This window comes from Micromesistius poutassou, assembly GCF_964030765.1.
Source record: "Micromesistius poutassou genome assembly, chromosome: 22".
Taxonomy (NCBI): domain Eukaryota; kingdom Metazoa; phylum Chordata; class Actinopteri; order Gadiformes; family Gadidae; genus Micromesistius; species Micromesistius poutassou.
The window spans coordinates 7,894,214-7,955,161 of NC_140292.1; the positions used below are offsets into that span (position 1 = coordinate 7,894,214).

At 40.5% G+C, this 60,948-nt stretch overlaps 7 protein-coding genes across 7 annotated transcripts in view; all 7 read left to right on the top strand.

Moving 5' to 3' along the window:
* LOC311367969 (myosin heavy chain, fast skeletal muscle-like) overlaps nucleotides 1–7,812 on the top strand; it is an 11,129-nt gene extending 3,317 nt beyond the window's left edge. Inside the window, exons 12-41 of the mRNA XM_084486835.1 lie at nucleotides 1–49; nucleotides 167–285; nucleotides 395–544; nucleotides 665–835; nucleotides 929–1,229; nucleotides 1,378–1,448; nucleotides 1,575–1,662; nucleotides 1,776–1,893; nucleotides 1,983–2,106; nucleotides 2,186–2,322; nucleotides 2,408–2,663; nucleotides 2,749–2,991; nucleotides 3,074–3,250; nucleotides 3,364–3,509; nucleotides 3,619–3,709; nucleotides 3,812–4,201; nucleotides 4,303–4,429; nucleotides 4,564–4,682; nucleotides 4,770–4,966; nucleotides 5,044–5,227; nucleotides 5,322–5,487; nucleotides 5,574–5,698; nucleotides 5,783–6,091; nucleotides 6,184–6,387; nucleotides 6,470–6,595; nucleotides 6,674–6,844; nucleotides 6,941–7,045; nucleotides 7,142–7,237; nucleotides 7,319–7,450; nucleotides 7,708–7,812. The exon at nucleotides 1–49 is cut by the window's left edge and continues 90 nt beyond it. Of these exons, the coding sequence (XP_084342961.1) occupies nucleotides 1–49; nucleotides 167–285; nucleotides 395–544; nucleotides 665–835; nucleotides 929–1,229; nucleotides 1,378–1,448; nucleotides 1,575–1,662; nucleotides 1,776–1,893; nucleotides 1,983–2,106; nucleotides 2,186–2,322; nucleotides 2,408–2,663; nucleotides 2,749–2,991; nucleotides 3,074–3,250; nucleotides 3,364–3,509; nucleotides 3,619–3,709; nucleotides 3,812–4,201; nucleotides 4,303–4,429; nucleotides 4,564–4,682; nucleotides 4,770–4,966; nucleotides 5,044–5,227; nucleotides 5,322–5,487; nucleotides 5,574–5,698; nucleotides 5,783–6,091; nucleotides 6,184–6,387; nucleotides 6,470–6,595; nucleotides 6,674–6,844; nucleotides 6,941–7,045; nucleotides 7,142–7,237; nucleotides 7,319–7,450; nucleotides 7,708–7,728 (4,713 nt within the window). The 3' untranslated portion in view covers nucleotides 7,729–7,812. The remainder of the gene's footprint in view (nucleotides 50–166; nucleotides 286–394; nucleotides 545–664; nucleotides 836–928; nucleotides 1,230–1,377; nucleotides 1,449–1,574; nucleotides 1,663–1,775; nucleotides 1,894–1,982; nucleotides 2,107–2,185; nucleotides 2,323–2,407; nucleotides 2,664–2,748; nucleotides 2,992–3,073; nucleotides 3,251–3,363; nucleotides 3,510–3,618; nucleotides 3,710–3,811; nucleotides 4,202–4,302; nucleotides 4,430–4,563; nucleotides 4,683–4,769; nucleotides 4,967–5,043; nucleotides 5,228–5,321; nucleotides 5,488–5,573; nucleotides 5,699–5,782; nucleotides 6,092–6,183; nucleotides 6,388–6,469; nucleotides 6,596–6,673; nucleotides 6,845–6,940; nucleotides 7,046–7,141; nucleotides 7,238–7,318; nucleotides 7,451–7,707) is intronic.
* An 8,592-nt stretch (nucleotides 7,813–16,404) lies between these two features.
* On the top strand, nucleotides 16,405–17,997 carry LOC311367971 (myosin-4-like; the record flags this gene model as incomplete). Its single annotated transcript, XM_084486837.1, has 6 exons — nucleotides 16,405–16,433; nucleotides 16,991–17,025; nucleotides 17,153–17,367; nucleotides 17,481–17,624; nucleotides 17,719–17,875; nucleotides 17,966–17,997. The coding sequence occupies exons 3-6, from the start codon at nucleotides 17,161–17,163 to the stop codon at nucleotides 17,995–17,997; spliced, it is 540 nt and encodes a 179-aa protein (XP_084342963.1). The 5' UTR covers nucleotides 16,405–16,433; nucleotides 16,991–17,025; nucleotides 17,153–17,160.
* Nucleotides 17,998–19,425: 1,428 nt separating this feature from the next.
* On the top strand, nucleotides 19,426–27,834 carry LOC311367970 (myosin heavy chain, fast skeletal muscle-like). The gene is made up of 30 exons (XM_084486836.1): nucleotides 19,426–19,556; nucleotides 19,693–19,811; nucleotides 19,951–20,100; nucleotides 20,221–20,391; nucleotides 20,488–20,788; nucleotides 20,930–21,000; nucleotides 21,122–21,209; nucleotides 21,291–21,408; nucleotides 21,499–21,622; nucleotides 21,702–21,838; nucleotides 21,941–22,196; nucleotides 22,277–22,519; nucleotides 22,649–22,825; nucleotides 22,991–23,136; nucleotides 23,226–23,316; nucleotides 23,423–23,812; nucleotides 23,918–24,044; nucleotides 24,180–24,298; nucleotides 24,385–24,581; nucleotides 24,675–24,858; nucleotides 24,956–25,121; nucleotides 25,196–25,320; nucleotides 25,412–25,720; nucleotides 25,805–26,008; nucleotides 26,089–26,214; nucleotides 26,301–26,471; nucleotides 26,556–26,660; nucleotides 26,772–26,867; nucleotides 27,466–27,597; nucleotides 27,722–27,834. The coding sequence occupies exons 1-30, from the start codon at nucleotides 19,457–19,459 to the stop codon at nucleotides 27,740–27,742; spliced, it is 4,764 nt and encodes a 1,587-aa protein (XP_084342962.1). The 5' UTR covers nucleotides 19,426–19,456; the 3' UTR covers nucleotides 27,743–27,834.
* A 5,523-nt stretch (nucleotides 27,835–33,357) lies between these two features.
* Nucleotides 33,358–44,486, top strand: LOC311367577 (myosin heavy chain, fast skeletal muscle-like; the record flags this gene model as incomplete). Its single annotated transcript, XM_084486402.1, has 39 exons — nucleotides 33,358–33,378; nucleotides 33,879–33,913; nucleotides 34,034–34,248; nucleotides 34,370–34,513; nucleotides 34,608–34,764; nucleotides 34,852–34,879; nucleotides 34,981–35,095; nucleotides 35,207–35,299; nucleotides 35,391–35,454; nucleotides 35,536–35,634; nucleotides 35,994–36,097; nucleotides 36,189–36,327; nucleotides 36,452–36,570; nucleotides 36,705–36,854; nucleotides 36,974–37,144; nucleotides 37,278–37,578; nucleotides 37,727–37,797; nucleotides 37,919–38,006; nucleotides 38,117–38,238; nucleotides 38,529–38,665; nucleotides 38,755–39,010; nucleotides 39,098–39,340; nucleotides 39,443–39,619; nucleotides 39,733–39,878; nucleotides 39,988–40,078; nucleotides 40,186–40,575; nucleotides 40,677–40,803; nucleotides 40,958–41,076; nucleotides 41,162–41,358; nucleotides 41,444–41,627; nucleotides 41,725–41,890; nucleotides 41,978–42,102; nucleotides 42,188–42,496; nucleotides 42,589–42,792; nucleotides 42,873–42,998; nucleotides 43,086–43,256; nucleotides 43,341–43,445; nucleotides 43,555–43,650; nucleotides 44,466–44,486. The coding sequence occupies exons 3-39, from the start codon at nucleotides 34,042–34,044 to the stop codon at nucleotides 44,484–44,486; spliced, it is 5,562 nt and encodes a 1,853-aa protein (XP_084342528.1). The 5' UTR covers nucleotides 33,358–33,378; nucleotides 33,879–33,913; nucleotides 34,034–34,041.
* A 5,580-nt stretch (nucleotides 44,487–50,066) lies between these two features.
* Nucleotides 50,067–54,948, top strand: LOC311367578 (myosin heavy chain, fast skeletal muscle-like; the record flags this gene model as incomplete). Its single annotated transcript, XM_084486403.1, has 19 exons — nucleotides 50,067–50,087; nucleotides 50,588–50,622; nucleotides 50,743–50,957; nucleotides 51,079–51,222; nucleotides 51,317–51,473; nucleotides 51,561–51,588; nucleotides 51,690–51,789; nucleotides 51,916–52,008; nucleotides 52,098–52,161; nucleotides 52,243–52,341; nucleotides 52,701–52,804; nucleotides 52,896–53,034; nucleotides 53,159–53,277; nucleotides 53,412–53,561; nucleotides 53,681–53,851; nucleotides 53,985–54,285; nucleotides 54,434–54,504; nucleotides 54,626–54,713; nucleotides 54,824–54,948. Exons 3-19 carry the CDS (start codon nucleotides 50,751–50,753, stop codon nucleotides 54,946–54,948), a joined length of 2,160 nt encoding a protein of 719 aa, XP_084342529.1. The 5' UTR covers nucleotides 50,067–50,087; nucleotides 50,588–50,622; nucleotides 50,743–50,750.
* Nucleotides 54,949–55,018: 70 nt separating this feature from the next.
* LOC311367579 (uncharacterized protein) lies at nucleotides 55,019–58,069 on the top strand (the record flags this gene model as incomplete). Its single annotated transcript, XM_084486404.1, has 11 exons — nucleotides 55,019–55,156; nucleotides 55,236–55,372; nucleotides 55,462–55,717; nucleotides 55,805–56,059; nucleotides 56,150–56,326; nucleotides 56,440–56,585; nucleotides 56,695–56,785; nucleotides 56,893–57,282; nucleotides 57,384–57,510; nucleotides 57,665–57,783; nucleotides 57,869–58,069. The coding sequence occupies 11 exons, from the start codon at nucleotides 55,019–55,021 to the stop codon at nucleotides 58,067–58,069; spliced, it is 2,037 nt and encodes a 678-aa protein (XP_084342530.1).
* A 368-nt stretch (nucleotides 58,070–58,437) lies between these two features.
* LOC311367580 (uncharacterized protein) lies at nucleotides 58,438–60,702 on the top strand (the record flags this gene model as incomplete). The annotated part of the gene is made up of 9 exons (XM_084486405.1): nucleotides 58,438–58,597; nucleotides 58,685–58,809; nucleotides 58,895–59,203; nucleotides 59,296–59,499; nucleotides 59,580–59,705; nucleotides 59,793–59,963; nucleotides 60,048–60,152; nucleotides 60,250–60,345; nucleotides 60,682–60,702. The coding sequence occupies exons 1-9, from the start codon at nucleotides 58,528–58,530 to the stop codon at nucleotides 60,700–60,702; spliced, it is 1,227 nt and encodes a 408-aa protein (XP_084342531.1). The 5' UTR covers nucleotides 58,438–58,527.
* Nucleotides 60,703–60,948: the final 246 nt, after the last annotated feature.

Sequence of the window (60,948 nt, forward strand, 5' to 3'; positions counted from 1 at the left end):
TTCAAGCAGAAGCAGCGTGAGGAGCAGGCTGAGCCAGATGGCAATGAAGGTAACTATTAACATGCATTCATCAGTGCACTAGAAGGTATATTGGTACATATTTGCTTTTTTTAAGACATTATCATACTGAATAATAATATATACATTTTTCATGTTAACTTTGTAGAGGCCGACAAGATTTCATATCTACTGGGTCTGAATTCTGCTGATATGCTCAAGGCTCTTTGCTACCCAAGAGTGAAGGTCGGAAATGAGTATGTCACCAAGGGACAGACTGTACCTCAGGTAAGAAAAACACAATGTGTTGACGAAATATGGTAGGATTTCTGTTGACATGGTGCATTGTCTATGAGACTAATATTTTTGATGATTTTATATGAACAATTTATTTCAGGTCAACAACTCAGTGAGTGCCCTGGCCAAGTCTATCTATGAGAGGATGTTCTTGTGGATGGTCATCCGTATCAATTCGATGCTGGACACCAAGCAAGCAAGACAATTCTACATTGGTGTGCTGGACATTGCTGGTTTTGAGATTTTTGATGTGAGTTGTTAAATAAGTAGCAGCATTTATGATAGCATTTCTTTCATTCTGACACAATAGTCATTACCATTCAATTGTTGAAAACTAGTAACAGTCGGTTTATTAAATGTCCCCTACTAGTTCAACAGCATGGAGCAGCTGTGCATCAACTTCACCAATGAGAAACTGCAACAGTTCTTCAACCACCACATGTTTGTCCTGGAGCAAGAGGAGTACAAGAAGGAGGGTATTATCTGGGAGTTCATTGACTTCGGCATGGACTTGGCTGCCTGCATTGAGCTTATTGAGAAGGTACACCTGAATATTATAACTATATATATATATTCTTTGTGTGACTTACAAATTACTTTTGATAATGTTTCATCAATCCTATTTTCTCTTAAGCCAATGGGCATCTTCTCCATCCTTGAAGAGGAGTGCATGTTCCCCAAGGCCTCAGACGTTACTTTCAAGAACAAGCTGTATGACCAGCATCTTGGCAAGACCAAAGCATTTGAGAAGCCCAAGCCTGCAAAGGGCAAGGCTGAGGCCCACTTCTCCCTGGTGCATTATGCTGGTACTGTGGACTACAACGTCGGTGGCTGGCTGGACAAGAACAAGGATCCCCTGAATGACTCTGTTGTGCAGCTGTACCAGAAGTCCTCAAACAAACTGCTGCCTGTCCTTTACCCACCTGTAGTTGAAGGTACATATTCATAGAATGTAACCATAGGTTATAACTGTTAATCCATTCTATTATAATACACATTTATTTTCAAGCCATTTATTGCCTCTGTTTTACAAATATAAACATGAAAAATGAACCGTTACTTATGACAAATAATTAATAACAGAGGTCGGGGGTGGAAAGAAGGGAGGCAAGAAGAAGGGTGGCTCCATGCAGACGGTGTCTTCACAGTTCAGGGTAAGGGATAACAGACAAACAAATGTAAAACTGAAACCTTCTTTAATTTTTTTTTCCTGAATGTGTTCTTTATCAGTAAATTATATATGTATATATTTCATATATTATGCTTGGATGTGTCTTTAGGAGAACTTGGGCAAACTGATGACCAACTTGAGGAGCACCCATCCTCACTTTGTGCGTTGCCTGATTCCCAATGAGTCAAAGACTCCAGGTACAGTGAGCACTAACAAATGTGTGTAGGGTCTGGGATAGGATATGATATGTTACTGTCATTGCCACACTAAACTACTTATGTTGACAATGTATTTATCACCCATGTTACAGGACTCATGGAGAACTTCCTGGTTATCCACCAGCTGAGGTGTAACGGTGTACTGGAGGGCATCAGAATCTGCAGAAAGGGCTTCCCCAGCAGAATCCTCTATGCTGACTTCAAGCAGAGGTAATAACTCAAAGATTTGTGAAGGACAACTTTACAAGTGCCTTTGGACATTTGAATGCATCTTTAAACATTATTATGGTCTTCTTCAGGTACAAAGTACTGAATGCCAGTGTCATCCCTGATGGCCAGTTTATTGACAACAAGAAGGCTTCTGAGAAACTGCTTGGGTCAATTGATGTGCCTCACGATGAGTACAAATTTGGACACACCAAGGTCTCTTTATTGTTGTCAAAAAATATGTTTATAATTCATTGAAAGTCACTAGCTGACAAAAGTATTTTCTTACATTAAGGTGTTCTTCAAAGCTGGTCTTCTGGGTACTCTTGAGGAGATGCGAGATGAGAAGCTGGCTGCTCTGGTCGGAATGATTCAGGCTGCATGCAGAGGTTATGTCATGAGAAAGGAGTATGTGAAGATGACAGAGAGGAGGTATGTTTTAAAACATAGTGCTCAAAACTAAAACTGGTAATTAGATACTGAGTGTGAAATATGACTGGTTTATTTTATTTGATAGGGAAGCCATCTACACTATTCAGTACAATGTTCGCTCATTCATGAATGTCAAACACTGGCCATGGATGAAGGTGTACTACAAGATCAAGCCTCTTCTGAAGAGTGCTGAAACTGAGAAGGAGCTCTCTGACATGAAGGATAACTATGAAAAGATGAAGACAGACCTGGCAGCTGCCCTGGCCAAGAAGAAGGAACTTGAGCAGAAGATGGTTTCTCTCCTGCAGGAGAAGAATGACCTTTCACTGCAAGTGGCTTCTGTAAGTAAACATTATTTTTGTATCCCTGTCTGTGCAGTGAGGTAAATGTGATGTAACATGTTCTACATCTCTAAATATCACACAGGAAGGAGAGAATCTGAATGATGCTGAAGAGAGGTGTGAAGGACTTATCAAGAGTAAGATCCAGCTGGAGGCCAAAGTCAAAGAGGTAACTGAGAGGCTTGAGGATGAGGAGGAAATCAATGCTGAGCTGACTGCCAAGAAGAGGAAACTGGAGGATGAATGCTCTGAACTCAAGAAGGACATTGATGACTTGGAGCTTACCTTGGCCAAAGTGGAGAAGGAGAAACATGCCACTGAGAACAAGGTTTATAAAGATTCTTTGACAAAAGATTTAAAAAAGAATAATACAAATTAGCATGTATTACACATTATTTTGTTTTCTTTAGGTGAAGAACCTCACTGAGGAGATGGCCTCTCAGGATGAGAGCGTTGCAAAGCTGACAAAGGAGAAGAAAGCCCTCCAAGAGTCACATCAGCAGACTCTTGATGACCTGCAGGCAGAGGAAGACAAAGTCAACACTCTGACCAAGGCTAAGACCAAGCTTGAACAGCAAGTGGATGATGTGAGTAAAATAAAACCTCATGCAAACTTAGAATTAATATCAGTAATGGAGTTGAGTGAATATTCAACCATACATTAGATTGTTCTTAATTATATGAAATGATTGACATCCAGCTTGAAGGTTCTCTGGAGCAAGAGAAGAAGCTCCGTATGGACCTTGAGAGATCCAAGAGAAAGCTTGAGGGTGATCTGAAACTGGCTCAGGAAACTGTCATGGATCTTGAGAACGACAAACAGCAGTCTGATGAGAAAATCAAGAAGTAAGACAATTGTATTTTCTGAACCACAATAGAATGCACTCCATGTGCCTTCTGATTTCTTTTTTTTTTTTTGCAATAATTGACCATTTCTTTCATTAATTAATCACAGGAAGGACTTTGAGACCAGCCAGCTTCTGAGCAAGATTGAAGATGAGCAGTCACTGGGTGCTCAGCTTCAGAAAAAGATCAAGGAGCTTCAGGTTAGCAAATACTGGAGAATACACCTAATTCCTTTGCTGTTAATACACATTTTCTGAAATTACATACTTTGAAATTGAGCTTGATATTTGTCTATTATTTAGGCCCGTATTGAGGAACTGGAGGAAGAGATTGAGGCTGAGCGTGCTGCTCGTGCCAAGGTTGAGAAGCAGAGAGCTGATCTCTCCAGGGAACTTGAAGAGATCAGTGAGAGGCTTGAAGAGGCTGGTGGAGCCACTTCTGCTCAGATTGAGATGAACAAGAAGCGTGAGGCTGAGTTCCAGAAGCTGCGTCGTGACCTTGAGGAGTCCACCCTGCAGCATGAAGCCACTGCTGCTGCTCTGCGTAAGAAGCAGGCTGACAGTGTAGCAGAGCTGGGAGAGCAGATTGACAACCTCCAGCGTGTCAAGCAGAAGCTTGAGAAGGAGAAGAGCGAGTTCAAGATGGAGATTGATGACCTCTCCAGCAACATGGAAGCTGTTTCTAAGGCCAAGGTAAGTTATTCCTCAATACCTTCATTGTATTAAGAAATACAAAAAAATAAGTATGTAAATAACAATAAATTAACAAAAATTGATAAACTTTTAATCATTAGGGAAATCTGGAAAAGATTTGCCGTACCCTTGAGGACCAACTGAGTGAAATCAAGGCTAAGAGTGATGAGAATGCTCGCCAGATCAATGACATCAGTGCCCAGAGAGCAAGACTGCTGACAGAAAATGGTTGATGCTTATTTTATTCAGTCATTTGAATCATTTGAAATTCTTGGGGTACCATTTTTGGAACATAATTGAATATACATTTTCTCACAAATTCAATATGTATTACTTATTTGATATACCTCCTCCAACTATAGGTGAGTTTGGTCGACAGCTTGAGGAGAAGGAAGCTCTTGTCTCCCAGCTGACCAGAGGCAAGCAGGCCTATACTCAACAGGTTGAGGAGCTGAAGAGGCAAAATGAGGAGGAAGTAAAGGTAAGGATAATTTATTCATAAAGATGTTAGGGTTCAAAGATCAAGAAATGTATTCAATTTACAAGATCTCCGTTTCCCCTTTTGTAGGCCAAGAATGCTCTTGCTCATGGTGTGCAATCAGCCCGCCATGACTGTGACCTTCTGAGGGAGCAGTTTGAGGAGGAGCAGGAGGCCAAGGCTGAGCTGCAGCGTGGAATGTCCAAGGCCAACGGTGAGGTGGCTCAGTGGAGGAGCAAGTATGAAACTGATGCTATCCAGCGCACTGAGGAGCTTGAGGAATCCAAGTGAGTCAAACATTTAATAATTAAACACATTCTCTTTGATGAATGTCCACAAATTAAGCCATGATATTATTTAACAGGAAAAAGCTTGCCCAGCGCCTTCAAGAGGCTGAGGAACAGATTGAGGCTGTGAACTCAAAGTGTGCCTCTCTGGAGAAGACCAAACAGAGACTCCAGGGTGAGGTGGAGGATCTCATGGTTGATGTTGAGAGGGCCAATGGACTGGCTGCCAACCTTGACAAGAAGCAGAGGAACTTTGACAAGGTGGGTTGTTCTTCATTTAAATATATGGTAATATTATCATCCTAGGGTCCTTCCTCCGGTCCTAAACAACCACTTTATTAACAATAATGTACAGGTTTTGGCTGACTGGAAGCAGAAATATGAGGAGGGCCAGGCAGAGCTTGAAGGAACTCAGAAAGAGGCTCGTTCTCTCAGCACTGAGCTTTTCAAGATGAAGAACTCCTATGAAGAAACTCTGGATCATCTGGAGACCATGAAGCGTGAAAACAAAAACCTCCAGCGTGAGTTTTTGCTTAGTAATATTAACAGTACTATGTTGTGCTTAAACATGCATCAGACTTATTACAAATACAAAATTGTTCTTCAGAGGAGATTTCTGATCTGACTGAACAAATTGGTGAGACTGGAAAGAGCATCCATGAGCTGGAGAAATCCAAGAAGCAGGTGGAGACAGAGAAGACGGAGATCCAGTCAGCCCTTGAGGAAGCTGAGGTGAGGATGATTAAATAAGCAAACAACACTTGAAAAAAGACATTCAATTTCCATAAATGTGTCTAATTCAATTTCATACATTAGGGAACTCTGGAGCATGAAGAGTCCAAGATTCTGCGTGTCCAGCTGGAGCTCAACCAGATTAAGGGTGAGGTTGACAGGAAGCTGGCTGAGAAGGATGAGGAGATGGAGCAGATCAAGAGGAACAGCCTGAGGGTCATTGACTCCATGCAGACCACTCTTGACTCTGAGGTCAGGAGCAGGAATGATGCCCTGAGAATCAAGAAGAAGATGGAAGGAGACCTGAATGAGATGGAGATCCAGCTGAGTCATGCCAACCGCCAGGCTGCTGAGGCCCAGAAGCAGCTGAGGAATGTTCAGGGACAACTGAAGGTATGACACAAACTAATGTTTGGCGCATGTAAAACATACTTCCAGCTATCCTGTTAGGACGTTTTCTGATAAGTGTTTTCTGTTAATATTAGGATGCCCAATTGCACCTTGATGATGCCACCAGAGCTGCTGACGACCTGAAGGAGCAGGCTGCCATGGTGGAACGTAGGAACGGTCTCATGGTGGCTGAAATCGAGGAGCTGAGAGCAGCTCTGGAACAGACAGAGAGAGGCCGCAAAGTGGCTGAGCAAGAGCTGGTGGATGCCAGCGAGCGTGTTGGACTGCTGCACTCTCAGGTAAACAAACATTCTTATTCTGTCATACGAGTACGAGAACACGTTCATGTTTTAACTGTAATTATATAATAATATGTTTCAGAACACAAGCCTGTTGAACTCAAAGAAGAAGCTGGAAAGTGACCTGGTCCAAGTCCAGGGTGAGGTGGACGACAGTGTCCAGGAAGCCAGAAATGCTGAAGAGAAGGCCAAGAAGGCCATCACTGATGTAGGTATACTTTTATTTCTTCATTCATGGAATGAAAAGTTTATGGAACTCTTGATTAAACGTTGTTTGACCTTGTAGGCTGCCATGATGGCTGAGGAGCTGAAGAAAGAGCAGGATACTAGTTCTCACCTGGAGAGGATGAAGAAGAACCTGGAGGTCACAGTGAAAGACCTTCAGCACCGCCTGGATGAGGCTGAGAACCTGGCCATGAAGGGTGGCAAGAAGCAGCTCCAGAAACTGGAGTCCAGAGTAAGACAATAATCAGCATGCATTTAATAATAAGTAGAAGTCCACTGTAAGCGAAAGATTAAGATTAAAGATTAATGATTCACTATTTCTTTAAAGGTTCGCGATCTGGAGGCAGAGGTTGATGGTGAACAGAGACGTGGAGCAGATGCTATAAAAGGTGTCCGCAAATATGAGAGGAGGGTCAAGGAACTCACCTACCAGGTATGTCAAACTTACATCTCCAAATATGTTTCTACTGCATTTTATCATATCTGAAGGCCACATGATGTTGATTTTTCACTTCCAAATGTGCATCAGACTGAGGAGGATAAGAAGAATGGTTGCAGACTCCAGGATCTTGTGGACAAGCTGCAGATGAAGGTGAAGGCTTACAAGAGGCAGTCTGAGGAAGCGGTAAGTTCAATATTACTAGGCATACTCAGGTCAACTTTGCTACATTATATTCAAACTGACAAAATATGAATGTTTCTACAGGAGGAGCAGGCCAACTCTTACCTGTCCAAGTGCAGGAAGGTTCAACATGAGCTGGAGGAGGCTGAGGAACGTGCTGACATCGCCGAGACTCAGGTCAACAAGCTGAGGTCTAAGAGCCGTGACTCTGGAAAGGTAATTGGAGAGTAAAAGTTCAGATTTTTCCACTATTTTCTATTTAATAATTTCCTAGAATTCTTTATTTTAAAAATGCCTTCTACACATTTATATCATATTTAGGTAATGGCAAGGTAATTGGACAGTAAATAGACAGTGTACAGTGTAGAATATTCCACAAAAAATGTGTCCTAATCATTTCCTTATATTATTTTATACAAATGCCTTTTAAACATCCAAATTCTAAAAGTTTTTTGTCTTGCTTCTCTCTTTAGGCAAAGGACAGTGCTGAATAATTCCGTTCCATTTGAAACAGCTCACATACAAGTCATACAATATGACTCAAGGAATCAAATTCAATAAACTATACAGCAACTTTTCCTCTTGTCTTTTGTATTCATTTACCTTTATTAGTTCACTCCTGTAATCAGAGTATCTCTTCATTAGAGCTGGATCCTTCTAATTAGGTCATTGGATGTGGTACACAATAAAGTTAAACTGTCAGAGTTGCAGTCCTTCTGCTGTGCTTCTCTTTGTTTTTTTCATAGGCTTTAGTAGTTCTAGGGTGAAGGGGTTGTAAATTAAAGGGAAAGATGTATCGCAGAAATGCTTGTACTGTCATGATCTGCCCTCTCAGTCATCTCATTCACCTTAGCTCCCAGTGTTTTTCCACCGGCCCCTCCTTCTCCTCACCCACCTGCCAGCCACTCTCTGCTCATCAGTCCAACTCTCCTCACCTGCTGCGCTCAGCTGCCTCTGATCACTAATCAACCCGTCATATAGGCTGTGTCCCAATTCAGGGGCTGCATCCTTCGAAGGATGCAGCCTTCGTAGACCACAAAGGCTGCATCGAAGGCCAAACGAGCGTTGTGAAATGGGACGGTCTAGCCTACGGAGCATTTCCGGATTGCGTAACCAGCCGTTAACGTCCTTTACCTTGCGTGACCACGCGGCGCTCCTGTCTCCTAGCAACCCTGACAGCTGCGGTTCAAACCGGACAGCGGAGGAGAAATATGGAGCCAGAAATCATAATTTTATTGGTTATGTTTTATCTTTTATTGGAGGAGTGGAGGAGATTCACCACCGGGTGAAGAGGAAGAGAGGACGTTGGCTTAACGTTAATTAGTTTAACGTTATATGTCTAGCGTTAATGTCATTGAACTTTGACAATAAAGTTACATATTTAAAATGGTCCCAACCTTACTTTTATATTTAAAAAATGTTTTGTCATTAAATATGTATTCGCTGCAGCTGCTGCTTCCGCTCTCTCCGCGCCATTTCTGAAAAAATATCCAACGCGCAATGAATGTTGGGATACGTTGGGCCGTGAAGGATGCATCCGATGCGTCCTTCAAATCCGGGAAACGAAGGCTGCATATCTCGGCCGCATTCAAAGGACCCTTCGAAATGGGACAGCACTTGACACGCCGCTGTGACGTATGCGGTCTTCAAATGCGTCCTTCGAAGGATGCAACCCCTGAATTGGGACACGGCCATAGACTCTCCTCTCAGTTCACTCAGTGCCAGATTGTCCTATGTCATCCGTACTAGTCTCTCCAGCGTTTTCCGGACTGATTCCCCGGTATCCACCCTGCCTGTCCCAGACCTGCCTGCTCTGTCTGTCCCGGTGATCGACCCTGCCTTCTGCCCCCGACAACGGATTCTGCCTGCACCCTGCCTGTCTTCCGTCTGCTCGTTTCTGTCCCCTGCAGGCTCCCACAGCGTGTCCTCCCAGGACACTGTGTCTACCCACGAAGCAAGTTTACCGCACTGTGATATCTTCAAACTGTCCATAAAGAACGTGTTAAATAAAAGACTGTCTGCCTGCCTACGTGGGCTGCATTTGGGTCCTCTCCCAACCCGTTACATCTACCAATCAAACCTTGTTCGCCATGAAGCGTATTGTCATGTATAACTCACTAGCAGGCTGAGCCACAGAGCAAGCTGATAGTTATGTTATTATAACTCTAGTTCTATGATTGTAGGTGTAGCCATCTAGGCTTCGCCTTATGGGCTTGTCCCGTACGCGTGCTCGCGCGCACTGAACATTTCAGCTATGCACCAATCAATGTGGGCACCGGCCACATTCCCCACGGCACCGCGTATATAACGCGGCGCAGAGCAGCGTTCGTCCTCCACGCTATTCTTTCAACAATTGGAGGGAACAGCAGGTTGGAAACTAGAAGGCTATGCCTACAATCATAGAACTAGAGTTATAATAACATAACTATCGTTCTATTTCATGTAGGCTACGCCGTCTAGGCTTCGCCTTATGGGCTAAGGTGAAGCTGCGAACGGAGCCCAATCGATGTGCTCCTGCTGGACCCCAGTCACAAGACCTAAGTCACAGGGCACATCAGACTCAAGAACCCGAAATTCTCCCAAGAGCACTCAAAGCGAGGATCAAGAGAATAAATCGAGTCTGTCATTTCTGACTCAACCCGTAATTAATAATCTATGAAAACCGGGCGATGCAGAGCAACAAGGCTTCTCCTACGTCCGCTGCCACTAGGGGCGGAGCTAGGAAAAAACCCAAGCCGCCAACTGCGGTGAGAAGCAAGGCCCCTCTTACGTCCATTCCCAACGAGAGGCGGTAAGAGGAACCGTGGCAGGCATAACAATAAACAGAGCATCTAATCGGCTTCACAAAGCAAAGAAGAAGCTCTGGTTGCCAGTGAACACAGAATATGTAAAACTGGAGCAAATATGTGACATTGGATTAAAGCCCACACAAGCAATCATAACTTTCTCAATAAACGCAAAGTGTATAAGAGACAAGGATAACATTCATTAGAAATGGTCAGACAGGATATTAAAAACAGAATATCCGGTCACTCTTAATACCAGCGTAACGCTGGGACGCCACCATGAGGCGAAGCCGAGACGGCATAGCCCACATGAAATAAACAGAGATAATAAACAAAGCAGCTAATTTGGCGTAGCAACGCAGCTAAGAAGCGTGCAACATGACCGTATGCGACGGTCAGAACCTCCGCTAAGCTTTTGGGGGCCCTACGCTCTGGTTGTTGGCGGGGGGGGGGGGGGGGGGGGGACTACGCTGATAAAGGATGCTCCGCCTCCGATGCGAAAATCGGAGGGTAATTCGCAATTGAGAAATAACAACGGTGGACCTGTTCGTAATTCATTTATATATTTTGAAAATTGTAATGTAATAATTATCAACCTTAATTTTGGGGCCCCCCCCTTATTGGGGCCCTACGCGCTCTGCGTATGGGGAGCGGCGGCACTGGCGACGGTAGACTAAACGTCTACACAAGCTCACAAAACCATCTCAATAAACACAAAGCGTATAAGAGAAGGAGTAGTGGATCAATTATAAATTGTTAGAGGACAGGATATTAAGACCCTGGTTACGAACCGTGACCAGAATAACCGGTCACTCCCAGCGTAATGCTAGGTCACCACCGGGAGACAGCAGAGAGGCTTAATCTAGGAGCAATGTTGCAAATCGTAACAGCTCCGAGAGACAAGCCTAGCATCAACATGAGCCAGTGCCAGACAGCTTATATGGCGCAAAAACGCAACAAGCAGCTCTAGCTTGCCGGTGACCACTCCGTGTGTGCCGTCAAGGAACGAATGCGGTGGTGGACTAAACGTCCACACAACACACATAACCCTCTCAATAAACGTAAAGCGTATAAGAGACAAGGGTAACGTATTCATAATTAACTTGAATTAATGAATTAGATCATAAATTAATTTAAAAATCCCGGCGTAATGCTGTGATACCGCTAGGTGACAGTAGAGATAGACTTAATCGAAGAGCAACTTACGAATTGTAACAGCTCCGAGAGACAAGCCTTTATCCAAGCCGTGGAAGGGGTCACCGACTCAAAAACACAGAGTGGAGCCCCTGGATATGTCTAATGTGTAAAAGCGGATAAAAAGCGCCGGGGGAGGACCATGATGCATCCGCTCAAAAGTCTTCCACCAAAACGCCCACATCACGTAGTGAAAGCGCTCCACTTCACTGCGCAGAGGGCGGAAGAGGAAGGAGCTTAGGCACTCCTATTATCCTCCTGTTTGACCCGCTCCAAAAGAGGATGGATCAGTTGAAGCGGCAGGAATGCAAACATGAGAGCCAGCGGTTTAGGAGGGCGCACCATTGTGTCTAACCCCCAACGAGGAAGGTCCTGATGGCTGAGAGAGAACCACAACCTGCAGTGGTTGTTCTCTTTGGACGCTAAAAGGTCCACCTGAGCCGCTCTGCAACTTGTCTTGGTGGGGACTGCCGCGAGACATGAGGTGCGCTCTGAAGTTCTGGGCGCCCACAATATGCAGGGCTCTAGGCTGGGCTGAGCAGATTATGACACGCTGTCTGTTCTGATCAGAACATAGCGGCCACACACCAGGTGATGAGCGTCAGCCTACGACTAAGTGGGGGAGTCCCTCCCCAATGTGTCAACGAGGTGTCCGTAAAGACCACACCGTAAGACGTCACTCAAAGGGAATCCCCTTGAGAAGTGCAAGGGGGCTTCCCCAATATTCCTGGTCTGGCAACACAGAGCCGGTACGGAGAGCACCCTGAGCTTATGTCGCCTGGGGATCCAACCTCTGGGTAGCCACTGCTGTAGTCTACACAAAAGGGGGCAGACACAGGGGAACCACCTGGTGGGCAGCTGCCATCAGCCCCAACAGGTGCATGATAGACAGTGCGGTCACGCTCCTGCGAAAGTGGAAGAGTGCCAAAGGACTGCATCTCGTAGAGGAAGCTAGAGCCTCGCTGTCATCGTGGCCGAGTCTAGGGAAACTCCCATAGACTAGCCGACTGCTGGGGAGCGGTGAGCTCTTCCCAGTTGATGGCTAAACCCAAGGAAGATCGAGCAATCATTTATCACCGTCATGGTGTCACGTCTCGCAGCTTCCTCTGAGTGGCTCAGGACAAGCAGGTCCTGAGCTTGATGGAGTTGCTTGTCTGCAAGTGGAAAAACCACGCTGAGGTTCCCACCTCAGCGTGTTATCCAACCACCTTCTCCATACAGCGAACCGACTGGGGGGAGAAACGCTCTTGCCAAAGCGCATAGTGCTCTGGGAGAGGGCGAGCAGACAGCAGATTAATAATAAAAGTTCATTTCAAGTGCATTTCATCCTTTGTGGTTATCAAAAGACATATGAGGGCTCAAAATCCTGCTAGAAGCAATCTTACAATAGTATTCATGAGCTTGTAAATATGTGGATTACAACTCTAAAAACATACCAACCAGCAGAATTTCCCAATGTAAGTTGTGGTACGGCCCAAGGCTTAGCAATGGTACGGCCCAAGGCTTCATTAAAGTACTGCCCCAGGCTAAGTCATTGTAGGGCCCCAGGCTTAGTTATGATATGGCCCAAGGCTTAGTTGTGGTATGGTCCCAAGCTTGGCCCCAACCCACTGCTGCCAAATGGGAAGGCTGAGTTAAAGAGGCCGCAATACTACAACAAATACCCAATTAATATACTCGTTATTAAAACAGCTAAACAGTATTCTCTTTCCTATAACACTTCTCACTCTCCTCTCAAAGTCATGAATCAGACCACATGTATTTAAAACTGGTGTGTAGCAGGGCGAGTGCCTGGCAGTCATTGGCTTCTCAGCATGGATTCTGGCCTGGTAGTGGTCATGGGCACTTGTTCAGGCATGAGGGGGCTGCGCTCTGGGCCAGAGCTGTGGCTCTGTTATGGGTAGCTGTGATAGACATGCAAACTGTTGACTTATTGATGGACATACATGTAAGATTTAACACCAAAGAGTAGTTGAAATTGAAAATATGAACAGAATACAGAATAGACCATCGTTTGTTCAAATGAGGGATAAGGCCTTGACAGAAATTATCTTCCATCAAGTGTTTTCTTTAAAATCCTATAATGTTCGTTAATTGATCTAATTTAATGCTATGAATTCCAAAACAATGTTGCCAAGAACAATATGAAAAGGGATGAGGAGCTCCTCTTCAATACCACAAAAAACAGCATGGGACTCTTAATACTTAAAAGCTGTAATTATTGCATCAGAATTTTTTTTAATTCTCTTAGCTTACTTATTTAGGGACCGAGCAGAACCTGCAAGGTCCCTATTGTTTTTGCTTCGATTATTCTTATTCTTATTATTTATAAGCCTCTTTGACTGCATTTCCCCCCCCCTGAACATATACGAAAACTCATTTTTATTTGGCACATTTGGTGGGACTGCTGTAAAATTTGATATTCTAGCCATCAAATTCACATTGGCCCCAAGGTGGCGCTATACCAACTATGCCAAAATTTCAACGTTTACACAAGCATATCTCGTCACCGGTTTGACCTACACTCATGAAACTTTGGCCACACATGCAAATCCTCATGATGAACAAATTTGCAGACTAACTTAGCACTTCCGGTAGCCAGATTTCCCGCCATTTTGCATTTAGTTAAAAACACTAAATTGCCCAAGGATCCCAGGTTTTTCGACTTTTACTAAAATCCTTTGGCCCATATCATCTATGGCCCATTATCTTCAATCTGACAATCTGATAAGTCTGTACAATAAAGTTTAATTTGTATTATTATTAGTTTATTTATTATTATTATTATTACTGTGTTTCTACAACATTGTTTCAGTTTAGTGTAATATGACATTCACTTAACAAGTCTCAGTTCAGTGTCTATTGAGTATTAGTTGAGTAAGTAATCAACATTGTCTCAGTTAAGTTTCTGTTGACTTTCCCTTGACATTTCAACATTAAGTAAGAAGACATTCAATAAGGTTATCAACATATATTCAATTGAATGTTATCTGAGTTAAAGTAAAGTTTCATTATATAATCAACATGTCAAATTCTTCTTTCAGTTGAACATCATGTTACATGTCTCATTTGTTTCAGATGAGATTACATTTTGCTTGCTATCAACTCATATTGTAATTGAGTGTCAACTGAACATACAGCAATCTATAGGCATTTTTACACTGCCAAGCCGGTTCGGCCACGGCTTGGCAATTTCACTATCTCGCCTGTTAAAAATCAATATTATTATTATTATTTTATTTTTTTTTTTTTTTTTAAATCCCCCTTCGTCAAGGAGCCGGCTTTCTTGGTTAACCTCTTTAGAATAATTTGCATACTCTAAATGTTTTAACTTTTTCATGATACCAGACACTCGCATGCAAGAATGAATATACATCTGAGTGTAGGCTACAAACGCGATTAACTATTTACAAGTGCAAAAACGCCAACATATTCTTTATTTCGCTGACCACTTGTTTTTTATCCAGACAAAAGCCTCATAAGGAAAGTTCCTCTGGTACTTTCTCATAGATCGCACCATCTTTCCCCGTCTGCGCTAAATGCGATTGCATCACCTTCTCTCCCATGATGGTCAGCATCTCGCGGATTTCACCGTCTCTCCAGTTCTAACTACTCATGTTGATATCGCTGCGTTGTCTCTGTTGTAGAGACAACACAGCAACACCTCTACTCAAGTCCCGCCCCTGGAACCACAAAGCCGTCTAATTGCATTTACATAAAAATGAAGGGTCCGCGAGGGTAAATTGGAGTGCGAAATCAGGCCGGTATATTACCTCAGTCAGTGTAAATGCGCAGACCATGCTGGGAAAAAGGCGGGCATAAGACAGGCATATTTGGCAGTGTAAAAGCGTTTTGTATTTCTAAACAAAAAACAAGGTCCATGATAAAAAAGAATAGCTTTATTTGTAAAATAGACCAAAAGAAGCAGCAGAGATACAACATATATATATATATATATATATATATATATATATATATATACGTATATATATATATATATGGCAGTATATATACATAGTATATATATGTATTTGTATATATGTATATGTTTATATATAATAAATATGAAGAGTGATACTTGTGGTTGTGTGACTCTATTATACTATTATATGCACAGCCAGTAGTAACCATGACGACTAGCTGTTGTTGGATGCGCCTGCATCATATGAGTCTGGGAACACCAGGTGTCCATGTGGACAATTGCAAAGCCTAAAAAAGGTGATAGATAAATCAACGACTGTCTTACCTAATTTATTATATTCTTTGCATGCAAGTGATGAACAGATTGTCGTTCCAATTTATACTCCTGCTTCTTGGTATTTTTCTGGTCAAACTTATGAACCCTATTCCATGTGCAGTGTGTTTGGCAGCTGCCAGTTTGATTTAGCACACATTGCATCAAAGGTCAGGCTCCAGATTTTTTTACATTGAAATCCATTTACATTGGCACACACACAGACACATACCTACTTACAAACAAAGGATTTGTGTTAAAACGCTATATGCATCCTTAAGGATATATAGCCTTTCTTGCACACAGTATATGAGATAGTAAAACAAATAGGTATAGATATAGATAGATGCTGTGTGGAGCCACAATGCCTTTATACATCATTAGTAAACAGATGTTAAGTTGATAAGTTTAATTTTAGTTTATTCTAAGTACAAGATTTGTTAAATAGCACAATACGTTGATTAAATAATAATAATAAAAACTTAGTAGCAATGGAAACACTGATGGTAGTGCAACCAAAGGGTATAAATACATGAAACACTATACCCTCCGGTATCAGGCCTCTATAAAATCTTATTCCCTGGCATCATCGACATCTTTAAAGGCCAACAAAGGAATGCTGCCTGCAGTTGCAACTGCCATCAAACATTGTTGCGATTTATTTATAGTCGACTGATTTTCAGCTTGTGAAACAAAGTAAACGTTCACACACACACATTCTATTAGGTCATCTTTGAAGAACATTATGAATTGGATTCCAGCAGCTACACTATTGTGATACAAATACATGAACTATATATATTGTTATTATGTATAACATTCAAGGCATGAGCCAATGAACAAATTAAATGCAAAGCAAAATAAAAAAGCCATTTGAAGATCTGCCCATATATAGTTCTGCCTGGACTGCAAGACCACCTATATATAAGGGGACAGAAGATGAGACGGATAGTCTGCAGGGAAGTTCAGGATATTACAACTGGTGGTAAGTAAGACTGATGCTTCAGCTGCTGTCTAGGGGAGACCATTGTATTAGAGTGGACAATCTTTCATGCTTGGTTTCATGGAGATTATTTCCCTTTATTTCAATTACTCTTACCTACCTACTTCTTCTTTACTTTATTTATGTTTTACTTATATTTAAGTTTAAGAAACCATTAGAGTGGACATTTGCATGTACTTGTTTTCTGTAAGGTTATGTTTTTTATGCATGAGCCTTATTTACCTAACTATCTACTTTTATTGAATTTATTTTTAATTATTTCATTATTATTATTATTATATTATTATTATTATTATTATTCACAATTGTATTGATTATTTAAAATTTGTAGTATTTCATCACTGGTTCAGTTGTTCTTCAGATAAATGTAATGTTAATAGAAGAGATAATATGTAATTAAGTACACAAGTGCCGTTTCATCTGCAAATTTCAACGTATAATACAGAAATAATATTGTAAGTCAGTAAAATGTGAATGTTAGTCCTTGTGACTTGTACACATGGTGACTCATTAACATCATGAATAACTTTTCTTTTAAGGAACAATTCATTCTACGGTTGAAGGGAAAAAGACAGTAAGAATAATTTAATATCATCTCATCACCGAAAATCTCCAAACCTTCAAACCATGTGTATATTTCAGTTAAACTAAATTAATTTGTTCTTTAATTTCTTCTTCTTTCTCTTTCTTCATGAAACAAGCCTCCATCATGAGTACGGACGCAGAGATGGCCGCTTATGGCAAGGCTGCCATTTACCTCCGGAAGCCAGAGAAGGAGAGGATTGCGGCCCAGAGCGCGCCATTCGATGCGAAGGCTGCTGCATATGTGACTGATCCCAAGGAACTGTATGTCAAGTGTACCATCACTAAGAGGGAAGGTGGCAAAGTCACCGTCACAGTTTTGGCTACAAAGGAGGTAGGCAGAGGTTGATCATGGCAGGGGCTAATCTGTTGGTATCAACAGTATGAATGTAAAAGTTGCAATAGCTGCACTGGTAAGAAAACAAAAAATTGGTTTCCATATTTTAGGAGAGGACAGTCAAGGAGGACGATGTCACACCCATGAACCCTCCCAAGTATGACAAAATTGAGGACATGGCCATGATGACCCATCTCAATGAAGCCTCTGTATTGTATAACCTTGCAGAGCGTTATTCAGCATGGATGATCTATGTAAGATATTTTGCCTCAATGAAAATGTATGAAATATAAGTACTATGCATCGTTAATAGGTAACATTAATGTGAATCTCTATGACCTCCTTCAGACCTACTCTGGGCTGTTCTGTGCCACTGTAAACCCCTACAAGTGGCTCCCAGTGTACGATCAGGAGGTTGTCAATGCCTACAGAGGCAAGAAGCGTATGGAGGCTCCACCCCACATCTTCTCTGTCTCTGACAACGCCTTCCAGAACATGCTAACTGGTATGTCAATTAATATTTCAGATCCCTAATCGTATCTTGTTTTTATTAATAAAAGCCATGAAAATAATTTTGAATACATTCGTTTCACAGATAGAGAGAACCAATCAGTCCTGATCACGTAAGTTTGATTCTGTCAACATGATATAAATATGATAAAATGAATCCTACATTGGAAAACATGTCAAAATGTACTTTCTCGTCTTTTCATGCATAGTGGAGAATCCGGTGCTGGAAAGACTGTGAACACCAAGCGTGTCATCCAGTACTTTGCTACCATCTCAGTAGGTGGAGGAGAAAAGAAGAAGGATGCAGGCGCTGGAAAGATACAGGTATATAAAAAAAGATACATTAAATCAATGGATCAATACATGCAATTACATAATAAGAACATGAATTCTATAAATACAATTCAAATAGGGGAGCCCTGGTGGCGCACTGGGCTAAGGCACATACCATATAGGCACAGTCCTAATTGTAGAGACCCGGGATCGAATCCGGCCTGGCTCATTTACTGCATGTCCTCCACTCTTTCCTCTCTATCTCTCTCTATAATAAAGCTGAAAAAATCCAAAAATAAATCTTAAAAAAATAAATATATATACAATTCAAGTTGATTTGATTATAGGGGTCACTGGAGGACCAGATTATTGCAGCCAATCCCCTGCTGGAGGCCTATGGTAATGCCAAGACTGTGAGAAATGACAACTCCTCACGTTTTGTAAGTATGAGTATGAGTCCTTAGTTATTGAGTATTTTTTTGAGGATGTTAAAACTAATTATTTTGCAAACAGGGTAAATTCATCAGAATTCATTTCCACGCAAGCGGTAAACTGTCCAGTGCTGACATTGAGACGTGTAAGTATTTAGTTCTACATGTGGATTAATTAACCAAGATTAATAGTAGAGTAGGTTTTTATTAATGAATGGGCCTCATAGATCTGCTGGAGAAGTCAAGAGTGACATTCCAGCTTCCCGATGAGAGAGGCTATCACATCTTCTACCAGATGATGACCAACCACAAACCTGAGATTGTTGGTGAGATTTTATTATAATAAGAGTGTGAATAATTTACTTAATATTAAGATGAAGTGTTTTCCAGAATTGCCTTTATCTGTTCTAATATGACTTAATATGTAAATATGACTTCTGAACTATTTTAAAGGCTAGTTTTCTCTTTAGAATAAATCATTTTTGGGAAATATTATCTGTTCCATGGGATAGATTGTAAATGCATTTGGAATACTAATATTCTTTTATTCAGAAGTTATCTGTTAGGTAGCAGTATGTAGATGATAAATGATATTGACAAAAAACGAGCAGAGAAATGAGATTTATTTAATCCCTCAGAAATGACCCTCATCACCACCAACCCCTACGACTTCCCCATGTGCAGTCAGGGTCAGATCACTGTGGCCAGCATTGATGACAAAGAGGAGCTGGATGCTACTGATGTCAGTGGCTATTTCGAACACACTTAATATATTTTCCACACTAAATTTACTTTCTGAAATGTGTTCTAAATTACCCTTGTTTCCAATACAGACTGCTATTGATATTTTGGGCTTCACTAATGAGGACAAGATGGGCATCTACAAGTTTACTGGTGCTGTGCTTCACCACGGTAACATGAAGTTCAAGCAGAAGCAGCGTGAGGAGCAGGCTGAGCCAGATGGCAATGAAGGTAACCATTAACATGTATTCATCAATGCACTACAAGGTATATTGGTGCATATTTGCTTGTATTACATTTGGAATCATTATTCATTATCATTATTATACTGAATAATAATATATTCATTTTCATGTTAACTTTGTAGAGGCTGACAAGATTTCCTATCTACTGGGTCTGAATTCTGCTGATATGCTCAAGGCTCTTTGCTATCCAAGAGTGAAGGTCGGAAATGAGTATGTCACCAAGGGACAGACTGTACCTCAGGTAAGAAAAACACAATGTGTTTGTGGTACCATTACTGTTAACATGATGCATTGTTTAATATTGAGACAATATTGAGAATAATACTACGAGACGATAATCAGAGATATTTTTGATGATTTTATATGAAAATAAATTTCAGGTCAAAAACTCAGTCAGTGCCCTTGCCAAGTCTATCTATGAGAGGATGTTCTTGTGGATGGTCATCCGTATCAATTCGATGCTGGACACCAAGCAAGCAAGACAATTCTACATTGGTGTGCTGGACATTGCTGGTTTTGAGATTTTTGATGTAAGTTGTTAAATAAGTGGCAGCATTTCTGATAGCATTTCCTTCATTTGGATGCAAAAGTCATTACCATTAAACTGTTGACAACTAGTAATGTTTAGTTTATTAAATGTCCCCTACAAGTACAACAGCATGGAGCAGCTGTGCATCAACTTCACCAATGAGAAACTGCAACAGTTCTTCAACCACCACATGTTTGTCCTGGAGCAAGAGGAGTACAAGAAGGAGGGTATCATCTGGGAGTTCATTGACTTCGGCATGGACTTGGCTGCCTGCATTGAGCTTATTGAGAAGGTACACCAGAATATTATAACTATATATCATTATTCTTTGTGTGGCTGAAAAGGTACTTTTTTTAATAATCAAAAATCATTCCTTTTTTCTCTAAAGCCAATGGGCATCTTCTCCATCCTTGAAGAGGAGTGCATGTTCCCCAAGGCTTCAGACACTACTTTCAAGAACAAGCTGTATGACCAGCATCTTGGCAAGACCAAAGCATTTGAGAAGCCCAAGCCTGCAAAGGGCAAGGCTGAGGCCCACTTCGCCATGGTGCACTATGCTGGTACTGTGGACTACAACGTCACTGGCTGGCTGGACAAGAACAAGGATCCCCTGAATGATTCTGTTGTGCAGCTGTACCAGAAATCCTCAAACAAACTGCTGCCTGTTCTGTACCCACCTGTAGTTGAAGGTACAAATTCATAGTGTAATCCTAGTTTATAACTGTTAATCCATTATATTATAATAACCATTTATCTTTAAGCATTGCCTCTATTTCACAAATATAAGTGTGGAAAATGAACTCTGACTTATTACCAAAAATTAATAACAGAGACTGGGGGTGCAAAGAAGGGAGGCAAGAAGAAGGGTGGCTCAATGCAGACTGTGTCTTCACAGTTCAGGGTAAGTGTAAACAAGCAAACAAATGTAAAAGAATAAACCTAATTAATTTTTTTTTTCTGAATTGGTTCATTGGTTCTAAATTGGTACACATTTCTTGTTTTATGCTTTGACGTTTCTTTAGGAGAACTTGGGTAAACTGATGACCAACTTAAGGAGCACCCATCCTCACTTTGTGCGTTGCCTGATTCCCAATGAGTCAAAGACTCCAGGTACAGTGAGCAAAGGATATGCCATTTAGTCATTAAGCCCAACTAATATTATTGACTACAGATTCATCACCCATGTCACAGGTCTCATGGAAAACTTCCTGGTTATCCACCAGCTGAGGTGTAACGGCGTACTGGAGGGCATCAGAATCTGCAGAAAGGGCTTCCCCAGCAGAATCCTCTATGCTGACTTCAAGCAGAGGTATTAACTCAATGATTTTTCAAGGATAACTTTATAAATGTCTTTGAATATTTGAGTTATTTTTAATAACATTACAATTGTCTTCTTCAGGTACAAAGTACTGAATGCCAGTGTCATTCCTGAGGGTCAGTTTATTGACAACAAGAAGGCTTCTGAGAAACTGCTTGGGTCCATTGATGTGCCTCACGATGAGTACAAATTTGGACACACCAAGGTCTGTTTATTGTTGTCAAAAACTATGTTTATACTTCCTTAAATGTTACTAGCTGACAAAAGTATTTTCTTACAATAAGGTGTTCTTCAAAGCTGGCCTTCTGGGTACTCTTGAGGAATTGCGAGATGAGAAGCTTGCAGCTCTGGTCGGAATGATACAGGCTGCATGCAGAGGTTATGTCATGAGAAAGGAGTTTTTGAAAATGATGGAGAGGAGGTATGTTAGAAGACTTCCTGTCGAAACTCAAAAAGGTTTTTAGCTTCTAGGTCCAACCCCAATAATGGTTAGTTATATATGATGGTTTGTTTATTTTTATAGGGAAGCAATCTTCACTATTCAGTACAACATCCGCTCATTCATGAATGTCAAACACTGGCCATGGATGAAGGTATACTACAAGATCAAGCCTCTTCTGAAGAGTGCTGAAACTGAGAAGGAGCTCTCTCAGATGAAGGATAACTATGAAAAAATGAAGACAGACCTGGCAGCTGCCCTGGCCAAGAAGAAGGAACTGGAGCAGAAGATGGTTTCTCTCCTGCAGGAGAAGAATGATCTTTCGCTGCAAGTGGCTTCTGTAAGTAAACATTATATTTTGTCACGTGTGCAAACATTGAAATACATTTCATATGCACAACCAATCTAAATATCATACAGGAAGGAGAGAATCTGAATGATGCTGAAGAGAGGTGTGAAGGACTTATTAAAGGTAAGATCCAGCTGGAGGCCAAACTCAAGGAGACAACTGAGAGACTGGAAGATGAGGAGGAAATGAATGCTGAGCTGACTGCCAAGAAGAGGAAACTGGAAGATGAATGCTCTGAGCTCAAGAAGGACATTGATGACCTGGAGCTTACCTTGGCCAAAGTGGAGAAGGAGAAACATGCCACTGAGAATAAGGTTTGTAAAGTTGTCAGCAAAATACTACCACCAACTTTCTCCAAACAGTTATCAATAGTCAATAGAGTACAAAGGAAGTTTATACTTGACTAATTAGCATGTTTGACACATGTTTGGATTTGGTTTTAGGTGAAGAACCTGACTGAGGAGATGGCCTCTCAGGATGAGAGCGTGGCTAAACTGACAAAGGAGAAGAAAGCCCTCCAAGAGGCACACCAGCAGACTCTTGATGACCTGCAGGCAGAGGAAGACAAAGTCAACACTCTGACCAAGGCCAAGACCAAGCTTGAACAGCAAGTGGATGATGTGAGTAAAACAAAGCCTCATGCAAACTTAGAATTAATATCAGTAATGAAGTTCAATGAATATTCAAGCATTCATATGATTATCCGTAATTATATACAATTATTTGAGTAAATATTCAACAATACATAAGATTGTTCTTAAATATATTAAAATATTAACATCCAGCTTGAAGGATCTCTGGAGCAAGAAAAGAAGCTCCGTATGGACCTTGAGAGATCCAAGAGAAAGCTTGAGGGTGATCTGAAACTGTCTCAGGAATCGGTCATGGATCTTGAGAATGACAAACAGCAATCTGATGAGAAAATCAAGAAGTAAGACATTTGTATTTTCTGAACCATAATAGAATGCACTCCATGTGCCTTCTGATTTGTTTTACAATTTTTAAATTATTCATTCACAGGAAGGACTTTGAGACCAGTCAGCTTCTGAGCAAGATTGAAGATGAGCAGTCCCTGGGTGCTCAGCTTCAGAAAAAGATCAAGGAGCTTCAGGTTGGAGAATACTGGAGAATACGCCTAATGGCGTTCCTTTGCTGTTAATACACATTTTCTGAAGTAACATACTTTGATATTGATCCCAATTTTTCCTATTATTTAGGCCCGTATTGAAGAGCTGGAGGAAGAGATTGAGGCTGAGCGTGCTGCTCGTGCCAAGGTTGAGAAGCAGAGAGCTGATCTCTCCAGGGAACTTGAAGAGATCAGTGAGAGGCTTGAGGAGGCTGGTGGAGCCACTTCTGCTCAAATTGAGATGAACAAGAAGCGTGAGGCTGAGTTCCAGAAGCTGCGTCGTGACCTTGAGGAGTCCACCCTGCAGCATGAAGCCACTGCTGCTGCTCTGCGTAAGAAGCAGGCTGACAGTGTAGCAGAGCTGGGAGAGCAGATTGACAACCTCCAGCGTGTCAAGCAGAAGCTTGAGAAGGAGAAGAGCGAGTACAAGATGGAGATTGATGACCTCTCCAGCAACATGGAAGCTGTTTCTAAAGCCAAGGTAAGTTATTCTTAAATGCCTTCATTGTGTTAAGAAATAATATATTAAGTACGTAAATAATAATGAATGAACATGATTTCAAATTGATAAAATCGTAATCATCAGGGAAATCTGGAGAAGATCTGCCGTACCCTTGAGGACCAACTCAGTGAAATCAAGGCTAAGAGTGATGAGAATGCTCGCCAGATAAATGACGTCAGTGCTCAGAGAGCAAGACTACTGACAGAAAATGGTACATACTTCAGAAGACGGTCATTTGTACTGATCATCAATGCATTTTAATTGAAGTCTGGAGAGAGAATTGTATCTATTTTTGTTTTTACGACTTAAACATGTATTCAATATTTAACTTTCAACCTCCAACTAGGCGAGTTTGGCCGTCAGCTTGAGGAGAAGGAAGCTCTTGTCTCCCAGCTGACCAGAGCCAAGCAGGCCTTTACTCAACAGATTGAGGAGCTGAAGAGGCAAAATGAGGAGGAAGTTAAGGTAAGGTAGTATTATTCATAAAAAATTGCAGGGTACAAAGATAAAAAAATATCTTGGATTGACATGTTCCGTTTCACCTTTTGCAGGCCAAGAATGCTCTTGCTCATGGTGTGCAATCAGCCCGCCATGACTGTGACCTTCTGAGGGAGCAGTTTGAAGAGGAGCAGGAGGCCAAGGCTGAGCTGCAGCGTGGAATGTCCAAGGCCAACGGTGAAGTGGCTCAGTGGAGGACCAAGTATGAAACTGATGCTATCCAGCGCACGGAGGAGCTTGAGGAATCCAAGTGAGTCAGACATTTATAACTTGTTTTAAGTTGTTTTAGTAGATATTGTATTTGATGAATGGACACAAATCAAGCCAAATTATTCATTAACAGGAAAAAGCTTGCCCAGCGCCTTCAGGAGGCTGAGGAACAGATTGAGGCTGTGAACTCAAAGTGTGCCTCTCTGGAGAAGACCAAACAGAGACTCCAGGGTGAGGTGGAGGACCTCATGATTGATGTGGAGAGGGCCAATGGACTGGCTGCCAACCTCGACAAGAAACAGAGGAACTTTGACAAGGTGTGTTGTTATTATTATTTTTTATTATTATTATTATCATCCTATGATTCTTCCTCAGGTGCTTAATATGCACCCCTTTATTAACAATAATAAACAGGTTTTGGCTGACTGGAAGCAGAAATATGAGGAGGGCCAGGCAGAGCTTGAAGGAACTCAGAAAGAGGCTCGTTCTCTCAGCACTGAGCTTTTCAAGATGAAGAACTCCTATGAAGAAACTCTGGATCATCTGGAGACCATGAAGCGTGAAAACAAGAACCTCCAACGTGAGTTAAATCAATCACATTAGTAGCACTATTTTGCTTGTCAGACTAATAACAAATACAAATGTGTTCTTCAGAGGAGATTTCCGACCTGACTGAACAAATTGGTGAGACCGGAAAGAGCATCCATGAGCTGGAGAAGTCCAAGAAGCAGGTGGAGACTGAGAAGTGTGAGATCCAGTCAGCCCTTGAGGAAGCTGAGGTGAGGATGATTAAATCAGCAAACCACATCTACATCTACGTAAATGTAGATCTAGTTTTAACAAATTTAACAAATTAATTTCATACATTAGGGAACTTTGGAGCATGAAGAATCCAAGATTCTGCGTGTTCAGCTGGAGTTGAACCAGATTAAGGGTGAGGTTGACAGGAAGCTGGCTGAGAAGGATGAGGAGATGGAGCAGATCAAGAGGAACAGCCAGAGGGTCATTGACTCCATGCAGACCACTCTTGACTCTGAGGTCAGGAGCAGGAATGATGCTCTGAGAATCAAGAAGAAGATGGAGGGAGACCTAAATGAGATGGAGATCCAGCTGAGTCATGCCAACCGCCAGGCTGCTGAGGCCCAGAAGCAGCTGAGGAATGTTCAGGGACAACTGAAGGTATGACACCAAGGAATGAACAGCGCATATAAAATGTAGTGCAAGATGTCCTTTTCTGATGTTTTCTGTTTCTGGTAATATAAGGATGCCCAACTGCACCTTGATGATGCCACTAGAGCTGCGGAAGACCTGAAGGAACAGGCTGCCATGGTGGAGCGTAGGAACGGTCTCATGGTGGCTGAAATTGAGGAGCTGAGGGCAGCTCTGGAACAGACAGAGAGAGGCCGCAAAGTGGCTGAGCAAGAGCTGGTGGACGCCAGCGAGCGCGTTGGACTGCTGCACTCTCAGGTAAACAAACAATCTAATCCTATCATTTGAATACAAGAACACTCATGTTTTAACTGTAATTATATTATAATATGTTTCAGAACACAAGCTTGTTGAACACAAAGAAGAAGCTGGAAAGTGACCTGGTCCAAGTCCAGGGTGAGGTGGACGATAGTGTACAGGAAGCCAGGAATGCTGAAGAGAAGGCCAAGAAGGCCATCACTGATGTAGGTTTATTTTTATTTTTTAAATCATCAAACGACAAATCAAAATACCTCTACATAAAAAATTCTCTCCTGTTTTTTACGTCTAGGCTGCTATGATGGCTGAGGAGCTGAAGAAAGAGCAGGACACTAGCTCTCACTTGGAGAGGATGAAGAAGAACCTGGAGGTCACAGTGAAAGACCTGCAGCATCGCCTGGATGAGGCTGAGAACCTGGCCATGAAGGGTGGCAAGAAGCAACTTCAGAAACTGGAGGCCAGAGTAAGAAAGTAATCATCAAGCATTTAATAATAGATTTAAGCCCAATGTAAGGAGGAGATTTATTAATTCAATTTTACTCTAAAGGTTCGCGATCTGGAATCAGAGGTGGATAATGAACAGAGACGTGGAGCAGATGCAGTAAAAGGTGTCCGCAAATATGAGAGGAGAGTCAAGGAACTCACCTACCAGGTATGTCAAACTTACATCTCCAAATATGTTTCTACTACATTAGCATTTTGATGCCATTTTGATATCTAAAGGCCACATGATGTTGATTTTTCACTTTCAAATGTGCATCAGACTGAGGAGGATAAGAAGAATGGTTGCAGACTCCAGGATCTTGTTGATAAGCTGCAGCTGAAGGTGAAGGCTTACAAGAGGCAGTCTGAGGAAGCGGTAAGTAAAAGCTACATAACAAAATCAAGTTAGCAATTTTAGTACCTATTTAAACAAAATATTTTCATTTCAAACCTTTATTTATACTCGTAGGGCATTGAGGTTTCCCTCATTTACAATGTCGACGAGTTTACATCAGAGGACATGCAAAAATAACAGAAATGACAAATAACATGAGCAACATTTTCTTATATATATATATTTAAAAAAATGTTAATGTAACATGAGGAACATTTTTCTTTTATATATATATATATATATATATATATATATTTTTTTTAAATGTTGCTCATGTTATTTGTCATTTCTGTTGTTTATTTTATTTTTGCATATATATATATGTATATATAATTTAATCGATAAACTAAAAACAGTTGCAATTTAATGAGCAGAGATTTAACATTTAACTCCCATCAGTGCAGATGGGAGTACCACTAACTTTAGTGTTTGTTGTAGAGCGTTCCAAGTGCTAGAGGCATCAAAGACGAAGGCAGTTTTGCCAAGATCTGAGCGCACACTAGGAACCCTGAGAGTGAGCCAGTTGTTGGATCTGGTTTGGTAGGAACCAAGATTCCACTGTATTTGAATGTTCCTACAGGAGGAGCAGGCCAACTCTTACCTGTCCAAGTGCAGGAAGGTTCAACATGAGCTGGAGGAGGCTGAGGAACGTGCTGACATCGCCGAGACTCAGGTCAACAAGCTGAGGGCCAAGAGCCGTGACTCTGGAAAGGTAATTGGAAGGCAAAGTACAGTTCAGATTATTGCACAAATATATATCTTAGAATCAGCTTAAATGATTTACTTAAAAAATTACTATATATGTAATTCCTACATTTGTTTTGTTTTTCTCTTAGGGAAAGGAGAGTGCTGAATAATTCCTTTCCATTGGAAATATTGCAGATTGTAAAAGTCAAATACAATATGACACAATTGTGAATGGCATACAATAAACTAGACATCAACTTTCCATCCTGTAATGTGTAGTTATTTTTTTGGCTTTACTTCCTTTGCTCAGTCCTAACAACAGGGTTTATCTTCATTGGATGTAGCCCGAAAGGTTTAACATATGAATATGGATATGGATATCAATGTAGTGAAGGAAAAAGAAAAGCAATGCTTTGGAATGTGTGTGACATTTTAAAGTGTAAACATTGGACTATTGAGAAACATACAACTAATGCAAAAGTTCATTTTTGTAGTGCGGTGCCTCCACTGAGAAAATAATCCACTTACTTAGGGCGAGTCAATAGTGTCTTCACAGAATTAAATTAACATGTAGATATTAATTACAAGAGTGGTGATTGCAGATATACACCTGGTGTAAGAAATCGCTATACACCTACCCAGCACTCAGGCCTAAGCCTTATTAAAAAATAATTTAATTTATTTATAATAACAATGATGAGAGAGAGAGAGAGAGAGATAACAATGATAATTTAAGTATTTACCCAGCACACACGTAAAACATAGGCCGGGTTACTTGCCTAAACAGGCTGGTGCTTGTAACCCAACAATCAATAACCAACAACAATTAACAAGTAAACTGTCTGCTCTCAGTGGAGAGAGCCAAACAGCAACAGCTAGCTACGATGCCCGTCCAAGTGTCCGAGGGCGATAGAGTGTGTGTGTTGTTGGGAAAAGCAGTCTGCCTAGTTACTTGACCAGATAAAATGAGACGGAGAGGTAATAAAGTCTATCAGCACGAGGGCCTCGGATTTATTGAGTAAAGTAGCAAAGGTAATACAGATTCATAAAGCGTGAGAGATCGAATATTCTACGTCCCCTAACAGCGCTGAGGTCGTCCGGAGCTTCGCCTCCGAAGAGGTTCTGCCTCGGAAGAGCCCCCGTGATTTGGTGCATGAGAAACTTATAGTATCTTTCATGGCCAGGTGTGTGTGCTAGCCTTTGTGTGTGTTATCGAGGGTTCTCTTGTCCCTGAGCCTCCGAGTTGTTTTGTCTTTCTGTGTGATGTGTGGCCTCGCCATCTAGCTGAGGCAGCCTAAGATTTCGCTTGGCCGGGTGTATGGGGAACCACGTGGGAGAAACGCTACTCATGCTTCGGACATGAGTATGCCATACACACCCCTCCTAGGGGGTGGCATCCACCCCGGCCTTACATTGCATACATCCCTTTTCCCAATGACACGGAGTGTCCTCCGTAGACTGATGGGGAGAGGGCTCGAGGGTCGTCTTCACCCTCTTGAATGTGTGGTATGTTGTGTTTATTAGATTTGGGCCCAGGGTTGACTATATTCATAATGTAATGTCCATTTAGGTTATTTTTGCCCATCAGTGTGTGTGTGTGTGTGTGTGTGTGGGTCCCAGGCGCTGTCCTGTAGCGACTTGGTCAACCAACGCGCGGCAAAGGAGTCTTCCTGGCAGATGATCCCGGAGCTGGAAATCCCAGGCAAACAGCAGTAGCTAGTGATACGGGTCCTGCGTCCAACTCAGCAAGACAGCACAGCTAGTATACTACTATTGCCAGTGTTGTGCATGAATGCATTCAAAAGAACGCGTTATGGGCATTATGGGAGGTGATCCACAAAAGCCTATATGGTCGGAACAATGGGATGTCGGAGCAGAGGGTTTATTTTTTTTTTCGAAATAAAGGAAAAATGGAGCGTCGGAGAAATGGGCAGTCCTCCGCAAGGCAAAATAATATATAATATACCGGTATGGCGATATTGTCTCAACTAGCCTACATATCTCTTTCAAAAATATACCGGTATAACCAGTGTGAGAAATACCCGTCAATATGCGCAATAGGCCTAACGATTTACATTTTCTCAATATGCAGTAGGCCAATTCATAACATCACAATATGTCATGGATGCAAGTCAAGACAATAAGTCTATAGCCTACATGACAACACACACACGCACACACTTAACAATTTTTGATAATCCGATATGCTATAGTATTCGTAAAGCAACACTGACATTAATTCGCACCAATCTGGCGCACTTAGAAGAGCAATCAACTGAATAAATGCCAGATATATAGCCTATCGGAGACTGGCACATAATCAGTGCACTTGCAAATGAGAGCCTGCAGTAGGCTACGACCGATCGTGGTGTGACATTATTTAACCATCCATCTACAGCAAATACGATCAGACAGATACATCATTGAACACATACATATATAATTGATTAAGGGCCTAGTTTCAGAGGTCCTTACATACACATTTATATTTATATATATACTAGAGTTTCAACCTCTAGTTGTAATTAAACCCATAGCTATAATGTGGAAACATTGTGGTCAATAATGTAACAAATTTCTGAGTGCATAATATAAGAACATTTTGCCTATAATGTTACAACATATAACATTTTGGTTCACCTATTACGTAATGCAAGCATAATAATTTTCTCCTTACGTTATGAAGCAAGCATAATCATTTTATACTTATAAGCCATTTTCACACATTTTTGCCACATTTGTATATCAGGAGATTTGACCCTGAGGGTGATTCACACTTGAAAATTATTATGCATATTACATTCTGTAATATGCGGACATCGATCACTAGAATCAACGGGGGTTTAGGGGGGTGGGCTTGCAAGGGGCGGGATATGACGTAGGGTCTAAGTTCGCAAGAGGCAGGATAAGTGTGGCCGCGTTCATTGTTTTGAATTGACCATAGACAAAATGGAAGCAGAACGGGCAGAACTCATCGAGATCATCTTAAATGTTGCTAAAATGAATATCATATATATGATCATATATATATGAATATCATAATGGAATATCATATATTCTGTTGCATCCACAAAATCCGAAGCATCGATCGATGAAAGATTGGAGCATGAGTTAGAGACAAATAGAAGAAACGACAAAGAAGAAAGGTATCGCGATGGAGTGGAAGGACGGGACCCTATAATGTTCAGCTGACTGTTGTCAGTAATAAAAAAGTGAAAAACATTTTCTATACGCGTGCAGCTGTGAACTCATGTATTGTAATTTATTGTATGATGTGTATGATGAAGATGAAGACCTATCTTTTAGTGTTCACCACGAATGACTCTTAAAAGCAGTGCCAACATTTAAATATTTTTTAACTATTCATCGAACAAAAGGCAACAGGTTGATTATCATTTAGGGTGCCACTCAATGAGATGAAATACCGACTTTCTACTGCTCATTCACATATAAGGTAATTTACATTTCCTATGTTATGGTACGGCCCCAGGTTTAGATATGGTACGGCCCAAGGCTTAGTTATGGTATGGCCCCAAGATTAGTTATGGTACGGTCAACATTGTCTCCATTTAGTGTCATTTGACACTCACTTAAGAAGTCACAGTTAAGTATCTATTGAGTATTAGTTGAGGATCAACATTGTCACAGTTAAGTTTTTGTTGACTTCCCTTGACATGTTGTTGTGGAAATATCAATCATAATATACATTTATATACAAATTATATTAAACTTGTTTATATAATTACTATTCACAAAGGAATTGTATACATTCTCCCTGTACCTAGAGATACCTCACTGTTGTCATTTGCATATTGCCATTGTAGCCACAAAGTCTGATACTGAGGCCAGGCCAATCGACTGACTTCTTTGTCGTATAGATTCCTTCAACTGTGTTGCAGCCTTGCTTGCAGACTTGCAGACATGTCCACTTCCCCCATAGTGTATTGCAGTTTAACTTGGCCTCTCCCGCCAATCCTAAACTCTCCACGAAGGTTCATGGTGTGTTCCAGATGCGTCGGACACCAGCCTTCCGAGGTCCAAATGGGGAAATCTCCCAGCTTTCTTGCGGCATTTCTCTGAGGCACGCCCCCTTTTGGTCGTGCCCCCTCGGAATTCTGAGAGTATACCGAGGTCAGTGATGATGCTCTCAACAAAAATGGCTGCGCCCGTGAAGAGATTTATTTTCTTTGTATTTGTACCACGTTGGTCATTTCAATGTCGATTTTAAATGCTCTTACACACTTGATTACATTGCTACTTTATTCCGGTCACCAATGTATGCAATGCACGGTCTGGCTGTGCGTGCAATACAATGTAAAGTTGTGTTGTCCGTTTTCGAGCTGGTTTGCTAAAGAGGCTAATGTAGCTAACAATAACAATGACTAGCCAATGACATGACACGATCACAAAGACAAACGGGAACGCTATAAGTGCTATGACACAGGAAATGACGTCACAAGTGAAACTCGGAATGCTGGTGTCCAAGGAATCTGGAACACACCATCACTACCCACAATGCAAACATTTCCCTAGAAGAATCTTGTTAACCCATTGTCTCACTGAATGTATCCTTGGTAACTTTGCTGCCTGTAATTTCTCATGATCATGCTCTAATATTAAATCAAATATTTTGCTGGCCGACGTGTCTTAAAAATAGGTTTCTCTTCAACACATGTCAACATTGTGTAAGTAGACATTCAATAAGGTTATCAAGAACATATTGACATATATTCAATTAAGTGTTATCTGAATATTAAAAGTTTCACTATATATTCAACAACATGTAAAATGAATAGCAACTATCCTTCTTCAGACATGTTTCAGTTGAACATCATGTTACATGTCATTGAGTGTCTAATGCACATGCAGCAATCTATATTTCTAAAAAAAAAACAAGGTCCATCATAACAATAATAGTTTCAACTTTTATGAGTAAAAGTTGGTAAAACCCTAAATGCGTCCTTCAGGATAGATAGCCTTTCATACACACAGTATATATATTTTTAATTTAGGTAATCCGATCGCTAGATAAATAGTAAGACAGATAGGTAGATAGATGCTGTGTGGAGCCACAATGCCTTTATACATCATTAGTAAACATGTTCATTTGTTTATTCTAAGTACAAGATTGTTACATAGCACACTACATTGAGTATATAATAATACAAAACTTGGTAGCAATGGAAACACTGATGGTAGTGCAAGCAAAGGGTATAAATACATGCAACACTATACCCTCCGGTATCAGGCCTCTATAAAATCGTATTCGCTGGCATCATCAACATCATTACATTCTAACCATGCCAAAAAAGGAATACAGGCTCCCAGTTGCAACTGCTATCAAACATGAATGTGATTTATTTATAGAGTCCACTGATTTTCAGCTTTTGAAACAAAGTAAATGTAAACACAATCAATATGGAAACAAATTGGAAAATTTGCATTAAGAATCCCCACATATTATAGTATGTAAAAGTGAAATACATTATAAGATATGATAATATTTGATTCATGGAAAAATATTAGTACATATACATTAACAATATATTGAATTATATTTGGTAATCTTTTAAGAACATTATGAATTGGATTCCAGCAGCTACACTATTGTGTCTATTATACAAATACATTAACTATATATATTGTTATCATGTATGACATTCAAGGTATGAGTGCAAAGCAAAATAAAACCATTTGAAGATCTGCCCATATATAGTTCTGCCTGGACTGCAGGACCACCTATATATAAGGGGACAGAAGATGAGACGGATAGTCTGCAGGGGAGTTCAGGTTTTTACAACTGGTGGTAAGTAAGACTGATGCTTCAGCTGCTGTCTAGGGGAGACCACTGCATTAGAGGTCTTTAGAGGCTTGTTTTCATGGAGATTATTGTATTTCAATTACTTTCACCTGCCTAATTTTTTTTAATTTCAATTTGTTTTATATTTAATATACTAACTTATATATTAGTTTAAGAAACCATTCGAGTGGACATTTGCACGTAGATGTTTTATTAAGGTTATGTTTTTATGCATTAGCCTTATTTACCTAACTCTTATCTCCTTCTATTTTACCAAATGTGGAGTATTTGATTACAAGCGTAGTTGTTTTTCAGATAATTAAATGTTAATAGAAGGGATAAATCTCTGAAATAATTAAGAACACACAAGTGCCGTTTAATCTGCAAATTTCAACTCATAATACAGATATAATATTACAAATTAAAGTCAGTTACATGTGAATGTTAGACGTTGTGACTTGTACATGTGGTGACTCATTAACATCATGTATAACTTTTCTTTTAAGGAACAATTCATTGTATGGTTGTAGGGAAAAAGACGGTAAGAATAATTTAATATCTTCTCATCACTGAACATCTCCAAACCTTCTTCAAGCCATGTACCATTTCAGTTAAAATAAATTGATTATTTTTTTGTTTTGTTTTGTTTTCATGAAATAAGCCTCAATCATGAGTACGGACGCAGAGATGGCCGCTTACGGCAATGCTGCCATTTACCTCCGGAAGCCAGAGAAGGAGAGGATTGCGGCCCAGAGCGCGCCATTCGATGCGAAGGCTGCTGCATATGTGACTGATCCCAAGGAACTGTACGTCAAGTGTACCATCACTAAGAGGGAAGGTGGCAAAGTCACCGTCACAGTTTTAGCTACAAAGGAGGTAGGCAGAGGTTAATCATGGCACAGGCTAACTAGTTCATATGAACAGAATGTGAAAGTTGTGAAAGTTGCAGTAGCTGCATTGGTAAAAAAACAACTAAAAATAGGTTTCCATACTTTAGGAGAGGACAGTCAAGGAGGACGATGTCACACCCATGAACCCTCCCAAGTATGACAAAATTGAGGACATGGCCATGATGACCCATCTCAATGAAGCCTCTGTGTTGTATAACCTCGCAGAGCGTTATTCAGCATGGATGATCTACGTAAGAAATTTTGCCTCAATGAAAATATAGGAAACATAAGTACTATGCATGGTTAATAGGTAACATTAATGTGAATCTCTGTGACCTCCTTCAGACCTACTCTGGGCTGTTCTGTGCCACTGTAAACCCCTACAAGTGGCTCCCAGTGTACGACCAGTCGGTTGTCAATGCCTACAGAGGCAAGAAGCGTATGGAGGCTCCACCCCACATCTTCTCAGTCTCTGACAACGCCTTCCAGAACATGCTCACTGGTTTGTAAATTAAAAGTTTAAAATCTTACCTTGTTTTTATTTTAAAAAAGCCGTACTCATACAATGTTTGATACATTTGTTTCACAGATAGAGAGAACCAGTCAGTCCTGATCACGTAAGTTTGATTCTGGCAACATGATATAAATATATTACAATGATTCCTACATTGGAAAACATGTCAAAATGAACTTACTTTATTCTTCTTTTCATACCCAGTGGAGAATCCGGTGCTGGAAAGACTGTGAACACTAAGCGTGTCATCCAGTACTTTGCTACCATCTCAGTGGGTGGAGGAGAAAAGAAGAAGGAAGAAACCGCTGGAAAGATACAGGTATGTTGTAAGAAACATCAAATCAATTAATCAATACATAAAGAACATGACATGATAAGAATATGAATTTGATTCAATAAAAAGGTATTAACATTTTATGTTTGATTATAGGGGTCACTGGAGGACCAGATTATTGCAGCTAATCCCCTGCTGGAGGCCTATGGTAATGCAAAGACTGTGAGAAATGACAACTCCTCCCGTTTTGTAAGTATGAAATGAATTCCTCCCTGAAGATGCTCCTTAGTTTTTCTCTAGTCTTTTTTTGAGGATGATGAACGATTTATTTTGCAAACAGGGTAAATTCATCAGAATTCATTTCCACGCAAACGGTAAACTGTCCAGTGCTGATATTGAGACGTGTAAGTATCTAGTTCTACATGTGGATTAATCAACCAAGATTAATAGTGGTATAGGTTTTGATTAATGAATGGGCCTTACAGATCTGCTGGAGAAGTCAAGAGTGACATTCCAGCTTCCCGATGAGAGAGGCTATCACATCTTCTACCAGATGATGACCAACCACAAACCTGAGATAGTTGGTGAGATTTTATAATAGTTTGTGTCAAGAATGTACTTAATATTAAGATGAAGAGATTTCCAAAATTTCCTTTATCTGTTCCAATATGACTTAATATGCAAATATGACTTCTGAAGTTCAACTATTTGAAGGGCTAATTAGTGCTAGGTCTCTAGAATAAATAGTTTTTTAGTAAAGATTATAGCTTCCATTACATCGTTTGGAAATGCATTTGGAAATGCAATTACATGCATTGCATGTGTGTGAAAAGCAAGATTAATATTTTTTTATTCATAAGTTATCTGTTAGGTAGCATCATATAGATGAGAAATTATATTGACAAAAATCAAGCTGAAAAATGACATTTGTTTAATCCCTCAGAAATGACCCTCATCACCACCAACCCCTACGACTTCCCCATGTGCAGTCAGGGTCAGATCACCGTCGCCAGCATTGATGACAAAGAGGAGCTGGTTGCTACTGATGTCAGTGGTTGATTGGAAAAAACTTCATATATTTTCCACATAGCATATATCTGACTAAATGTTTTCTAAATGTTTTTTCTTTTCGACACAGGAAGCTATTGATATTTTGGGTTTCACTAATGAAGACAAGATGGGCATCTTTAAGTTTACTGGCGCTGTGCTTCACCACGGTAACATGAAGTTCAAGCAGAAGCAGCGTGAGGAGCAGGCTGAGCCAGATGGCAATGAAGGTAACTATTAACATGTATTCATCAGTGCACTAGAAGTTATATTGGTGCATATTTTCTTATATTACATTATGTGTCATTATTATACAGAATAATAATACATTATTTTTTCATGTTAACTTTGTAGAGGCCGACAAGATTTCCTATCTACTGGGTCTGAATTCTGCTGATATGCTCAAGGCTCTTTGCTACCCAAGAGTGAAAGTCGGAAATGAGTATGTCACAAAGGGACAGACTGTAGCTCAGGTAAAAAGTACAAAGTGTACGGTATAATATGTTTTCACATGATACATTGTCAAATTTTCAGGCATACATTTCATTCATCAAATATATTTGATGGAGCAATCTGACCTGTGCCTCTGTCAAAAATGACATTTCAGGTTAATAACTCAGTGAGTGCCCTGGCCAAGTCTATCTATGAGAGGATGTTCTTGTGGATGGTCATCCGTATCAACCAGATGCTGGACACCAAGCAAGCAAGACAATTCTACATTGGTGTGCTGGACATTGCTGGTTTTGAGATTTTTGATGTAAGTTGTTAAATAAGTGGCAGCATTTCTGATAGCATTTCCTAATTTGGACACAATAGTCATTAACAATCAATTGTTGAAAACTCGTAATAGTCAGTTTATTAAATGTCCCCTACTAGTACAACAGCATGGAGCAGCTGTGCATCAACTTCACCAATGAGAAACTGCAACAGTTCTTCAACCACCACATGTTTGTCCTGGAGCAAGAGGAGTACAAGAAGGAGGGTATCATCTGGGAGTTCATTGACTTTGGCATGGACTTGGCTGCCTGCATTGAGCTTATTGAGAAGGTACACCTGAATATTATATGAATATTAATATTGAATATAATACTTAATACTGAATATTCATTATATATAGTCTTTGTGTGGCTAAAAAGTTACTTCTCATAATAATCAATAATCATTATTTTTTTCTCTTAAGCCAATGGGCATCTTCTCCATCCTTGAAGAGGAGTGCATGTTCCCCAAGGCCTCAGACACTACCTTCAAGAACAAGCTGTATGACCAGCATCTTGGCAAGACCAAAGCATTTGAGAAGCCAAAGCCTGCAAAGGGCAAGGCTGAGGCCCACTTCGCCATGGTGCACTATGCTGGTACTGTGGACTACAACATCACGGGCTGGCTGGACAAGAACAAGGATCCCCTGAATGACTCTGTTGTGCAGCTGTACCAGAAGTCCTCAAACAAACTGCTGCCGGTACTGTACCCACCTGTAGTTGAAGGTACATATTCCTAGAGTATACCCATAGTTTATAACTGTTAATCAACTATATAATAATGCCCATTTATTTTTAAGCCATTAATTGCCTCTGTTTTACAAATATAAACGTGAAAAATGAACCATGACTTATGACAAATAATTAATAACAGAGGTCGGGGGTGGAAAGAAGGGAGGCAAAAAGAAGGGTGGCTCCATGCAGACGGTGTCTTCACAGTTCAGGGTAAGGGATAACACACAAATAAATGTAAAAATGTATGTAATTTGACAGCTTATTTCTTACAGTTTTCAGATTTTTCAGATTTTGTAGATATTTAAAGTTTAATTATGTGATGTGTCTTTAGGAGAACTTGGGCAAACTGATGACCAACTTGAGGAGCACCCATCCTCACTTTGTGCGTTGCCTGATTCCCAATGAGTCAAAGACTCCAGGTACAGTGAGCACTAACAAATGTGTATAGTGTCTGGGTTAGGATATGACATGTTAGACACAGCTACACCAAGCAAATAATATTGACAATGTATTTATCCACGTGTCACAGGACTCATGGAGAACTTCCTGGTTATCCACCAGCTGAGGTGTAACGGTGTACTGGAGGGCATCAGAATCTGCAGAAAGGGCTTCCCCAGCAGAATCCTCTATGCTGACTTCAAGCAAAGGTATTAACTAAATGTTTTTTTCAAGGACAACTTTACAAACGCCTTTGAACATTTAAATTAATGTTAAAAACATTACAATGGTCTTCTTCAGGTACAAAGTACTGAATGCCAGTGTCATTCCTGAGGGACAGTTCATTGACAACAAGAAGGCTTCTGAGAAACTGCTTGGGTCCATTGATGTGCCTCACGATGAGTACAAATTTGGACACACCAAGGTCTGTTTATTGTTGTCAAGAACTATGTTTATACTATATTGAAAGTTACTCACTGACAAATGTATTTTCTTACATTAAGGTGTTCTTCAAAGCTGGTCTTCTGGGTACTCTTGAGGAGATGCGAGATGAGAAGCTGGCAGCTCTGGTCGGAATGATTCAGGCTGCATGCAGAGGTTATGTCATGAGAAAGGAGTATGTGAAGATGACGGAGAGGAGGTATGTTTTTAAACATAGTGCTCAAAACTACAAAAGGTTTTTAGCTACTAAGTACAACCCCAATATGATGGTTTATTTTATTCTTATAGGGAAGCCATCTACACTATTCAGTACAACATCCGCTCATTCATGAATGTCAAACACTGGCCATGGATGAAGGTGTACTACAAGATCAAGCCTCTTCTAAAGAGTGCTGAAACCGAGAAGGAGCTTGTCCAGATGAAGGATAACTATGAAAAGATGAAGACAGACCTGGCAGCTGCCCTGGCCAAGAAGAAGGAACTTGAGCAGAAGATGGTTTCTCTCCTGCAGGAGAAGAATGATCTTTCACTGCAAGTGGCTTCTGTAAGTAAATATAATTTTAATATCTCCATGTGTACACAGTGAGGTAAATGTGATGTGACATGTTCTACATATCTTAATATTACACAGGAAGGAGAGAATCTGAATGATGCTGAAGAGAGGTGTGAAGGACTTATCAAAGGTAAGATCCAGCTGGAGGCCAAACTCAAGGAGACAACTGAGAGACTGGAGGATGAGGAGGAAATCAATGCTGAGCTGACTGCCAAGAAGAGGAAACTGGAGGATGAATGCTCTGAGCTCAAGAAGGACATTGATGACCTGGAGCTTACCTTGGCCAAAGTGGAGAAGGAGAAACATGCCACTGAGAACAAGGTTTGTAAAGTTGTCAGCAAAATATCAACATCATCAACTTTCAGTAGTACAAAGGAAGTTTACGCTTGACAAATTAGTATGTTTGACACAATTTTGTTTTAGGTAAAGAACCTCACAGAGGAGATGGCCTCTCAGGATGAGAGTGTTGCTAAGCTGACAAAGGAGAAGAAAGCCCTCCAAGAGTCACATCAGCAGACTCTTGATGACCTGCAGGCAGAGGAAGACAAAGTCAACACTCTGACCAAGGCCAAGACCAAGCTTGAACAGCAAGTGGATGATGTGAGTAAAATAAAGCCTCATGCAAACTTAAAATTAATATCAGTAATGGAGTTGAGTGAATATTCAACCATACATTAGATTGTTCTTAATTATATGAAATGATTGACATCCAGCTTGAAGGTTCTCTGGAGCAAGAGAAGAAGCTCCGTATGGACCTTGAGAGATCCAAGAGAAAGCTTGAGGGTGATCTGAAACTGGCTCAGGAATCTGTCATGGATCTTGAGAACGACAAACAGCAGTCTGATGAGAAAATCAAGAAGTAAGACGTTTGTATTTTCTGAACCACAATAGAATGCACTCCATGTGCCTTCTGATTTCTTTTCTTTTTTTTGCAATAGTTGAACATTTCTTTTGTTAATTATTCACAGGAAGGACTTTGAGACCAGCCAGCTTCTGAGCAAGATTGAAGATGAGCAGTCACTGGGTGCTCAGCTTCAGAAAAAGATCAAGGAGCTTCAGGTTGGAGAATACTGGAGAATACGCCTAATGGCGTTCCTTTGCTGTTAATACACATTTTCTGAAATTACATACTTTGATATTGAGCTTGATATTTGTCTATTATTTAGGCCCGTATTGAGGAACTGGAGGAAGAGATTGAGGCTGAGCGTGCTGCTCGTGCCAAGGTTGAGAAGCAGAGAGCTGATCTCTCCAGGGAACTTGAAGAGATCAGTGAGAGGCTTGAGGAGGCTGGTGGAGCCACTTCTGCTCAGATTGAGATGAACAAGAAGCGTGAGGCTGAGTTCCAGAAGCTGCGTCGTGACCTTGAGGAGTCCACCCTGCAGCATGAAGCCACTGCTGCTGCTCTGCGTAAGAAGCAGGCTGACAGTGTAGCAGAGCTGGGAGAGCAGATTGACAACCTCCAGCGTGTCAAGCAGAAGCTTGAGAAGGAGAAGAGCGAGTTCAAGATGGAGATTGATGACCTCTCAAGTAACATGGAAGCTGTTTCTAAGGCCAAGGTAAGTTATTCCTCAATGCCTTCAGTGTGTTAATTATTCTTTTAAAAATAACTAACAATAAATTAACATTGATTTCAAATTTATACATTTTTAATGATCAGGGAAATCTGGAGAAGATCTGCCGTACCCTTGAGGACCAACTCAGTGAAATCAAGGCTAAGAGTGATGAGAATGCTCGCCAGATCAATGACATCAGTGCCCAGAGAGCAAGACTGCTGACAGAAAATGGTAAATGCTTCAGCAGTTGGTAATTTGTATTCATCATTAATGAATTGTAATGGCAGCCTGGAGAGACTCTTTAATAAATATAATTGAATCTATATATTCTGTTTTACACCTTTTTTACAACGTATTCAATATTCCACATTCCGCCTCCAACTAGGCGAGTTTGGTCGTCAGCTTGAGGAGAAGGAAGCTCTTGTCTCCCAGCTGACCAGAGGCAAGCAGGCTTATACTCAACAGATCGAGGAGCTCAAGAGGCAAAATGAGGAGGAAGTTAAGGTAAGGTAGTATTATTCATAAAAATTGTAGGGGACAAAGATAAAAAATGATCTTGAATTGACATGGTGTGTTTCAACTTTTGTAGGCCAAGAATGCTCTTGCTCATGGTGTGCAATCAGCCCGCCATGACTGTGACCTTCTGAGGGAGCAGTTTGAGGAGGAGCAGGAGGCCAAGGCTGAGCTGCAGCGTGGAATGTCCAAGGCCAACGGTGAGGTGGCTCAGTGGAGGAGCAAGTATGAAACTGATGCTATCCAGCGCACTGAGGAGCTTGAGGAATCCAAGTGAGTCGAATATTGTATTCTTTAGCAAAAATAGACATTCTATTTGATGAATTTAGATCAATTAAACCATGTTATTCTTTAACAGGAAAAAGCTTGCCCAGCGCCTTCAGGAGGCTGAGGAACAGATTGAGGCTGTGAACTCAAAGTGTGCCTCTCTGGAGAAGACCAAACAGAGACTCCAGGGTGAGGTGGAGGATCTCATGGTGGATGTGGAGAGGGCCAATGGACTGGCTGCCAACCTTGACAAGAAGCAGAGGAACTTTGACAAGGTTTGTTGTTCTTAAGTTAAATTAAAACAACTATAATCATCCTATGATTCTTCCTCAGGTGCTTAACATGCACCCCTTTATTAACAATAATAAACAGGTTTTGGCTGATTGGAAGCAGAAATATGAGGAGGGCCAGGCAGAGCTTGAAGGAACTCAGAAAGAGGCTCGTTCTCTCAGCACTGAGCTTTTCAAGATGAAGAACTCCTATGAAGAAACTCTCGATCATCTGGAGACCATGAAACGTGAAAACAAGAACCTCCAGCGTGAGTTTTTGTCAATAATATTAGTAGTACTATTTTGCAGATAAATATGCATGACAGACTTATAACAAATACAAATCTGCTCTGCAGAGGAGATTTCTGATCTGACTGAACAAATTGGTGAGACTGGAAAGAGCATCCATGAGCTGGAGAAATCCAAGAAGCAGGTGGAGACAGAGAAGACTGAGATCCAGTCAGCCCTTGAGGAAGCTGAGGTGAGGATGATTAAATCTGCAAAACTACATGAAAAATAAAACATTTAGTTTCCACAAATTTGTTAATTTTTATTTCATACATTAGGGAACTCTGGAGCATGAGGAATCCAAGATTCTGCGTGTCCAGCTGGAGCTCAACCAGATTAAGGGTGAGGTCGACAGGAAGCTGGCTGAGAAGGATGAGGAGATGGAGCAGATCAAGAGGAACAGCCAGAGGGTCATTGACTCCATGCAGAGTAACCTGGACTCTGAGGTCAGGAGCAGGAATGATGCCCTGAGAATCAAGAAGAAGATGGAGGGAGACCTGAATGAGATGGAGATCCAGCTGAGCCATGCCAACCGCCAGGCTGCTGAGGCCCAGAAGCAGCTGAGGAATGTGCAGGGACAACTGAAAGTATGACACAAATGAATGTATGGCGTATGTAAAACTTAGTTCCAGCTATCCTGTTGGGATGTTTTCTGATAAGTGTTTTCTGTTAATATTAGGATGCCCAATTGCATCTTGATGATGCCACCAGAGCTGCGGACGACCTGAAGGAGCAGGCTGCCATGGTGGAACGTAGGAACGGTCTCATGGTGGCTGAAATCGAGGAGCTGAGGGCAGCTCTGGAACAGACAGAGAGAGGCCGCAAAGTGGCTGAGCAAGAGCTGGTGGACGCCAGCGAGCGTGTTGGACTGCTGCACTCTCAGGTAAACAAACATTCTAATCCTATCATTTGAATACAAGAACACTCATGTTTTAACTGTAATTATATTATAATATGTTTCAGAACACAAGCCTGTTGAACTCAAAGAAGAAGCTGGAAAGTGACCTGGTCCAAGTCCAGGGTGAGGTGGACGATAGTGTACAGGAAGCCAGGAATGCTGAAGAGAAGGCCAAGAAGGCCATCACTGATGTAGGTTTATTTTTATTTTTTAAATCATCAAACGACAAATGAAAATACCTCTTCATAAACAAATTCTCTCCTGTTTTTTATGTCTAGGCTGCTATGATGGCTGAGGAGCTGAAGAAAGAGCAGGATACTAGCTCTCACCTGGAGAGGATGAAGAAGAACCTGGAGGTCACAGTGAAAGACCTGCAGCATCGCCTGGATGAGGCTGAGAACCTGGCCATGAAGGGTGGCAAGAAGCAACTTCAGAAACTGGAGGCCAGAGTAAGAAAGTAATCATCAACCATTTAATAATAGATTTAAGCCCAATGTAAGGAGGAGATTTATTAATTCACTTTTACTCTAAAGGTTCGCGATCTGGAATCAGAGGTGGATAATGAACAGAGACGTGGAGCAGATGCAGTAAAAGGTGTCCGCAAATATGAGAGGAGAGTCAAGGAACTCACCTACCAGGTATGTCAAACTTACATCTCCAAATATGTTTCTACTGCATTAGCATTTTGATGCCATTTTGATCTAAAGGCCACATGATGTTGATTTTTCACTTTCAAATGTGCATCAGACTGAGGAGGATAAGAAGAATGGTTGCAGACTCCAGGATCTTGTTGATAAGCTGCAGCTGAAGGTGAAGGCTTACAAGAGGCAGTCTGAGGAAGCGGTAAGTAAAAAATACATAACAAAATCAAGTTAGCAATTTTAGTACCTATTTAAACAAAATATTTTCATTTCAAACCTTTATTTATACTCGTAGGGCATTGAGGTTTCCCTCATTTACAATGTCGACGAGTTTACATCAGAGGACATGTATATATATATATATATTCAAAAAAATTTTTTAATGTAACATGAGGAACATTTTTCTTTTATATATATGTATATATATATATATATATATTTAAAAAAATGTTGCTCATGTTATTTGTCATTTCTGTTGTTGTTTATTTTTGCATATATATATATGTATATATAATTTAATCGATAAACTAAAAACAGTTGCAATTTAATGAGCAGAGATTTAACATTTAACTCCCATCAGTGCAGATGGGAGTACCACTAACTTTAGTGTTTGTTGCAGAGCGTTCCAAGTGCTAGAGGCATCAAAGAGGAAGGCAGTTTTGCCAAGATCTGAGCGCACACTAGGAACCCTGAGAGTGAGCCAGTTGTTGGATCTGGTTTGGTAGGAACCAAGATTCCAATGTATATGAATGTTTCTACAGGAGGAGCAGGCCAACTCTTACCTGTCCAAGTGCAGGAAGGTTCAACATGAGCTGGAGGAGGCTGAGGAACGTGCTGACATCGCTGAGACTCAGGTCAATAAGCTGAGGGCCAAGAGCCGTGACTCTGGAAAGGTAATTGGACGGCAAAGTACAGTTCAGATTATTGCACAAATATATATCTTAGAATCAGCTTAAATGATTTACTTAAAAAATTACTATATATGTAATTCCTACATTTGTTTTGTTTTTCTCTTAGGGAAAGGAGAGTGCTGAATAATTCCTTTCCATTGGAAATATTGCAGATTGTAAAAGTCAAATACAATATGACACAATTGTGAATGGCATACAATAAACTAGACATCAACTTTCCATCCTGTAATGTGTAGTTATTTTTTTGGCTTTACTTCCTTTGCTCAGTCCTAACAACAGGGTTTATCTTCATTGGATGTAGCCCGAAAGGTTTAACATATGAATATGCATATGGATATCAATGTAGTGAAGGAAAAAGAAAAGCAATGCTTTGGAATGTGTGTGACATTTTAATGTGTAAACATTGGACTATTGAGAAACATACAACTAATGCAAAAGTTAGGTGTACAGCATTTTAGTTTAAGTACTTTCCATCCCTGGTGGTAACCCATGTTTTCCCTGCTTATGATTTGTGTGTGAATACTAAAAAGCTAACGATTTAAGCCAGATTTTCAAGTGAATGACAGCTCCCAGCTTGGAGGCATATCGTAGCATGTGTCCAAGAGTGGTGATTGTATAGTGTGAACTGCAAAGACGTAATCCGAGGTGCAGCGATACATTGCAGAGCCCTGAGTGATATCAAGCAGGTTTAATATCTGGACCTGTCTGGGAGTCCAAAGGCTCTGCACAAAACCTTATTTATATATATATATATATATATATATACCCTTTTCTCACTGGCCGGCCATGCCAAGCAAAATGAAATAAGCAAAAGCCTAATGCTACCAGGCTCTAAAATGTGGCGCAACAGGAACCTGAATTCTCAGCGGTGATATGAGTTGGCTAAACCTCCGGTGTACTAGTAGGCTAGTGCCATTAACATTACTGATAGGCAATAAACAGGTTAATAAAAATATTATTAATACATTTTGTAGTGCGGTGCCTCCACTTAGAAAATAATGCACTTACTTAGGGCGAGTCAATAGTGTCTTCACAGAATTAAATTAACATGTAGATATTAATTACAAGAGTGGTGATTGCAGATATACACCTGGTGTAAGAAATCGCTATACACCTACCCAGCACTCAGGCCTAGCCTTATTAAAAAATAATTTAATTTATTTATAATAACAATGATGAGAGAGAGAGAGAGAGAGAGAGAGAGAGAGAGAGAGAGAGAGAGAGAGAGAGAGATAACAATGATAATTTAAGTATTTACCCAGCACACACGTAAAACATAGGCCGGGTTACTTGCCTAAACAGGCTGGTGCTTGTAACCCAACAATCAATAACCAACAACAATTAACAAGTAAACTGTCTGCTCTCAGTGGAGAGAGCCAAACAGCAACAGCTAGCTACGATGCCCGTCCAAGTGTCCGAGGGCGATAGAGTGTGTGTGTGTGTGTGTGTGTGTGTCTGTGTGTGTGTGTGTGTGTGTGTGTGGGTCCCAGGCGCTGTCCTGTAGCGACTTGGTCAACCAACGCGCGGCAAAGGAGTCTTCCTGGCAGATGATCCCGGAGCTGGAAATCCCAGGCAAACAGCAGTAGCTAGTGATACGGGTCCTGCGTCCAACTCAGCAAGACAGCACAGCTAGTATACTACTATTGCCAGTGTTGTGCATGAATGCGTTCAAAAGAACGCGTTATGGGCATTATGGGAGGTGATCCACAAAAGCCTATATGGTCGGAACAATGGGATGTCGGAGCAGAGGGTTTATTTTTTTTTTCGAAATAAAGGAAAAATGGAGCGTCGGAGAAATGGGCAGTCCTCCGCAAGGCAACATCAAAATAATATATAATATACCGGTATGGCGATATTGTCTCAACTAGCCTACATATCTCTTTCAAAAATATACCGGTATAACCAGTGTGAGAAATACCCGTCAATATGCGCAATAGGCCTAACGATTTACATTTTCTCAATATGCAGTAGGCCAATTTATAACATCACAATATGTCATGGATGCAAGTCAAGACAATAAGTCTATAGCCTACATGACAACACACACACGCACACACTTAACAATTTTTGATAATCCGATATGCTATAGTATTCGTAAAGCAACACTGACATTAATTCGCACCAATCTGGCGCACTTAGAAGAGCAATCAACTGAATAAATGCCAGATATATAGCCTATCGGAGATTGGCACGCAATCAGTGCACTTGCAAATGAGAGCCTGCAGTAGGCTACGACCGATCGTGGTGTGACATTATTTAACCATCCATCTACAGCAAATACGATCAGACAGATACATCATTGAACACATACATATATAATTGATTAAGGGCCTAGTTTCAGAGGTCCTTACATACACATTTATATTTATATATATACTAGAGTTTCAACCTCTAGTTGTAATTAAACCCATAGCTATAATGTGGAAACATTGTGGTCAATAATGTAACAAATTTCTGAGTGCATAATATAAGAACATTTTGCCTATAATGTTACAACATATAACATTTTGGTTCACCTATTACGTAATGCAAGCATAATAATTTTCTCCTTACGTTATGAAGCAAGCATAATCATTTTATACTTATAAGCCATTTTCACACATTTTTGCCACATCAGGAGATTTGACCCTGAGGGTGATTCACACTTGAAAATTATTATAAATATTACATTCTGTAATATGCGGACATCGATCACTAGAATCAACGGGGGTTTAGGGGGGTGGGCTTGCAAGGGGCGGGATATGACGTAGGGTCTAAGTTCGCAAGAGGCAGGATAAGTGTGGCCGCGTTCATTGTTTTGAATTGACCATAGACAAAATGGAAGCAGAACGGGCAGAACTCATCGAGATCATCTTAAATGTTGCTAAAATGAATATCATATATATATGATCATATATATATGAATATCATAATGGAATATCATATATTCTGTTGCCATAAAATCCGAAGCATCGATCGATGAAAGATTGGAGCATGAGTTAGAGACAAATAGAAGAAACGACAAAGAAGAAAGGTATCGCGAAGGAGTGGAAGGACAGGACCCTATAATGTTCAGCTGACTGTTGTCAGTAATAAAAAAGTGAAAAACATTTTCTATACGCGTGCAGCTGTGAACTCATGTATTGTAATTTATTGTATGATGTGTATGATGAAGATGAAGACCTATCTTTTAGCGTTCACCACGAATGACTCTTAAAAGCAGTGCCAACATTTAAATATTTTTTAACTATTCATCGAACAAAAGGCAACAGGTTGATTATCATTTAGGGGGCCACTCAATGAGATGGAGATGCATCATCAACATGCCCACTCAAGTGGTGTGAGAAATACCGACTTTCTACTGCTCATTCACATATAAGGTAATTTAAATTTCCTATGTTATGGTACGGCCCCAGGTTTAGATATGGTACGGCCCAAGGCTTAGTTATGGTACGGCCCCAAGATTAGTTATGGTACGGTCAACATTGTCTCCATTTAGTGTCATTTGACACTCACTTAAGAAGTCACAGTTAAGTATCTATTGAGTATTAGTTGAGGATCAACATTGTCACAGTTAAGTTTTTGTTGACTTCCCTTGACATGTTGTTGTGGAAATATCAATCATAATATACATTTATATACAAATTATATTAAACTTGTTTATATAATTACTATTCACAAAGGAATTGTATACATTCTCCCTGTACCTAGAGATACCTCACTGTTGTCATTTGCATATTGCCATTGTAGCCACAAAGTCTGATACTGAGGCCAGGCCAATCGACTGACTTCTTTGTCGTATAGATTCCTTCAACTGTGTTGCAGCCTTGCTTGCAGACTTGCAGACATGTCCACTTCCCCCATAGTGTATTGCAGTTTAACTTGGCCTCTCCCGCCAATCCTAAACTCTCCACGAAGGTTCATGGTGTGTTCCAGATGCGTCGGACACCAGCCTTCCGAGGTCCAAATGGGGAAATCTCCCAGCTTTCTTGCGGCATTTCTCTGAGGCACGCCCCCTTTTGGTCGTGCCCCCTCGGAATTCTGAGAGTATACCGAGGTCAGTGATGATGCTCTCAACAAAAATGGCTGCGCCCGTGAAGAGATTTATTTTCTTTGTATTTGTACCACGTTGGTCATTTCAATGTCGATTTTAAATGCTCTTACACACTTGATTACATTGCTACTTTATTCCGGTCACCAATGTATGCAATGCACGGTCTGGCTGTGCGTGCAATACAATGTAAAGTTGTGTTGTCTGTTTTCGAGCTGGTTTGCTAAAGAGGCTAATGTAGCTAACAATAACAATGACTAGCCAATGACATGACACGATCACAAAGACAAACGGGAACGCTATAAGTGCTATGACACAGGAAATGACGTCACAAGTGAAACTCGGAAGGCTGGTGTCCAAGGAATCTGGAACACACCATCACTACCCACAATGCAAACATTTCCCTAGAAGAATCTTGTTAACCCATTGTCTCACTGAATGTATCCTTGGTAACTTTGCTGCCTGTAAATTCTCATGATCATGCTCTAATATTAAATCAAATATTTTGCTGGCCGACGTGTCTTAAAAATAGGTTTCTCTTCAACACATGTCAACATTGTGTAAGTAGACATTCAATAAGGTTATCAAGAACATATTGACATATATTCAATTAAGTGTTATCTGAATATTAAAAGTTTCACTATATATTCAACAACATGTAAAATGAATAGCAACTATCCTTCTTCAGACATGTTTCAGTTGAACATCATGTTACATGTCATTGAGTGTCTAATGCACATGCAGCAATCTATATTTCTAAACAAAAAACAAGGTCCATCATAACAATAATAGTTTCAACTTTTATGAGTAAAAGTTGGTAAAACACTAAATGCATCCTTCAGGATAGATAGCCTTTCATACACACAGTATATATATTTTTAATTTAGGTAATCCGATCGCTAGATAAATAGTAAGACAGATAGGTAGATAGATGCTGTGTGGAGCCACAATGCCTTTATACATCATTAGTAAACATGTTCATTTGTTTATTCTAAGTACAAGATTGTTACATAGCACACTACATTGAGTATATAATAATACAAAACTTGGTAGCAATGGAAACACTGATGGTAGTGTAAGCAAAGGGTATAAATACATGCAACACTATACCCTCCGGTATCAGGCCTCTATAAAATCGTATTCGCTGGCATCATCAACATCATTACATTCTAACCATGCCAAAAAAGGAATACAGGCTCCCAGTTGCAACTGCTATCAAACATGAATGTGATTTATTTATAGAGTCCACTGATTTTCAGCTTTTGAAACAAAGTAAATGTAAACACAATCAATATGGAAACAAATTGGAAAATTTGCATTAAGAATCCCCACATATTATAGTATGTAAAAGTGAAATACATTATAAGATATGATAATATTTGATTCATGGAAAAATATTAGTACATATACATTAACAATATATTGAATTATATTTGGTAATCTTTTAAGAACATTATGAATTGGATTCCAGCAGCTACACTATTGTGTCTATTATACAAATACATTAACTATATATATTGTTATCATGTATGACATTCAAGGTATGAGCCAATGAACAAATCAAATGCAAAGCAAAATGAAACCATTTGAAGATCTGCCCATATATAGTTCTGCCTGGACTGCAGGACCACCTATATATAAGGGGACAGAAGATGAGACGGATAGTCTGCAGGGGAGTTCAGGTTTTTACAACTGGTGGTAAGTAAGACTGATGCTTCAGCTGCTGTCTAGGGGAGACCACTGCATTAGAGGTCTTTAGAGGCTTGTTTTCATGGAGATTATTGTATTTCAATTACTTTCACCTGCCTAATTTTTTTTAATTTCAATTTGTTTTATATTTAATATACTAACTTATATATTAGTTTAAGAAACCATTCGAGTGGACATTTGCACGTAGATGTTTTATTAAGGTTATGTTTTTATGCATTAGCCTTATTTACCTAACTCTTATCTCCTTCTATTTTACCAAATGTGGAGTATTTGATTACAAGCGTAGTTGTTTTTCAGATAATTAAATGTTAATAGAAGGGATAAATCTCTGAAATAATTAAGAACACACAAGTGCCGTTTAATCTGCAAATTTCAACTCATAATACAGATATAATATTACAAATTAAAGTCAGTTACATGTGAATGTTAGACGTTGTGACTTGTACATGTGGTGACTCATTAACATCATGTATAACTTTTCTTTTAAGGAACAATTCATTGTATGGTTGTAGGGAAAAAGACGGTAAGAATAATTTAATATCTTCTCATCACTGAACATCTCCAAACCTTCTTCAAGCCATGTACCATTTCAGTTAAAATAAATTGATTATTTTTTTGTTTTGTTTTGTTTTCATGAAATAAGCCTCAATCATGAGTACGGACGCAGAGATGGCCGCTTACGGCAATGCTGCCATTTACCTCCGGAAGCCAGAGAAGGAGAGGATTGCGGCCCAGAGCGCGCCATTCGATGCGAAGGCTGCTGCATATGTGACTGATCCCAAGGAACTGTACGTCAAGTGTACCATCACTAAGAGGGAAGGTGGCAAAGTCACCGTCACAGTTTTAGCTACAAAGGAGGTAGGCAGAGGTTAATCATGGCACAGGCTAACTAGTTCATATGAACAGAATGTGAAAGTTGTGAAAGTTGCAGTAGCTGCATTGGTAAAAAAACAACTAAAAATAGGTTTCCATACTTTAGGAGAGGACAGTCAAGGAGGACGATGTCACACCCATGAACCCTCCCAAGTATGACAAAATTGAGGACATGGCCATGATGACCCATCTCAATGAAGCCTCTGTGTTGTATAACCTCGCAGAGCGTTATTCAGCATGGATGATCTACGTAAGAAATTTTGCCTCAATGAAAATATAGGAAACATAAGTACTATGCATGGTTAATAGGTAACATTAATGTGAATCTCTGTGACCTCCTTCAGACCTACTCTGGGCTGTTCTGTGCCACTGTAAACCCCTACAAGTGGCTCCCAGTGTACGACCAGTCGGTTGTCAATGCCTACAGAGGCAAGAAGCGTATGGAGGCTCCACCCCACATCTTCTCAGTCTCTGACAACGCCTTCCAGAACATGCTCACTGGTTTGTAAATTAAAAGTTTAAAATCTTACCTTGTTTTTATTTTTAAAAAGCCGTACTCATACAATGTTTGATACATTTGTTTCACAGATAGAGAGAACCAGTCAGTCCTGATCACGTAAGTTTGATTCTGCCAACATGATATAAATATATTACAATGATTCCTACATTGGAAAACATGTCAAAATGAACTTACTTTATTCTTCTTTTCATACCCAGTGGAGAATCCGGTGCTGGAAAGACTGTGAACACTAAGCGTGTCATCCAGTACTTTGCTACCATCTCAGTGGGTGGAGGAGAAAAGAAGAAGGAAGAAACCGTTGGAAAGATACAGGTATGTTGTAAGAAACATCAAATCAATTAATCAATACATAAAGAACATGACATGATAAGAATATGAATTTGATTCAATAAAAAGGTATTAACATTTTATGTTTGATTATAGGGGTCACTGGAGGACCAGATTATTGCAGCTAATCCCCTGCTGGAGGCCTATGGTAATGCCAAGACTGTGAGAAATGACAACTCCTCCCGTTTTGTAAGTATGAAATGAATTCCTCCCTGAAGATGCTCCTTCGTTTTTTGAGTCTTTTTTTGAGGATGATGAACGATTTATTTTGCAAACAGGGTAAATTCATCAGAATTCATTTCCACGCAACTGGTAAACTGTCCAGTGCTGATATTGAGACGTGTAAGTATCTAGTTCTACATGTGGATTAATCAACCAAGAGTATTAGTGGTATAGGTTTTCATTAATGAATGGGCCTTACAGATCTGCTGGAGAAGTCAAGAGTGACATTCCAGCTTCCCGATGAGAGAGGCTATCACATCTTCTACCAGATGATGACCAACCACAAACCTGAGATAGTTGGTGAGATTTTATAATAGTTTGTGTCAAGAATGTACTTAATATTAAGATGAAGAGATTTCCAAAATTTCCTTTATCTGTTCCAATATGACTTAATATGCAAATATGACTTCTGAAGTTCAACTATTTGAAGGGCTAATTAGTGCTAGGTCTCTAGAATAAATAGTTTTTTAGTAAAGATTATAGCTTCCATTACATCGTTTGGAAATGCATTTGGAAATGCAATTACATGCATTGCATGTGTGTGAAAAGCAAGATTAATATTTTTTTATTCATAAGTTATCTGTTAGGTAGCATCATATAGATGAGAAATTATATTGACAAAAATCAAGCTGAAAAATGACATTTGTTTAATCCCTCAGAAATGACCCTCATCACCACCAACCCCTACGACTTCCCCATGTGCAGTCAGGGTCAGATCACTGTCGCCAGCATTGATGACAAAGAGGAGCTGGTTGCTACTGATGTCAGTGGTTGATTGGAAAAAACTTCATATATTTTCCACATAGCATATATCTGACTAAATGTTTTCTAAATGTTTTTTCTTTTCGACACAGGAAGCTATTGATATTTTGGGTTTCACTAATGAAGACAAGATGGGCATCTTTAAGTTTACTGGCGCTGTGCTTCACCACGGTAACATGAAGTTCAAGCAGAAGCAGCGTGAGGAGCAGGCTGAGCCAGATGGCAATGAAGGTAACTATTAACATGTATTCATCAGTGCACTAGAAGTTATATTGGTGCATATTTTCTTATATTACATTATGTGTCATTATTATACAGAATAATAATACATTATTTTTTCATGTTAACTTTGTAGAGGCCGACAAGATTTCCTATCTACTGGGTCTGAATTCTGCTGATATGCTCAAGGCTCTTTGCTACCCAAGAGTGAAAGTCGGAAATGAGTATGTCACAAAGGGACAGACTGTAGCTCAGGTAAAAAGTACAAAGTGTACGGTATAATATGTTTTCACATGATACATTGTCAAATTTTCAGGCATACATTTCATTCATCAAATATATTTGATGGAGCAATCTGACCTGTGCCTCTGTCAAAAATGACATTTCAGGTTAATAACTCAGTGAGTGCCCTGGCCAAGTCTATCTATGAGAGGATGTTCTTGTGGATGGTCATCCGTATCAACCAGATGCTGGACACCAAGCAAGCAAGACAATTCTACATTGGTGTGCTGGACATTGCTGGTTTTGAGATTTTTGATGTAAGTTGTTAAATAAGTGGCAGCATTTCTGATAGCATTTCCTAATTTGGACACAATAGTCATTAACAATCAATTGTTGAAAACTCGTAATAGTCAGTTTATTAAATGTCCCCTACTAGTACAACAGCATGGAGCAGCTGTGCATCAACTTCACCAATGAGAAACTGCAACAGTTCTTCAACCACCACATGTTTGTCCTGGAGCAAGAGGAGTACAAGAAGGAGGGTATTATCTGGGAGTTCATTGACTTTGGCATGGACTTGGCTGCCTGCATTGAGCTTATTGAGAAGGTACACCTGAATATTATATGAATATTAATATTGAATATAATACTTAATACTGAATATTCATTATATATAGTCTTTGTGTGGCTAAAAAGTTACTTCTCATAATAATCAATAATCATTATTTTTTTCTCTTAAGCCAATGGGCATCTTCTCCATCCTTGAAGAGGAGTGCATGTTCCCCAAGGCCTCAGACACTACCTTCAAGAACAAGCTGTATGACCAGCATCTTGGCAAGACCAAAGCATTTGAGAAGCCAAAGCCTGCAAAGGGCAAGGCTGAGGCCCACTTCGCCATGGTGCACTATGCTGGTACTGTGGACTACAACATCACGGGCTGGCTGGACAAGAACAAGGATCCCCTGAATGACTCTGTTGTGCAGCTGTACCAGAAGTCCTCAAACAAACTGCTGCCGGTACTGTACCCACCTGTAGTTGAAGGTACATATTCCTAGAGTATACCCATAGTTTATAACTGTTAATCAACTATATAATAATGCCCATTTATTTTTAAGCCATTAATTGCCTCTGTTTTACAAATATAAACGTGAAAAATGAACCATGACTTATGACAAATAATTAATAACAGAGGTCGGGGGTGGAAAGAAGGGAGGCAAAAAGAAGGGTGGCTCCATGCAGACGGTGTCTTCACAGTTCAGGGTAAGGGATAACACACAAATAAATGTAAAAATGTATGTAATTTGACAGCTTATTTCTTACAGTTTTCAGATTTTTCAGATTTTGTAGATATTTAAAGTTTAATTATGTGATGTGTCTTTAGGAGAACTTGGGCAAACTGATGACCAACTTGAGGAGCACCCATCCTCACTTTGTGCGTTGCCTGATTCCCAATGAGTCAAAGACTCCAGGTACAGTGAGCACTAACAAATGTGTATAGTGTCTGGGTTAGGATATGACATGTTAGACACAGCTACACCAAGCAAATAATATTGACAATGTATTTATCCACGTGTCACAGGACTCATGGAGAACTTCCTGGTTATCCACCAGCTGAGGTGTAACGGTGTACTGGAGGGCATCAGAATCTGCAGAAAGGGCTTCCCCAGCAGAATCCTCTATGCTGACTTCAAGCAAAGGTATTAACTAAATGTTTTTTTCAAGGACAACTTTACAAACGCCTTTGAACATTTAAATTAATGTTAAAAACATTACAATGGTCTTCTTCAGGTACAAAGTACTGAATGCCAGTGTCATTCCTGAGGGACAGTTCATTGACAACAAGAAGGCTTCTGAGAAACTGCTTGGGTCCATTGATGTGCCTCACGATGAGTACAAATTTGGACACACCAAGGTCTGTTTATTGTTGTCAAGAACTATGTTTATACTATATTGAAAGTTACTCACTGACAAATGTATTTTCTTACATTAAGGTGTTCTTCAAAGCTGGTCTTCTGGGTACTCTTGAGGAGATGCGAGATGAGAAGCTGGCAGCTCTGGTCGGAATGATTCAGGCTGCATGCAGAGGTTATGTCATGAGAAAGGAGTATGTGAAGATGACGGAGAGGAGGTATGTTTTTAAACATAGTGCTCAAAACTACAAAAGGTTTTTAGCTACTAAGTACAACCCCAATATGATGGTTTATTTTATTCTTATAGGGAAGCCATCTACACTATTCAGTACAACATCCGCTCATTCATGAATGTCAAACACTGGCCATGGATGAAGGTGTACTACAAGATCAAGCCTCTTCTAAAGAGTGCTGAAACCGAGAAGGAGCTTGTCCAGATGAAGGATAACTATGAAAAGATGAAGACAGACCTGGCAGCTGCCCTGGCCAAGAAGAAGGAACTTGAGCAGAAGATGGTTTCTCTCCTGCAGGAGAAGAATGATCTTTCACTGCAAGTGGCTTCTGTAAGTAAATATAATTTTAATATCTCCATGTGTACACAGTGAGGTAAATGTGATGTGACATGTTCTACATATCTTAATATTACACAGGAAGGAGAGAATCTGAATGATGCTGAAGAGAGGTGTGAAGGACTTATCAAAGGTAAGATCCAGCTGGAGGCCAAACTCAAGGAGACAACTGAGAGACTGGAGGATGAGGAGGAAATCAATGCTGAGCTGACTGCCAAGAAGAGGAAACTGGAGGATGAATGCTCTGAGCTCAAGAAGGACATTGATGACCTGGAGCTTACCTTGGCCAAAGTGGAGAAGGAGAAACATGCCACTGAGAACAAGGTTTGTAAAGTTGTCAGCAAAATATCAACATCATCAACTTTCAGTAGTACAAAGGAAGTTTACGCTTGACAAATTAGTATGTTTGACACAATTTTGTTTTAGGTAAAGAACCTCACAGAGGAGATGGCCTCTCAGGATGAGAGTGTTGCTAAGCTGACAAAGGAGAAGAAAGCCCTCCAAGAGTCACATCAGCAGACTCTTGATGACCTGCAGGCAGAGGAAGACAAAGTCAACACTCTGACCAAGGCCAAGACCAAGCTTGAACAGCAAGTGGATGATGTGAGTAAAATAAAGCCTCATGCAAACTTAAAATTAATATCAGTAATGGAGTTGAGTGAATATTCAACCATACATTAGATTGTTCTTAATTATATGAAATGATTGACATCCAGCTTGAAGGTTCTCTGGAGCAAGAGAAGAAGCTCCGTATGGACCTTGAGAGATCCAAGAGAAAGCTTGAGGGTGATCTGAAACTGGCTCAGGAATCTGTCATGGATCTTGAGAACGACAAACAGCAGTCTGATGAGAAAATCAAGAAGTAAGACGTTTGTATTTTCTGAACCACAATAGAATGCACTCCATGTGCCTTCTGATTTCTTTTCTTTTTTTTGCAATAGTTGAACATTTCTTTTGTTAATTATTCACAGGAAGGACTTTGAGACCAGCCAGCTTCTGAGCAAGATTGAAGATGAGCAGTCACTGGGTGCTCAGCTTCAGAAAAAGATCAAGGAGCTTCAGGTTGGAGAATACTGGAGAATACACCTAATGGCGTTCCTTTGCTGTTAATACACATTTTCTGAAATTACATACTTTGATATTGAGCTTGATATTTGTCTATTATTTAGGCCCGTATTGAGGAACTGGAGGAAGAGATTGAGGCTGAGCGTGCTGCTCGTGCCAAGGTTGAGAAGCAGAGAGCTGATCTCTCCAGGGAACTTGAAGAGATCAGTGAGAGGCTTGAGGAGGCTGGTGGAGCCACTTCTGCTCAGATTGAGATGAACAAGAAGCGTGAGGCTGAGTTCCAGAAGCTGCGTCGTGACCTTGAGGAGTCCACCCTGCAGCATGAAGCCACTGCTGCTGCTCTGCGTAAGAAGCAGGCTGACAGTGTAGCAGAGCTGGGAGAGCAGATTGACAACCTCCAGCGTGTCAAGCAGAAGCTTGAGAAGGAGAAGAGCGAGTTCAAGATGGAGATTGATGACCTCTCAAGTAACATGGAAGCTGTTTCTAAGGCCAAGGTAAGTTATTCCTCAATGCCTTCAGTGTGTTAATTATTCTTTTAAAAATAACTAACAATAAATTAACATTGATTTCAAATTTATACATTTTTAATGATCAGGGAAATCTGGAGAAGATCTGCCGTACCCTTGAGGACCAACTCAGTGAAATCAAGGCTAAGAGTGATGAGAATGCTCGCCAGATCAATGACATCAGTGCCCAGAGAGCAAGACTGCTGACAGAAAATGGTAAATGCTTCAGCAGTTGGTAATTTGTATTCATCATTAATGAATTGTAATGGCAGCCTGGAGAGACTCTTTAATAAATATAATTGAATCTATATATTCTGTTTTACACCTTTTTTACAACGTATTCAATATTCCACATTCCGCCTCCAACTAGGCGAGTTTGGTCGTCAGCTTGAGGAGAAGGAAGCTCTTGTCTCCCAGCTGACCAGAGGCAAGCAGGCTTATACTCAACAGATCGAGGAGCTCAAGAGGCAAAATGAGGAGGAAGTTAAGGTAAGGTAGTATTATTCATAAAAATTGTAGGGGACAAAGATAAAAAATGATCTTGAATTGACATGGTGTGTTTCAACTTTTGTAGGCCAAGAATGCTCTTGCTCATGGTGTGCAATCAGCCCGCCATGACTGTGACCTTCTGAGGGAGCAGTTTGAGGAGGAGCAGGAGGCCAAGGCTGAGCTGCAGCGTGGAATGTCCAAGGCCAACGGTGAGGTGGCTCAGTGGAGGAGCAAGTATGAAACTGATGCTATCCAGCGCACTGAGGAGCTTGAGGAATCCAAGTGAGTCGAATATTGTATTCTTTAGCAAAAATAGACATTCTATTTGATGAATTTAGATCAATTAAACCATGTTATTCTTTAACAGGAAAAAGCTTGCCCAGCGCCTTCAGGAGGCTGAGGAACAGATTGAGGCTGTGAACTCAAAGTGTGCCTCTCTGGAGAAGACCAAACAGAGACTCCAGGGTGAGGTGGAGGATCTCATGGTGGATGTGGAGAGGGCCAATGGACTGGCTGCCAACCTTGACAAGAAGCAGAGGAACTTTGACAAGGTTTGTTGTTCTTAAGTTAAATTAAAACAACTATAATCATCCTATGATTCTTCCTCAGGTGCTTAACATGCACCCCTTTATTAACAATAATAAACAGGTTTTGGCTGATTGGAAGCAGAAATATGAGGAGGGCCAGGCAGAGCTTGAAGGAACTCAGAAAGAGGCTCGTTCTCTCAGCACTGAGCTTTTCAAGATGAAGAACTCCTATGAAGAAACTCTCGATCATCTGGAGACCATGAAACGTGAAAACAAGAACCTCCAGCGTGAGTTTTTGTCAATAATATTAGTAGTACTATTTTGCAGATAAATATGCATGACAGACTTATAACAAATACAAATCTGCTCTGCAGAGGAGATTTCTGATCTGACTGAACAAATTGGTGAGACTGGAAAGAGCATCCATGAGCTGGAGAAATCCAAGAAGCAGGTGGAGACAGAGAAGACTGAGATCCAGTCAGCCCTTGAGGAAGCTGAGGTGAGGATGATTAAATCTGCAAAACTACATGAAAAATAAAACATTTAGTTTCCACAAATTTGTTAATTTTTATTTCATACATTAGGGAACTCTGGAGCATGAGGAATCCAAGATTCTGCGTGTCCAGCTGGAGCTCAACCAGATTAAGGGTGAGGTCGACAGGAAGCTGGCTGAGAAGGATGAGGAGATGGAGCAGATCAAGAGGAACAGCCAGAGGGTCATTGACTCCATGCAGAGTAACCTGGACTCTGAGGTCAGGAGCAGGAATGATGCCCTGAGAATCAAGAAGAAGATGGAGGGAGACCTGAATGAGATGGAGATCCAGCTGAGCCATGCCAACCGCCAGGCTGCTGAGGCCCAGAAGCAGCTGAGGAATGTGCAGGGACAACTGAAAGTATGACACAAATGAATGTATGGCGTATGTAAAACTTAGTTCCAGCTATCCTGTTGGGATGTTTTCTGATAAGTGTTTTCTGTTAATATTAGGATGCCCAATTGCATCTTGATGATGCCACCAGAGCTGCGGACGACCTGAAGGAGCAGGCTGCCATGGTGGAACGTAGGAACGGTCTCATGGTGGCTGAAATCGAGGAGCTGAGGGCAGCTCTGGAACAGACAGAGAGAGGCCGCAAAGTGGCTGAGCAAGAGCTGGTGGACGCCAGCGAGCGTGTTGGACTGCTGCACTCTCAGGTAAACAAACATTCTAATCCTATCATTTGAATACAAGAACACTCATGTTTTAACTGTAATTATATTATAATATGTTTCAGAACACAAGCCTGTTGAACTCAAAGAAGAAGCTGGAAAGTGACCTGGTCCAAGTCCAGGGTGAGGTGGACGATAGTGTACAGGAAGCCAGGAATGCTGAAGAGAAGGCCAAGAAGGCCATCACTGATGTAGGTTTATTTTTATTTTTTAAATCATCAAACGACAAATGAAAATACCTCTTCATAAACAAATTCTCTCCTGTTTTTTATGTCTAGGCTGCTATGATGGCTGAGGAGCTGAAGAAAGAGCAGGATACTAGCTCTCACCTGGAGAGGATGAAGAAGAACCTGGAGGTCACAGTGAAAGACCTGCAGCATCGCCTGGATGAGGCTGAGAACCTGGCCATGAAGGGTGGCAAGAAGCAACTTCAGAAACTGGAGGCCAGAGTAAGAAAGTAATCATCAACCATTTAATAATAGATTTAAGCCCAATGTAAGGAGGAGATTTATTAATTCACTTTTACTCTAAAGGTTCGCGATCTGGAATCAGAGGTGGATAATGAACAGAGACGTGGAGCAGATGCAGTAAAAGGTGTCCGCAAATATGAGAGGAGAGTCAAGGAACTCACCTACCAGGTATGTCAAACTTACATCTCCAAATATGTTTCTACTGCATTAGCATTTTGATCTTATCTAAAGGCCACATGATGTTGATTTTTCACTTTTGCATCAGACTGAGGAAGATAAGAAGAATGGTTGCAGACTCCAGGATCTTGTTGATAAGCTGCAGCTGAAGGTGAAGGCTTACAAGAGGCAGGCTGAGGAAGCGGTAAGTAGAAACTACGTAACAAAATCTGGTTATTGCATCAATTTCAGTACTTATTTAACAAAATATTAATGTTTCTACAGGAGGAGCAGGCCAACTCTTACCTGTCCAAGTGCAGGAAGGTTCAACATGAGCTGGAGGAGGCTGAGGAACGTGCTGACATCGCTGAGACTCAGGTCAATAAGCTGAGGGCCAAGAGCCGTGACTCTGGAAAGGTAATTGGAGAGTAAAACTACAGTTCAGATTATTGCACAAATATATATCTTAGAATCGACTTAAATGATTGACTTGAAAATGACTTTATATCTAATTCCTACATTTGTTTGGTTTTTCTCTTAGGGAAAGGAGAGTGCTGAATAATTCCTTTCCATTGGAAATAAGTCATACAATATGACATAATTGTGAAAAGCATACAATAAACTATACATTAACTTTCCATCCTGTAATGTGTAGCTATTTTTTTGGCTTTGCTTCCTTTGCTCAGTCCTAAAAACAGTGTTTATCTTTACCAGAGCTGTATCTCATAGGTTATTGGATGTAGCCTGAAAGGTTTAACATATGCCAACCCGGTATCACGAGATTTCGTGCTCATGCGCACAAACGTTA

Coding starts and splice junctions, on each gene's coding strand:
- LOC311367970 (XM_084486836.1), top strand. CDS start 19,457: ATGGGCATCTACAAGTTTACTGGTGCTGTGCTTCACCACGGTAACATG. Junction 22,520..22,648: donor AACATGCCACTGAGAATAAG/GTTTGTAAAGTT, acceptor ATTTGGTTTTAG/GTGAAGAACCTGACTGAGGA. Junction 26,009..26,088: donor TTGGACTGCTGCACTCTCAG/GTAAACAAACAA, acceptor AATATGTTTCAG/AACACAAGCTTGTTGAACAC.